Source organism: Spermophilus citellus (genome assembly GCF_964194105.1).
Source record: "Spermophilus citellus genome assembly, chromosome: 12".
In the NCBI taxonomy this organism is placed as follows: Eukaryota; Metazoa; Chordata; class Mammalia; order Rodentia; family Sciuridae; genus Spermophilus; species Spermophilus citellus.
The window spans coordinates 107,711,379-107,783,467 of NC_138198.1; the positions used below are offsets into that span (position 1 = coordinate 107,711,379).

Genomic DNA, 72,089 nt, shown 5'->3' on the forward strand with positions numbered 1-72,089 from the left:
TTCTCATTATGGGACCTTTCAATCAAATATCTGGACCACTGAGCTAAAGATCACCATTTTCCCTTGATGTGTCTCCCTACTTACTCAGAATTAATACATCTTTTCCTTTGCTAGCCCCCTTTTGAAATGGCATTCGGCTTCCACTCTAAACCCACCCTGGTCTGGTCTGGTCTGGATGCCCTGAATGCTGACCCCTCCATATGACCAGCACACACGCAGCAACTCCCTAGGTTGTTTTGGAAGCTAGTGACCATAGAGCCAGACTGCCTCCCAGTTCTGAGTAGGGCCAGACCTCTAGTCCCCACTTATGCCAGCTAGTCAGAATGGGTGTCATCTATGGGCTTCTGGGGACAGTTCAGTGGCCCAAGTCCCCCTTAAGGCCTTTAGGGGGTCAAGGTACAAGGTGTCTTATGGAGGCATTGGTGTAAGATCAAGGCTACCCTAAGGAGCCTCATACTATTTTGTACCTGTAGGGGGCTGGGACTACATACTGGGGAATGGGACACAAGGAGTGGCCAGGAGTTTGATACCACGAACAGCACAGGACAATATCTTTTGAATGAAGTACTTCACACCCAGGAGATTGTTTCATCATAGTTAAATATAAGGGATTTAAATGCTCAAAACATTCTGAGAAAAGGTAGGTTCCAGGTTAGGATGGGCAGCAGGGCTGCCCAAACCAGGTGGGCATCTGTGACCTCAGCCTGACTCCTCCTTCCCTGCTTTGGGTCACTCTCCTAGCACCACAGCCTCCAGACCTCCTGTTGTGGCAACTGCTGAGCCTCACCCACCACTCCTCATCTGTAAAATGGATAACTGTCCTCCGCAAGGGACTGGCAGGAGTCAATGTCATACCATATGGAATTCTTTCTGGAATGAAAGGAAAAGACAATGAAGCATAACAGTGTGAGCAACAGGAGCTCTCAGGCCTGATAACTTAGGAGGGGGAGACTGTTCCTGACCTGAACCCACCCCTGCTGACGCTGGAAGGGTTCCCTTTAGTTGTGTTGTCTTATCTGGTCAAAATAGAACATCTGAGCACAGCTTTTGGCTGTTTTTGTATCTGGAATCAACTGCGACCATGCAGCTCTGGAATCCCCTGGGGAATATGATCCAAAGGCATTCACAGGAGACCCTTGTGGCCCGAAGCCCCGGGGTCAGGGATCATCGGACTGTGGTGCTGGTCAGTTTCCTTCCAGACCTAGTTGCTGGTGCTGTGCCCACCTGCCTCCAACTAAAGAGCAACACAGGAGGTATGTGATACCATCATTCTGTGCTTGGGTTTTACTCTTGAGAGGGGGTGTGGGGAGTTAAGTAATTTCAAGCAGTTTAAATGTTCAGAAAATGCCTACTGTTCATTGAGTAAAATTAAACACAAGCCTTCAGAGATATTTCAGTCTTGCAGCTTCAAGCAGTTGTCCACAATCCTGGCAGGGAAAGTTGAACACCCTACTCCCACTTCCTTTCCTGAGCCCCAGTGACAGAGGTGGGATCTCTGAGGGTGGGATTCAGTGTCAGCACGGCTAAGGGCCTCCCAGGTGACCCCAGGCCGCCTGGCTAATGGTTGTGTTCACTCTTGAAACTCAGGTAGGCACGCTCCCTGGGCACTGGTTCTGGTCCCTCTGTAGAGGAGATAGTGATTTCTTCAAGATCCGAGTGTTACAGTGACAAATCCATCAGGGAGTTTTGCTGGATCAAAGTGGTGCTGACATCAAAATCCTCGAGTATAAGTCTACCTGGTTTGGATCAAAATGGTCTTGGGCAGTGCTTCCAGCATACTGAGACTGGGTACAGATCTGGCAAAGAGGACCAAGGACTCATATTTACGTTATCCCCCATCATTTGCCAAGGTGGGTGGGGGAATAAACAAAGAGGGTCCCCTCTAAGCCCCTGAGGACTTAGCCAAGAGGAATCTCTCAAAGCCTTGAAAGAGCACTCCAGTTACTTCTGACCCTGAAGGTGATGGTTCTGCCAGCTCGGTTCCTTCCTGGGAAAGGGTCAATGGGAAAACCAGAGAAAAATGAGACTTCCTAGATTTTTCCAATAAAATCTTACTTGGGACCTAAGAAAATGAGTTCTTGGGTAGCTTATTCTTCATTGTTTGTTCTATAAACATGTCATCTTTCACCAGATTCTGGGGGAACTTGATGGGGCTGCTAGGAATGGAGGCCATTCTAGGTGAAGCACAGCTAGGGGCAGGGGTATAGGGGTGGCTCTGCAGCTCTAAGGCAGCCCTCAGGTATCTGGGCAACAGAAGGCTCTAGAATACTGGGAAGTGCTGCTATAAACATTGATGTGGCTGTGTCCCTGTAGTATGCCATTTTTAAGTCCTTTGGGTATAGACCGAGGAGAGGGATAGCTGGGTCAAATGGTGGTTCCATTCCCAGTTTTCCAAGCAATCTCCATACTGCTTTCCATATTGACTGCACCAATTTGCAGTCCCACCAGCAGTGTGTGAGTGTATCTTTTCCCCCACCTCCTCGCCAACACTTGTTTTTATTCTTGATAGCTGCCATTCTGACCGGAGTGAGATGAAATCTTAGTTTTGATTTGCATTTCTCTAATTGCTAGAGATGTTGAATATTTTTTCATATATTTGTTGATTGATTGTATATCATCTTCTGAGAGGTGTCTGTTTAATTCCTTGGCCCATTTATTGATTGGGCTATTTGGTTTTTTTGTGTGTGTTTAGCTTTTTGAGTTCTTTATATACCTTAGAGATTAGTGCTCTATCTGATGTGGGTGTGGCAAAAAATTGCTTCCAAGATGTAGGCTCTCTATTCACCTCACTGATTGTTTCTTAGGCTAAGAAGCTTTTTAGTTTGAATCTATCCCATATATTGACTCTTAATTTTAATTCTTGCACTATGAGAGTCTTATTAAGGAAGTTGGGACCTAATCCGACATGCTGGATATTTGGGCCTATTTTTTCTTCTAATAAAGAAAATGTGGTGTATATATACACAATAGAATATTACTCAGCAATAAAAGAGAATAAAATCATGGCATATGCAGGTAAATGGATGAAGTTGGAGAACATAATGTTAAGTGAAGTTAGCCAATCCCCCCCCCAAAAAAAATGCCGAATGTTTTCTGATATAAGGAGGCTGATTCATAGTGGGGTTGGGAGGAGGAACATGGGAGGATTAGATGAACTCTAGATAGGGTAGGGAGTGGGAAGGGAAGAAGGGTACATGGGGGTAGAAAAGATAGTAGAATGAGATGGACATCATTATCCTAAGTACATATATGAAGACACGAATGGTGTGAATATACTTTGTATATAAAGATATGAAAAATTGTGCTCTATATGTGTAATATGAATTGTAATGCATTCTACTATCATATATATAACAAATTAGAATAAAAAATAAATTACAAAAAAGAATACCTGGGAAGTGCAAAGAGCCAGCTTTGCAGAGGAACCTCTGCTCAAACCTCTTCATGAGAATGCAAACTGCTTGCTGGGGGAGAAAGCAGGAGAGCAGGGGTGAAGAACCTGGCATCAGAATGCTACCAATCTGGGCAGAATGCCAATTCTGTCTCTCCCTGTGACTCCAGGCAGGGCAAACCCATTCATTTCTGATTTGGTCTTTCTCTTCTGTAAGAGGACATACTACTACTTCCCTCTTAGAGTTTTAGGATTAAACGTGATTATAAAACATTCAGTAACATGCTTAACTCAAGTACTAAAAATGATGGTTATCTTAGCCACTTAAAAACACTTCCATTTGTACCTAGGTTTTGTTCAAGGTGACTGGCTGTGAGGGCTTGATTTTCTATTTGACTCAAGCAGTGGTTCTTCTTTTGGGGCAATTTCACCCCCCAACATATAACTGGCAACATCAAAAAGCATTTTAGATGGCTGCAACTGGGTTTGTGTGTGAGCTACTGACATCTACTGGGTGGAGGCCAGGGATGCTGGTAAACATTCTACAACGCACAGGACAGTCTCCACCCACCTGCCTCCAACAGGTTATCCAGCCTCAAATATGGAGCCCTGACCTAAATGGAGAATCTGGGCTTGGCTGACCCAGACAACAGAATTGGGGAAGAATGTAGGCTTACAGGTGTGTGATCTGGTGGCACCTGGAAACTACTGCCACCATCCCAGGAGGAGGAACCCTCTTCTTAGGACCCATTTAGTAGCTGCAATTCAAGGGTTACAGCTTTGAAACTCTCCCTTTCCTTTTTTTTCTTTTGTATTTGATTCAGGATTAAGACTCATAGGTCAAGCTGGGTATGGTGGCACATACCTGTAATCCCAGCTACTCAGGTGGCTAAGGTAGGAGGATAGCAAGTTTAAGGCCATCATTGCCAACTTGATGTGACCCTGTCTTAAAACACAATTTAAAAACAGATTTAGGATGCAGCTCAGGATAAAGTGTGGCCTAGTGTATGGGATATCCTGGGTTCAATCCACAGTAGAGGGCCGGGGGAAAGACAATCTGACTCATAGGTCAGTGGACTGTTTTAAATCAGCTTTTTGTAAGATATGAAAAAGCTATAGAAATTGGAGGATCAGAATGAAAAAGCAGCTAGAGATTGAAAAGTGGTCTAAGAAAAGGGAAAAAGAAAAAAAAAAGGGAGCAATACATAGTAGCCAAATGACTTGGCTCTATTCTTGATTTTGTTCCTAAAAGAAGGCAAACTATGTATATTAAACAGATTATAAACACCAAAAAATGGGTATTTGCATAATTCTGGAAAAATCTTAGAAAGTCAAAAAAGTTATATGGGTAGGCCACTATTTGCTCATGCCTCAGAAATTATGAAAACTTAGGAAAAATCCTGATTTCACCATAGTTTTGGTCAATTTTGACATTTCATTTGAGTGGCAGAGCACTTTAATGCATAGTGAGCCCATCAATTCTGAAACAAGAATTGGTGCTTTAACTCAGCCCAAGCCCTTCAGTCATGAAAGTTTGAGAATACAAACTAATCCTGTCATACTAAAAAGTACTACTGAAATGTTTTGATTGGCATGCCTAGGAATCACTAAGTTAAACATTTTTTTTTAAACATTTTCCATGGAATCTTCTGAAATGCATTTAGACTTAGGATTCTTAATTTTTACCTTAAAAGTCAGTTGCTTAGGCTTTCAAATTTCGGCTTTAATTCTCCATAAAACGGGGATAAGATGGATGCAGCGGCACATGTATATAATCCCAGCATCTTGGGAGGCTGGGGCAGGAGGATCACAAGTTCAAAGCCAGCTTCAGCAATTTAGCAAAGCCCTAAGCAACTTAGTAAGACCCTGTCTTGAAATAAAAAGGGCTGTGGGATACGGATGGCTCAGTGGTAAAGTATCCCTGGGTTCAATCCCTAGTACCAAAAGGAGAGAGGGAGGGAGGGAGGGGGAGGGAGGGAGGGAGGGAGGGAGGGAGAGAGAGAGAGAGAGAGAGGGAGGGAGGGAGGGAGGGAGGGGGAGGGAGGGAGGGAGGGAGAGAAATAATTCCTGTACCCCAGAGCTGTGGTAAAGATTAAATAAGATTATGCACCTGAGTTCACTTTGTACTAACTGGGTCACCCAACTTAAACATGGTGTTCTAAAACCTGGAGACTATTCACTTTTTACTTTACATTGGTCTTCGGGAGCACTTTAACATGGTCATGCTGACTGGGCTTTAAAAAACAACAACAACAACAACAAAAAACAAAACAGAACAAATAGTATGCTACTTAGGAAAGCAAATTAGTTATTTTACCAGCATCTCTAAGTCTTAGTTTCTTGAACTTCATACAGTCCTTGGAGGTAATTATTTCCATTTCACAGATAAGGAAAATGAGATTCAAAGTACAAAATCTGCAAAATATTGAATTTGATGCCCTCTAATGAAGGCAGAAGAAAAAGGAACTTGAATTGTAATGGAAGTCCAAGGCTAGAGAATCATGCAATTTTACAACTGCTGTGCCTTGGAAGATATGCAGGCCTATCCCAAGGGGCAGTTTCCTAGGCTAAATTACCAGGATTTGGGAGTGTATGGGAAATGACTGAAAAAAATCAGATGTGCTCCAAAAGGTGACACAACTCCCTTCAATGGTCTATTTGGGTTTAAAGATCTCAGAATGAGAGATATGGAGTCTAAGTGGTTCCATTTTTGCCCATCAGTTACACCTAAGTGTGTCCAAATAGTGGTGGCAGTAGAAGGGACATCAGAAGTATGCTCTTCCTGCAGAAGATTAAAAGACCAATTCCTTGGAAAGAGAACATATGAGGGGCCAGATGTGAAGTAAGATCACCTAAAAGGTTGAGGAAATGAAATAGGAACATTGAGAAAGGCTTGTTGAACGATGATAAAGTAAAGCGACCATTTCTGCAAGCCTTGACCACAAATACAATCTTTGCAGGAGGCCACATTTTAAAACTAAGGATCTCCTGTTTGAGCAAATGAAGTAGGACTCTGATTTGAGAGCTCTCACCACATGCTTCTAGTCAGAAGACCTTATCATCTCACAGGTTACTTGCAGTTCAGGAAAAGCCATGGAGAGCAGGCCAGGAAAGGCACATTTTTGGAGTCTACTTTCTTAAAACCCAATGAAGATGGCAGCTCTCAAAGTACGAATTCCAAGAACCTTCTTCCATTTGCTGAAGAGATAAACCTAGAAGGTCTGCCTAGCTTCTAGATAGCTGGAGCTTCCATAACTTAAAAAAAAAAAAAAAATACTGGAGAAACATCATTGAGTGACTTAACAAATGTGCCAAGTTTCCAAGTATAAAGTAGCATACATAATAGGCAAGAGCCCAATCATAGGTTTTTAAAAAACATATTTTTAGTTTTAGATGGACACAATACCTTTATTCTTATGTGGTGTTGAGGATTGAACCCAGTGCTTCACATGTGCTAGGCAAGAGCTCTACCATTGAGCTACAACCCTATCCCCAACCATAGATTTTATCGGTAGCCTAGACACAGAGAAATATACAGAGGAAATATAGCTGTCAAAATAGCTTTAAAAGCTATTTTCAGATACCCATTCAATTATTTTCACAAGTAAATTCTTATTTCTATCAAGTTTTTGTTGGTCTCTTAACATGTTAAGAAATTAACTAGCTTATGTCTTCAGTTTTTCTGTGGTTTTAATCGTCTTTCAGAAAATTTTATTTCATGAATACCAACAACTTAACAGGTATGTATTTCTTATTAGTGCTATTATATTTTGTCATTTAATAAACCTCATTTTCAATCCAGGTAATTTACAAGTGTTTATTTAATGTAAGCTAAAGCTGCAAGTTATCAAGTATTCCTGCAATCCTTTTTGAAATTTTAGCTTTCTATTTTAATCTTGAATTATATTTGTCTTACACAATGCCTAGTTTTCCATATTTTGGCACATCACATTTGACTTAAGTGGATTTGAAACCACTACTCCATTCATGACTCTTGGTAATTCCCCTGAAATTGCAGGAATAGATCATGTCAAAGTTTCACTGGTTTTGACTTTGGGAAGTGTCATAAACGGATATAAGCTGTGGTGCTTTAAAACAGGAATACCTACAAATTTGTTTTCCTAAAGTAATTACATGCTTATAGTTCTTGGATCAATATAAGACTCAAATTCTCATTTTGATTACAAGTTTAATTATTAATTTGTTCAAGAATATTCTAATTTAACTGCCTCTACAGCATAGGTTGCCCTCTGCTTCAAGGTTTTGTGCAGACTTTAAAATGGTGACTGTCTCTTCCCCTCCTGATGTTCAATATTAATATAAGCATTGAATTATGTATAATATTGCTAGAAGCCCTGGGTAAACACTGAAATGTTGCTGGTAGACAGTGAGTAGCCTTACAAAACTTGACACTCATTTACTGCCTCTTCTTTAACAAGCTTTTTGCTACTAAGCCAGTTTTCAGTTTTATTGTGAATTCAGCTCAATAGTTAAGCCTTCTATGTTATGGAAAATGGAAGGTATCTGTGTAAATGCTCCTACAAAGATTTATAATTTTAAACACATTCTAAGGTACAAGGAAAGTATTTCTAAGTAACTCTTTTAGTCATCAATTGTGAACATCCTCTTACCATGAGACATGAGTCTAAAATCACCTTGAGGACTTAGAAGCCTATGGTTTCTCTTTAGTTGTTTCCTTCTTGCCTCTGAATTCCCATCTCTGATCAATTAACTCTATTTACTATTTTAAATATCTGACCACTTGTCCTTCCTATTGAAGTTTTCTTGCACTGTAAAAATAGTATCCTTTTTTTTTCTTTCTCATTATTCAGCTACAGTTTTTACTTAAGCCCTGAAATACAGAAGAGCAATGTCTGACTATACTTTTTAAAAAATTCTTTTTAGATATATTTGACAGTAGAGTGTATTGTGACATACATACGTGAAGTGTAACTTCCCATTCTTATGGCTGTACATACATCATGTTGGAGTTACACTGGTCATGTATTCATATATGAACATAGAAAAGTTATGTCTGACTCATTCTTTCCTAAAAATCTGGTATCCTTTAAAATGAAAAACAGATAAATGAATATGGAAGTAGCAGAAAATCTCAATAGCAGGAAAATGTAATTATTTTGCAGTTTTCAACTATTCCACATGGTTAGCTGAAGACACTTAATAGGAATAATTAATTATAGGAATAATTAATTACATAAGATATTAAATGGGGAGGTATGCCACTCTACACAGATCAGCTATTCTTTTTATTTATGTATTTTTTTGTGTTGCTGGGAATCAAACTGAGAATTTCATGCATACTAGGCAAGTATTCTATTGCTGAGCTATATCCCTAGCCCTATTCTTAATCTTTGTTGAATGGAATCTCATTTGGCTTTTCAATGTTGTTTCCTATATTTCACCAGTGCTCCATTGCCCAGTTATTTAATCACTAATAGTAAATGGCTGAGTTCTAAAACAGCCACAAAATAAAGTATTACTGCAAACATCAAATTGTTGTAGTAGTATAATGACATGCAAAAGATGTTTACAATATAATAGAACACTCCCAATCCTCATTATTATTCATAAGAAGTTTTAGAATGAGAAAAGTAGAAAGTTAAGGGAAGGGTGGGTAGTAGACTGAAAACCAGTGACTGTTTTGGGAATAACAGATCCTCTGAAGAGGATAATTTTACTTTTATTAACTAATTTATCACACCTCTCCTATTGCTATTTTCTACATCTAACTGATCTAGCCTTTTTTAGTCTTACTAAAAACCTTTGCATAAGGATTCTTTTGATAAAATCCTTTATAGAAAGGATTACATAACTTTACAAGCTGCTAGGCAAATCAAATATTTTCAGTTTAGCACCTATCCTCCCAGGTTGTGAAGAGAGAATATACAGCCTTCCTCAAAAAGTTGGCCAAATTCCTGGTTATTCACCATGCAGATTATCCAGGTTGGTATGTCTATTGCTGTTAACACAGGTGGAGTTCCTGGGGCCTTTCTTCTTCAATGCTTTATAAGAAAATTTGTACAACCACCTATGGAAAGTCAGGTGCAGACTTAGAACTGGGATAAGTGCTTATCCAAGTTTTGCTAACATGGTTCCAAAGTTTTGGCTAACCATTGGCAAGGAAAGCCTTAAGACAGATTTTTCAAGGCTCTTTGGAATATCTTGACCTCAAATTAGGTAAAAGAAGTTCATTTCATAGGTCATCCAATCTAAACTGGATCTTCTACAAAAGATCTCCCAAATTTAATTTTCATACTTTTGGAGGCAAATCTCAAAACTGACAGAGTAATTCTGGCATACAGTTCAATGGTCAATGGTCTTTCCCATCATTGAATCTATATACTCCAGTCTCTAGTACAGCCTAAGAATATGTCCAAAATCTACAATGAAAATACTTTTGATGGCTGTGTGGTACTTGTAAGTTACTGAGTGAAGAGAAATTTAATTTCTTTAAAAATGATCTTAGAAATTTCTTTTTAACCAAATGGAAACTATTTACTCCAATTAGACTCAAATCAATTTCATAGATGGAGTAATATTTTTGTCTATCACCAAACCTAGAAGGCAGTTTTAATTTTAAGACTTGTACTCCCATATTAGAAAAAAATAGTTTTACAGATTTGGTAGTAAAAAAGACAAAATTTTGTAAACCAAGGATATACACAGTAGAATCCTACACAAATATGTGATTAAATTTAAAACTGGCAAATATTCAATTCACTATAACAATCATTTAATAAAAAAAGCTAAACCTGGACTAGATAAGGGCGACATGTTCAACACCAAGTGTATACTAAAAAATCAGTTACAAGAATGAAGAGCATGTATTAGAGAATGGAGAAACTTGGTAAGAGGAAATTTTCAATTTTAAGTACCTCTCTTCATCTAAGATAAACTGCTAATGATTAAATAAAAAACACCAAGGAGAATACATTCAAGTTAATGGAAACAAGTCTTTATTAAGTAATTTTTAATATCAGAAAAATAAAACTCTTATAATTCTCTTTACAGCAAATATATAATATCAGTGCTTTGGCCATCTTAAGTTAAAGGCCCTTTATCATAAAATATATGGTTTTAAACTTTACTCAAATTGAATTTATAATCCCTATGACTTCCCTACATATACATAACAAAAGAGTGTAGTAAAATTAGCAAATACTAAACTATATTGATAATTTATCATTCTTAGTTTGTGTTTTTTAGAAACAGTACACGCACCTAATATATGTCGATTCCTTGGCTTATTAGTTGCAGTGTACAATGCAACAAAATACAAAATACATGCTTGGTGAACATTCGTTCATATCTACAAGACGGCAGCTAGAGATTAGGTTTCAATACTGACATGTAACTATCCTACAAGCAATTAGCATTACATCATAATATGCCATCAAGGCAACTTTTTTATACTGAAAAAAATCAAAATAAAAACCGTTATTTGTAAACTTTTATACGAAATGTAACTCTTCAAGTGGAAATAAAAAATAAAATTTGTCTATTTACTATTGAATACACATAGGATTTCATTTTTGTTATACTGAGAAAAAAAGTTCTTTTGTGTTGGGAAAATAACGCTTCAAAAAATAATTAGTAGAAAAACCCACCAGTATAATGTTTTGTCCTTTCAATGCCAGCACAGATTTGGGAACATACCGAGGATGAAGTTATAGACATCCATAGGTGAAATGTACAAGTGTATTTTAAAGAAATCTTTCCTTGTGATTGGAAATAGTTTTGAAATGAAGTAAACTGATTGGAGGTCGTCACAGCTGCTTTCGTGAGTTATGCCAAGGGCATTATTATCTCCCTCCCCATCCCCTACATTACTAAAAAATAAAAATATATTTATAATGTGCAAGACAAATATGGATTGAACATAAAATGTTTCACATTTTGATCTAGTCTAAAAATTAATCAATAGCTTGATCAGACTAATGAATGGAATGTTCGCATCCTCAATTATCAGCCAATGTAGATGCATCCCAAAGCCCTTCCTGAAATGGTGGCCATTTCCACATTCACTAAAGGAGGCTATGGGTAGGACACAATAGAGACAACTGCATTCCTGATCCATTGATCATACCAGCCTTGAGCACTCTGGGCGAGATGAAGGTCAATGTAGCAGTTTTTGTCCCAAATTATAACCAGTGATCTAGTAAACTGCCATCAGCCCTATTATTACCAATAAGTAATCACAATGCATTAAAAAGTTACTTGCAATCCTGCAGAGTTAGGCATAAGTTGTTGAGAAATAAAAAACAAACAAACCTGTTTTGTCAAAACTGGCAGTGTAAAGAAGGCAGCACTGGAAGTGTCTGAGTCATCTGTAATGCCAAGTACCCTCCATAAACTCTTAATGTGGTTAGGCTTTGGGACCCACTGTTTGGAATCTCAGATGTATACCCTTTTCTCATAGGTCACACAACCTATGATCTTCGCTCAGCCAAGGTGAACTTCAGCTTTTGCAATTCTTACATAAGCTATGTCTCTGGGTCTACAGGATAGTATTAATAATTCAAACCAAACTAATAGACAAGAGACCACTTAGGTTTAGTGTTACCATAGCAGCCTTTTATAAGTTTACTAACAACTTTAGCCTAATCCCAATAAAGCCTGATAACAGTCATAAGAATTCATTAGGAAGTTTACTGGGGGTACCATTATACCCATGCCTTTACGAGTCCATATAGAGATATAGTATTTATGTATATATATATAGTTAAGAGTGAATTTGGATTGCCTGAGTAACAGCTGTCTGGCAAACTGGACATGATGGCGTTCTCTTTTCACAGATCTTGTTGGCACATTCCATGCAGAAGAGGTTGTGGCCACATGGAACTAGGGCAGCAATAACTTCATTCTCAAAGCAAATCACACAGTCGTGCTTTCTTCTTGATTCTGGAGGTGAGCTAGAGGTGGAACCACCGTTGGAAGAGGAGTAACTATTGGTACCATTAGAAAAAGCAGGGATGTATATTGGAAGGCCAACATGGTTGCCTGTGCTAGGTGGGTCGCTCCTAACCCTCCGAGCAAGTGGGTGTTCTATGCTCTCAGGAAATGTAGGAGACAGACGAGGAGTAGATGGCTGACTTCCTCTACGCTGAGTCTTCATGTTACCAGAAGGATCACTCCCAAACCCAGAGAGTGGGTTAACTGGTTCAAATGGAGTCCAGATAGTTTGAGCTGATGTTGGTAAAGAGTCAAAGGCAGGAGAGTCAACTGCAAGATCTTCTGAGCCTACAGATGGTAGTGTATCTCCAAACCAAAAGTTTCCTGTGCTAAAGGGGCTTGTTGGACTAAAGTCAGCCAGCCTATTGCTTCCAAAGTAGGAATCTGTGGAACCACTTCCTAGAGAACTGGAACTATCATTTCGATAATTGGATATCATTCTTGCGCGGCTAGGAGGAACTGGATTGGAGGAGAGCCACGCAGAGCCAAGAGTGCCACCTTCAAAGCTGACATCAGTACCATTGTAATGGAAATCATTCTCTTCATTGAGCTCTATATAGTTTCCTGTACGCATGGCAATATGCATTTCTATTTCTTCCCGGGCTCGGTCAACATTTTCAGGCATCCCTGTCACTTCAAAGACAGGCTCCTTATCTCTGCTTGGAGTTACTATATACGTGTGGGTCTGCTGCTGAATTCTTTTAATTGTTGCTCCTTTGGGTCCAACCACTAATCCCACCACACGATAGGGGACCCTGACTTGGACGGTGGTTTGACCGGGCAGATTGGGGCTACATGACAACCCTCCCAGGGTAGGGCCATTTTTGTTTCGAGATGCACGGATCATGGAGAAGTGCTCTGCAGCTGAGAGGATTTCTCTTTTGGCCATGGCAACATCTTCTTTCCGTCCAGTGACAACAAAAATGGGCTCTTCACCACGAACAGGTGTCTTGATATATGTGTTTGTCTTGGCTCTCAGTGCTTTAATTTTACAACCTGTTTGAAAGAAAACATTTCACAAAAGTCAATACTGACTTCAAAGATATTTGATTAAATTTTTTTGATCATCTTTTTATTGATTTCAAAGATATTTGTAAATACAAATCACAGAGAGTGCTTTCAAACTAAATGTCTGCCAATGGGCAGTTTTTGTTTTCAAAAGTTTTAGAGTTTGCTCTTTGCCATAAAAACATCACTAAATGACAAAACTTTCCTCATTCTACTAGTGCTCCTATATCTGGAGGTGTACTTATCTGGTGGTCTTCATTTGGGCAGAGATGGTACCTCTACTGGAAGGCTGTAACTCAGAAGTCAGTCTCATTGTCTACTTCCTCTTGTCATTAGTCACTGCAAATGATGCATGAAGTTTTCTATATAGATAAGCTATACCGAGGGTTTGATTTTCAGAACACTAATAATTTACTACATTGTAGGGTGATAGTGGCAAAAAAACATTAATGTGCAGGTGAGACATTTAACATTAATTGTCTCATTTAATCTATATAATAACTTTATGAACCAGACTATTACTCCTTTTACTTCTAAGAACCAGATTATTATACTCTTTTAACTGCTAAGGAAGCTAAATTGAAGCTCAGAAAAATCATATAAGTTGTTGTTATATGTGTTGTTCACACAACTAGTAAGTAGTAGAGCCAATTAAACTCAGCCTGATTTCAAAATCAATGGTCTATTACTCTCTCCTTTCTAAAACTCAATTGATGACTACTGAATACTCATAGCTAGCAGGTCATTTCACTTCTGCCCTCACCAGTTGAATTCCAGGCTCAATCAGTTTACTCCCATCTGGGTTATGCTAGCTGTACTCATGCTAGTAATTAAATTATCTAAATTGTTTATCTTAATTACATATACTAGTGAGATATAAATATGAAACTAATATTGTATTTCTATGAAAACTGAGTGGACCGTTTTTGAAAATTCCAATAAAGGTAAGTATCTTGGGGGTGGGAGCTGACGTTGAGTTTCATATGCGAGACAACCATAAAAGCCTGGGGATAAAGAAAAAAAAAGTAATATAGAATGATTCAGCATCAACCATAAAGTTCTTGATCCATTCATAAGAAACAGATACTTGAGACTATATGAAATATGAGTATTGAATGTGGTTTTATTAAGGAAGGGCTACTCTGACTGGTAGAGCCAAATGGAAAAGGCCTTGGTTTCAAATCCTAAGGGTATTAAATAAAACACTGAAGACACATATGCATAACTTTTCATAATTCCTGACTTTAGCCAACTTAATTTGAATAACCATTGATTATCAGCACCAATGTAAGATTACAGGGCTTTAAACTATAACCAATGTCAAAAACACAACTAAGGCATAAAACTTTGGGGTTATACTTCTCAAAGATCTTAACATAAGCTAAGTGCTATTGAAGACAAGGAGACACAATTTGGGCAGGTCTTTTTCTTAAACCTTCCTTTCTGTTCTTTGCCCCTGAAAAATTAACAATAATATGGCCTACAAGGCCCCTCTTTAGCTTATATCTGAATGCCTCTAACTTCATCTTTCACCACTCCCTTTTACCCTTTCCTCATTCCTTACACTCTTCAGTATGTTTCAGCCCATATTCATGGCTAGCAGGTCATCTCACTTCTGCTCCAACCAGTTGAATTTAGGCTCAGTCATGGTACATCCATGTTCCCTCATTTCCATGCCTGGAATCTTTCTTTGCCTTTTTACTCCTAGCTCTGTTTGCTTAACTCCTGTTAATCAGGTTTTGGTATAGATACCTCATCCTCTATGAAGTTTAGCCTCTCCCAGGACTGACTGATATGACTTTTCTCAGAATTCCAAAAGCACTGGGCAGTTGAATATCCATGTATACCACAAGACTGCCATGAAACATTTGTTGAAAGAAAATCACGGTTCTTCTATATAAGGACAGTGGGCCTTTCTTACCACATTGCATTGGATCTAAGCTTTTTTTTTTTTTTTTTTTTTTTTTTTTACCAGGCATTGAACTCAGGGGCATTCAACCATTAAGCCACATCCCCAGCCCTATTTTATATTTTATTCAGAGACAGGGTCTCACTGAGTTGCTTAGCGCCTTACCGTTGCTGAGGCTGGTATTGAACTTGTGATCCTCCTGCCTCAGCCTCCCAAATTGCTGGGATTATAGGTGTGCTGGGATTACAGGTGAGTCACCACGCCCATCATTAATCCAATCTTATTGAAGGGAGCTGATTATGCTAATTTCAATTTAGCACAGTCAAGAACAACTTTATGCAACCTACTCTTGTACATCTAGATCTCACCTACAAATGAAGATTCTGTTCCTCTCTCTAACAAACTGTGGAACTTATAAAGAAATGGCTGGCTTTTCACTGCTGGATCCTAGGTATATTATCATGCAAACACTGTGTGGTCCTTTGAAAACAGAAATACACGTGGAAGCATCACCAAAGAGACATCAAGATGATGCCTCTCTTCCTCAAAGAGCTTTCCCAAGTGTCTTAATTTTCCTTCATTTTATTATACTTTCAAAAATCTCATCACTGGCTACAAAGCTAGTTTCAGAAAAGGGGAACTGAAGACTGAGTTGCTAGTTAAAGAAGTAAGAAACATAGTATATCAAGTTTAGAGATGTTGTAATGTTAAGGTCATATTCCTTTGAGAAGACTCTGGGGGAAACGGCCAAATGCAAAACTGCACAAAAAGCACTTAGCATAGGAACGGAATGAGGTATAAAAGGCTAAGGGAGAGGGTGGCTTGAGGGGTTCTCCAAGAAACAGTAAATCAAATTTATGCTACTGTAAATGTGAAAACTTATTATAGAATGCTACTGTAAGTTTATATCTATAATGAACTACAGGAAGTTTTTTTTTTTTTTTGGTATGGGGGATTGAACTCCAGAGCATTCTACCAATGAGCTACATCCCCAGCCCCTTTTTATTTTTAAATTTGAGACAGGGTCTCACTAAATTGCCCAGACTGACATAAAACTTGTATTATTCCTGCCTCAGTCTCCCTAGTAGCTGGGATTTCAGGCATGTGCCCCTACGCCTGGCTAAATCACAGAAAGTTTAAAAAAGGGTGGCATAACTTTTAGGTGTATATTATACTCTGCTTTTGCTCTATAACAGAATATGAGCTGGAAGATCAGAGCAACAAATTTTTCATATTTTATCATTAACATAGGCAAAATACTTAGCACAATAGATATTGCTTAAGACTAAGAATTAAAATCATATTCCACTGGCTAATCTGTGATATATAGATGTCTTAAGAAAATCTGAAAGAAGCTGGGTGCAGTGGCATACATCTGAATCCCAGTGATTTGGGAGGCTAAGGCAGGATGATTTCAAATTTGAAGACAGTTGGGGCAATTTAGCAGTTAAAAAAGGTCTGGTGATACAGTTCAGTGGTAGAACACCTGTGGGTTCAATCCAAAAATCTGAAATAAGTATAAATATGCATACGACTCAAGAAGTTACAACCATTATTCAGTTATATGAGTTTATATTCTGGGCAACAAGTTGATAAGGCAAGAAAGCTATCTGTTAGTCACATTCCTAACAACAGTCCTGATCTTCTTGCAGAAAAATACTGGGCAAATTCTACTGAGGACAAAGGGCAAGTTAGTCTAAGGTTCTAGGATTGGCCCCTTTTAATTTTAACCTTTACTTGTGGAAAGTTAAACTGAGAAACCTCTCTAAACAACTTCTGAGACTATTAAGGAACTGTCAGTTACACTGTAGAATATTTCTATTTAATACTTCATAGGTATATTATTACCAGAGGAAATATGGTTAAAGGTACACAGAACAATATCTTGCCTATATGGCTGTTATTAAAAATAGGTGTTCAATACAGTTCATTGGAAAAAGAAAAGATGAATATTTTGAACTTAAATCACTTCTAAGATGTGGAGAAAGGTCTATATCATCTAAAAGGGTCATGTGGTTAGGTTTTGTACATCAGGAGAAATATATAAGTGGAAGATAGCAAAGCCAACCCTTTTTAAGCGATTGCCAATTAAAAACAGAGGAAAGTACTGTTTTTTTTTTCCTTAAATTTTATGAGTTTTACCAAAGTACCTGAAAATCAGATTAGGATTGTTGGAAACTTCACACTTGTTTCATCCTAACACTTGTTTCTATAGGACAGTTATATTCTGACTTCCAACCAAATAACAGATGATTCCTAGAATATGAATACACTATAAAGTTAGGAACTACTTAAACAGTGGAGTTTATAAAAGGGTGACACAACCTCAAGGATGTAGGGAAAAAGGTACACTCAAACATTGCTGATGGGACTGCAAATTGGTGCAACCGCTCTAGAAAGCAGTACGGAGATTCCTCAGAAAACTTGGAATGGAACCATCATTTGACCAGTTATCCCACTCCTCAGTATATATCCAAATGATTTAAAATCAGCATAATATAGTGACACAGCCACATCAATGTTTATAACAGCCCAATTCCTAACAGCTAAGCTATGGAACCAACCCAGGCGCCTTTCAATAGATGAATGGATTAAGAAAATGTGGTATACGGACACAATGGAATATTACTCAGCTATAAAGAAGAATGAAATTATGGTATTTGCCGGTAAATGACTATCATGCTAAGTGAAATAAACCAATCCCCCAAAACCAAAGGCCATGAATGTTCTCTTTAACAGGCAGATGCTAACACATAATGGAGGGGAGGGTGTGTGGAGATTAGGGGAAGGGAGGGGGTGAAATAAGAAAGACAGTAAAATGAATCGGACATTATTCTCCCATGTTCATATATGAATATATGACCATTGTTACCACATCATGTACAACCTCATGAATGGGAAGTTATATTCCATGTATGTATAATGTCAAAATACACTCTACTGTCATGTATGTCTAAAAAGAACAAATAAAAAAATTTTAAATAAAAAAGAGTGACACAAACTAAATGAGAATCTATTTTAATCTTATGAATGGAGATGGTAAGAATTTTTTTAAAAAAAAGTATATTAGATTGAATTTGGTTGAAAATGCAAAGATATTTTTAAAAATAATGCAAGAATTTATAATCTCAGAGTTACACAAAAAAGTCAGAAAAACCATAGTTAAAAAAATATATTCACAATTTAACTCACAAATGGCTAATTTCTCTCCTCCTATTCCCTCCCTTACATATCAAAACATTAAAAACCTAAGAGAAAAACAGCTAAAATAGTGCACAGTAAAGAAAGCAAAGAAGTGGCTTTGAAGATGGAAATTCCATAGGAATTATTTCCATAGGAATTGAGCTATAATTTTCTATCCATGAGATTTTCAAATATCAGAAACATTATAACACTGGAGTAAGAATGGGGAAAATGGCACTCTTATTTAGCTGTTCAGAGCATGAACTGCTTTCTCTGGAGGGCTGTTTGCAGTATCTATCAAAATTATCTTATGCCTCTACAATCCCATTTATAGAAATGTTGGCACAGGTACAGAATACCCTTTGTATTATATTATCTACTTATTGTTTAGATTAGCATGAAGCTAGCAGAGTTATAATACAGACTATTATATATTTGTAAAATTGGTTCAATGAGAGGGATAGGGCAAGGAGGAAACTTAGTTTTCACTGTATACTCAATACAAATATGTAATCTTTTTAAAAAATGTGATTAAGAAAAGTAAAACAAATGATAATTTTACTAGTCATACTAATTAGACTTTTAGTTGGTATTATTTAGATTATTTTATATTACATGACCAGCAGGATAAATGATTTCATAATCTCAAAGTTGAACAAGGTTCTGTAACTTTAAAATGTAAGGACTAACACTTGTGTTCTTACAGTTATAGACAAAAACTAACATGGCAAGTTGTATTCAAGTTTGTCAAAAGACAGGACTCTAAACCAGTGGTTCAGAAGTCAAGGACTAGAGTAACATCAACAAACTGCATAGGTATAATTTTACCTTAATTTTGGGGGGAAAAAATCCCCAAATAAAAAGTCTCCAACTTGCTGGTATAGGAACCCACTTCCTCTTTCTAAATCACTGTTGCAGAGGTAAACCTCTTTAGCTGCAGCCAGAGAACTCTGATATTTTCCCTACCTACTATATATAGCAAAGAATCCTGCCTTCCTTCTCTGGGGTGTAGAGCATCTTTCAGCCTTAACAACCTAAGAGGAAGGCCCTTTTGTTGGTGGGAGGAGAGTTAAAAGGAAGAAAAGGAACTGAAATGTAATTGTCTTTGGTGTTTTTGAAACTATGAGTTGCAATATTAACTTTGTGGTTTACAATCAACATAAAAAAGAAAAAAACCCCAATGGGTTTCAAATTTTCAGTGAAATATGTATACAATGAGCTTCAATGTAAAATGTTATTTTTTCTGTGGGTTCCAACCACTAAAATTTAAAACCTCTAGACTAGATTTATCTTAGACCACCTTAAAGACCATTTTCTATAGTTCAACGAAACATATAATGTTCTTGCAACATACAAACCAGTGTAGTGAAGTGGGAGTTGTTGAGAATATATGTTAAAGATATAGGATTTTGCAGATGGAATTTGATATAGCTGAAAATGGTAATACTATAGATTTGCTCTGTGGTCACCTAAAGTATCTTTTGGAGGCCAGAGAGCCTAGACATTAATAATAGTGAAAATTAAAACAAAACAAAAAAATCAACAATTTTTCCAAGCTATCAGAAACAAGACTTGGATCCTCACAGCAAGGTTTTCCAAGTTGTTTTTGTTTTTATTCTAATTCTTAAAACTGATTCACTTAGGTGTTGGCAAAAAGACCACATGGCCTATCTTTACCATTTGTTCCCACTTTCCAGAAGAAAGGGCATTACATGATAAACTGAATTTATACTTAGGCAAAAAAATCCAAGGAGCTATATATCATCCACTATAAAATCCTTTAAAAAGGTACAGTCCCTTCAGTAGATATGGCAGGCAGAATTCTAAAATGCCCCCTTACCCTCATTTCTGGTATATACATACTTTCAGTCAATTACAGTCTATGTACCCTTGGAAAGGGATATTGTAGATGTAATTATGATCCAAGTCAGTTTACCTTAAAACAGGGAGGTTATCCAGATTTTCTTGGTGGGTTTGACTTAAGCATGAGCCCTTTAAAAGTTTTTTTTGTTTGTTTGTTTTGTCTGCCCAGGAGGAGGTTCAGAGATGTGCTCTGGCTAAGGGAGAAAGTAAACAATCTGTGGTGAATTGCCTATGGTGACCTCATGGCAGTGGCCTCTAGGAGCTGTGAATTAGAAGGAAAATGGAGGCCTCCATTCTCCAATCCTGAAGAAATGAATTCTGTCAATAATAAGTGAGCTTGCGTGAGACATGAACACCTAGATGAGAATGTAGTCCTGATCAATATTTTGATTTCAGCCCATTGAGACCCTGAATAAAGAATTCAGACACACCATGTCTAGACTGCTGACATACAGAAACTGAGATAATAAATCTGTGTTGTTTTAAGCCACTAAAATTTATGGTAACTCTAATGGAGCAACAAAAAACTACTACATGGTTCTTAAGCCTTTAAGAATTCCACAACCACTGCCTTAAGGGAGCTGAGAAAAAAATGTTATTTGTCTTATATTCTTATTCAGTACCCTACAGGATATTCTAGAAGGCTTTCAATCAGAAATATTCAATATTAAGCAGTAGCTTAACATCAAATATTATATTAATAACATGTTATAGCAAATCTAGAATTGCCAGTCCAGATTTTTTTTTCTATCCTTTAATTTGCTTATTACCTGCTTTTGTTTTATGTTGTCATACCAAGTCACTAAGTGGCTTCAATTACCAAATTTATTATTTCAAGAATATAGCTCCCATCCTCATATCTCAAACCTAGCTGGGAAAAGTTTTCTGCTTTTACATACTCATGTGGATCCACCAGATGATTTGAGACACACTCCAAATAGCAAAAGGTCCATAATCTTAATTACATTTGAATAAACACTTAAAACAATCCTTTGATATTTTCATAGTTAGAAATTTTCTGCCTTCACATTATCCCTTTCCTTTCTTTCAATTTTTCCCCTTTCTTCCAAGTACCCAAGCTTTTTTTGTTTTGTTTTTAAATTAATTTTAAAAAATACATGATAGCAGAATGCATTACAATTCTTATTACACATAGAGAGCACAATTTTTCATCTGTTTGTATATAAAGTATGTTCACACCGATTCGTGTCTTCATATTCAAGTACCCAGCTTTTTAAAGAAATAAAGTATTTGGTCATGAAAATTTTGAATCCCAATTCAGGAGTGAATGGCCTGCGCAGAGAACAGACATAAAATACAGTCAGGGAGAGGTGTGTGGAATCACAATACAATGAAATAGGGTGAAGGAATAGAGGTAAAAGTTAAGCCAGGTATGGTGACACACACCTGTAATCCCAGCAACTTAGGAGGCTGAGGGAGGATGATCCCAAATTCAAGGTCAGACTTGGCAATTTAATAAGACCCTACATCGAAATAAAAAAAGGTCTGGGGATATAACTCAGTGCTAAAGCACCCCTGGATTCAATCCCTAGTAGACTCCCCACACAAGAGTTATAAATTAAATAGGAAGAAAAGAAGAATACTATAAGCTAGGTGTTGAGAAGGACTTTTATAAGGTAACTGTGTTTATGTTGAGAAGTGAGTGGTTTGGTGGAAAATAAGCAGAAGCTGTTTTCTCCTTTATCCTAGGGGCTTTGCCTAGGTATTCATAGCTAAATCACTCCTTCTTGGGGCTCAAGAGCATTTTACCAATTATGAGATAAAGTTCAACCTAATGCTTTATCCATACAAATGTTAAACTTCCCCTCTAAAGGTACAGATGCTACTTTCAGATAGTGTAAGGAGTTATAAATATTTCTGACCTCAAGAAGCTCACAGTCTAGAAAGAAAACAGTCATGCAAGCAATACCGATATAAGATAATTGCTTTAATAAAAGCAGGCATACAAGGTAGTGGGAACATACAAAGGAGAAGGCTTTACCGCTTATAGCAAATGAAAGAAGGCTTCAGAAGAATTTGAACTGAGGCCTGAAAAAAGTGATTTTTGCCAGGTGGAAATTCTAAGAGAGTAAAAGAACTTCGGGTCAAAAGCAGGCAATGAAGGTTCAGAATGGCATAGTGGAGAAACTAAAGTTAGGTCAGTATTGTGAAAGCTGGCAGAATGGGGATAAGGCAGAAGTCTTCAATGCCAGATAAGGGAAATAACTTTGTAGGTGCAAAGAATTTTGTGTAGAGGAGGAACATATCAGATGTGCATATTAGACTGATGGGAATATATCAGTTAATGTTCAGAGACTGCAGGCAGAGAGACTTACCTGAATGGCCATAATAATAATCAGTAGAAAAATGCTAAGAGAATGAAAGAGTATGCAACATAGAAGCCATGTATACATAATACTGTTCAGTTCTAACATCTAGTATATTTATTTCAAGTTCTTATGCTGTTGATTTTTGACAAGGAAATTTCTCAGAAATGGAACTATTGAAGTTTCCATTTACTCCATAAATTTTACACACACACAGTTATGGTTTGAATGTGAGGTGTTCCCCCAAAGCTCATGTGTCAGACAATGCAAGAAAGTTTGGAGGAGAAATGACTGGGTTACAGCCTTAACCCATTCCGTGAATTAATCCCTAAAGGGATTAAGTGGGTGGTAGGGTGTGGCTGGAAGAGGTGGGAATTGGGGCATGGCTATATATATTTGTATCTAGCGAGTGGAGTCTCTCTGATTCTGCTTCCCTCCGCCACACTCTTCCACCATGAGCACCAAGGAATGGAGCTGGCCTTCTATGGACTAAGACCTCTGAAACCGTGAGCCCTCAAATAAACCTTTCCTTACTCTACAATTGTGCTGTTCAGGTCCTTTATTCACAGCAGTGAAAAAACTGACTAAAACATACACACCTTATTGTAGTTTCCATTTACTCCATAAATTATACACACACACACACACACACACCAAACATCACAACTGTACTATGGAGATGTGGCTGTAGCTCAGTGGTCCAGTGCTTGCTTTAGAAAGTTTAGTTGCTCCTGGGTTGGATCCCCAACACTGTAGAAACAACAAACTGTATGTACATTTTCACTTTTTGGTAGTCCTTTTGTTATACCTGTCTTCAAAAATCTGCCCCTCACACTTGTTTTGAGGAGAAAAGGATCCTACTTGGAAATCATTGCATACATTCTTTAGTAAAAATGAAGAGAAGGGAGTCAAAACTTGAACGGATCTTTTTACCTTCAAGAAAACTGAACTCCTTGGTCTGATTTAAAACAAAACAAAAAACTACCTTCTCCCAAACTTCATCATCTCCTAAGCATGTCTTATCTATTCTCTCTCTGCTCAGATTATTTTCTTAAATAGCCTTAGAAAACCTTCCTTGCATACTCTTTCCTCCCCAAGTTACCTCAGTAACAAACAAGGTCACTTGGTCACTTAGCAAAGCAAAAAATCTGTGTGTGTGTGTGTGTGTGAGAGAGAGAGAGAGGGGGGGGTGGGGACAGAAGGGGAGAGGCTCTATGGAAATAAAGAATAATAAAAACATGGGAATAGACTTATTAAATGAATCCTTTAAGGCCCAGTTCAAAGGAAACTACAAGAACTACAAGTTCAAAGGAAACTATCTGCAGAATTGGGTTGTAATCAATGCCTAGTAACCTGCTGTTTGCATATCAGGTCAGTCAACTTCCAGGTCTTTTCTAATGCTGACCTTTTTGGATCAAGTCCCTCTTTTAAGAAATACATAGTTATCTTTTCCTCTCTGAAGTTTAAAATGTACTTGAGACAATCACACACTACCATATTTCAAATGAATATATCCATTTATTCTTTCTTTCACAAAGGGTTGGCAGAATAATGATTAAGAACTCAAGACTAAATAGACTATGGCAAACCAGCTTGGTCAATGTAAGCAGGTCAACTAACCTCCACCTCTCCTTCATGTGTGAATAATTATGATTAAAATATTTCACTCATTTATTTATTATAATGATTAAACAAATACTGTATTAAAAATGCTCATTGGGAATGTAGCTCAGTGGTAGATGAGTAAACTCATCTAGTATCTGGGAGACTGGACCTACTTTTGAAATAAAAAAAAAAAATGCAGAACACTTTTAGTCTTCCTGGTTCTCTTCTAGATTTTCATTTAATCATCAGATTATAGTGCTTTAGAAAGGGCAGGAAAGAGCTTAATTGGATTGCTCAAATCTTCCAGATGTTTATAAGATCTCAAACCTAAATTGTCTTAATTCCACATTTTTTTCACTACTCTATACTATTTCCCTGTAAAAGAACATCATTTCAAGTTTGTGATATATTATAATTAGCAAGGGGTAGTCATTTTATTTAATGATTTTATATAAAATAAGGTCCTTTCCCCTTTATAACAGTCTAGACCATTCAAAAGTTCCCTTCACTTTTCAGTAACTCAATTTCAAAATTATTGTCAAAGTCTGATAAATAACAGCTAAACCCCAATAAAAGACTTGTTTTATTCCAATATTTAAATAATAAATAATATAGTTTAAGGATGCAATGTACCCCTAAATGTATAATATAGTATTAACAGCTTTTCTTTCTAGGGTCAAGGGTCAAGTGTAATTTTTTAAAAGCCAAAGTTGTCTGAATTTTTAATTAGGAATACTGTTTATCTCACACATGACAGCACTTCAAACAGCTCCATTTACATGACTTTAGTTTTATTATCAGTTTTCATAGGGACATTTAATGCCTTCAACCAAGTAGCATCTACTGCCCTTTAAAAGTCCCAAACAACTTCAACTTGGACTGTCTCCTTAAATAAAGAGCTAGGAATTAAAGGCAGGAGTGAAAAAGTCCTCATTACTACAGTACAGAAAGTAAAATGTAAATAATAAAATGGAAAGTCTCTAATCTAGCAACTCAATCCGATCAAATAAACTGCAAGTATCTACTTTACTTTAGGTAGTTTAACTGATATTAAGGATGCAAAGATGACTAAGATTTAGTTCTGCCCTTACTACCTTGTATCAATTTCAAGCATCAAAAGGATTTAGTGTTTGTACATGTTCATGTGTAGACAATGATCAATCATTTTCTTATGTTGTTGGTTGTTGATGGTGTTCAAATCATCTATATCTTTGCTGGTTTTGTGTCTCCTTCTTCTACTGCTCATTGAGATAGGAATACTGATTGAAGTCTTTAGTTATGTTAGGTTTAGACCTTGGGCAACTTGCTTATAACTCCTCAGACCTGTTTCCTTATCTTTGCAATGGAAATAAGAATAGATCAAATGAGCTGATACATGCAATTCTGCACTGTGTCTGACACACTTAAATGTTTGTTATTACAAAAGTCAAATGTGCTGATTTTCTACAGGAAGTTGAAAACATTTAAAAAAATCTATCTCCTAAAGAAAAAAATATATTTAGATTATGAAAAACATGTTAAGATATTATGAACTCTGCCCTTGAGAGAGGGCCTAAGTTGCTTAGGGCTTTGCTGAATTGCTGAGGCTGGCCTTGAACTTTTGATCCTCCTGCCTCAACCTCCTCAGTCGCAAAGATCACAGATGTGTTCTTGGCTTAGAGTTCCAATTTTAAATTCTGTAAACTTAAAAAACAAGTAATTTTGATGTGAAATCAACCAAATTGGTATTTTGAAATCTGGTTTATTTCTACATTTCAGGAACTATCTTTAGAAAGAACTCAAAATATAAGAACTTTGAGAGATCATCTCATTTTACACAAGAAAACTGAAGCTTAGAATTGCTCAAAGTTATAAATTAATGTTTCTTAAAATCACTATCATCCCAACCCGCCTTCTTTTCTTGCTTTATGTTTGGAGTAGAAAAGAAATCCTTGCTCACTGAAGGTATTCTTAAGAATATGAACAAAACAAACTAAAAGTCTCCCCCTTCCTTTTTTCACTTAATTATATTAAACAAGAGGATTGGAAATTTAATGAAAAGGTTCACATTTGGCCTTCTATTAACTATGAAACAACCAGAAGAGGGTGTAAATTAGAGGTGAAAGAACAATTTTCCTAACTAGGGAGTTTTAAATTATGTTCATGCCCTTTAGAAGATGTTAACAAATCCTCTAAAAGAATTGTGGGTGCAATGATGCATGCCTATAATCCCAGAACCATGAAGGCTGAGGCAGGGGCATCCCAAATTCAAGGCCAGCTTGGGTAATTTCAAGTCCACCCTCTCTCAAAAAATAAAAAAGAAGGGCTAGGTATGCAGTTCAGTGATAGAGACCTTGTCTAGGATGCACAAGGCTCCTGGGTTCAATTCCCCATATAGCCAAAACAAACACACACACACAACAAAACAACTCCCCATAAACCCAGAAAAGAAAGAAATCTTAGAATTGTCTTTTGGGGTACCATGTAACAGAATCAATTATTTTTAAATGATTTCCTTCCAGACAAGCTTAGATCTCTGCCAGGAAATACATTTTCAAAGCTCCATTTTTTTTTTTTTTAATTGGTACTGGGATTGAATCCAGGGGTGCTTTACCACTGAGCTTTTTTTTTAATTTTGAGAGAGGACCTAAGTTGCTCAGGGCTTTGCTGAATTGCTGAGGCTGGCCTTGAACTTGCAATCCTCCTGCCTCAACCTCCTCAGTTGCAGAGATTACAGATGTGTACTTGGCTTAGAGTTCCAATTTTAAATTACTGTAAACTTTAAAAACAAGTAACTTAAATGTAAATAATTTAGTTAGGAGTATGAAAGAAATTCATCAGTTAAAATACATTTCTGAGATGGGCACAGTGGTGTGCCAGTTACTGGGGAGGCTGAAGCAGAAAGATTGCTTAAGCCCAGGAGTTCAAGGCCAGCCTGGGTAACCCAGGGAGATCCCATTTTAAAACAAACCCCCCCACACACACACACACACCAAACAAACACAAACAATTTTACCTTACCTTACATATAATTTCTCATCTATATACTTTCAATTGTATAATAAATTTATATTAATGACATTTTCTCAAACTTGATTCTCATGACAAATATGGGGGTAGGCAGGTGAGAGAGGCACCCAGAAGAACAAGTAAAAGCAATAAGTTTTCTCCATTAAGGAGAAACTGAGGCTCAAACTAGTCATTTGTCCAAAGTCATAGACAACAAGTGGTGAAACTAACACAAAGAGGATAAGGCAAAAAGGAAGGAAGAATGATAGAGGAGAGGGCAATGTTTATGATCAGTGCCAACCCCATGTTCACAACCAAATCTTTATGCTTAATTTCAATGACATCTCCAGTTTTCATTAAATAATTTATTATTTTATGTCCTGGTCTTATTATTCCATGATATAACTTTACTGAGGTCAAATAAGCTTCCTACTTACTGCAAAAAGGCAATGAACCACGTATAATGGAATTGCCCTTAAATTCCAAATACAGGGGGCTGGGGTTATAGCTCAGTGGCAGAACGCTTGCCTAGAATGTGTGAGGCACTGGGTTTGATCCTCAACACATCAAAATAAATATCCATCTACAACTAAAAAATATATATTTTTAAAAAAGACTGGCACAAAAGAGGTTCTGCAATTACTTAGTGTACTTAAATTCCTCAAAATTGGTCATAGAATCAAGACTTGAACTGATTAAACAGCATTAGACTGAATTTAGTATAACTGGCCTTGGGTTTTTTTTTTTTGAGGGGAAGTACTGGGGATTGAAATCAGGGGCACTCAACCACTGAGCCACATCCCCAGCCCTATTTTGTATTTTATTTAGAGACAGGGTCTCACTGAGTTGCTTAGTGCCTCACTTTTTTGCTGAGGCTAGCTTTGAACTCGTGATCCTCCTGCCTCGTAAGCCACTGGGATTACAGGCATGTGCCACCACACCCAGATGGGCTTGGTAATTTAACAGAAGATGATTTTAAAGGTATAAATATCAGATTTAATCTTTGCATATCTCTATATAGGAATTAATGGTATCATGGGCAAAGTTAAATGTAAACCCAGAAATTATGGTATATAAGCCATTTGGGAGGCATTTAAGTATGTAGTTTAATAAAAAATATCTATCACCTAAAATCAATAGGATTTTAAAATAAATTAACCATGATTTATCTGGAGCTTCTTAAAACATTTTTAAAATTGCAAATACATCAATTTAGTATCTTTTTTAAAAAAATATTTTTAGTTGTAGATGAACACAATCCCTTTGTTTATTTAGTTTTACATGGTGCTGGGGATCAAACCCAGGGCCTCACACATGCTAGGCAAGTATTCTACCACTGAGCTACAACCCCAGCCCCTCAATTTAGTATCTTAAGAAAATTATTTCATTTTCAAGTTTAAAATGACAAATTCCAAACAGTGGAAATTACATTGTTTAAAATTCTACAACAATCCCATAGATTATAAAATAGTGCTGTGGTAGTCATCTAATATTCTGGCTCTCTCCTTGTGGGCACACTGTTATAATATGCCTTATAGTCCACTTGAAATTAGGTGTGGCGAGATGACTTACTTTGATTAATGTAATACGAGCAGATATGATAATTATTACTTCCGGGTCTAACATTTAATAAAGACTAGTGCAATGGCTTCTCATCTTCCTGTACAAAGGAAGATCAGTAACACTTGAGATGGTCACTGCTCGGCTGGCCTATGTCCCTGAATGACTAAAACAAGCAAAGTCCCTGTGAATAATAAAAGTTCCAAGTATCTAACATGCATTTAATCATCAATTGGTTCTAGTTCCATTACATAAGAATATAATGTGTAAACCTATCTGTGAAAGTTCAGAAAAGGTAAACAGTATTTACTACAATGGTTCCAAATTAATTTCGGATTTGCTTTAACAAAGTAACATGTGTTTATCACTTACAGTTTCATATACGTCAACTTATTCTTTAGGGTCTCTCAAAGTATTGCAGATATGATTATGTCTAGCTGCAAAAGGAGAGTCTCTGGGGCCTAGGGAGTTTCAGTGACTTGCTTAAGACCGTGAAGTAAATTATTTGCACAGAGTAATCAGAATTCAGTATATCTATTTCTGATTGTTAGCTCTTTCCAGAATACCTGAACAGGGACTGTCACAGGCAATTCAATGTAGTTTACAATAATTTATTAACATTGAAACATACATTGTAAAACATTTTTCTTTTGCATTTAGTTTAAAGCAACAGCATTAAGCTTTCCATAAATTCTTTAATTTATATAAACACCAAATTCAAAAACCAAATCAGCAGTATGTTAAGTACTAAAAATAATGCTACCTTTCCTTGAAAACTTGAGATGTAGAGAACTACCCAGAATTCCAAACTATAAACACTGTTGGAAATCTTTCTAGATACAAGTCTCTAATAGAGCAACAGTTCTCAAATATGTGACTCTGTGGATAATTTTTAGATTGCTTATAACCAGGGGGTAAAAAATTACATCCTTGAATTATCACATTTTTTCCCCATTTCCTTCCTAGTGAATCAGAATAGTTCATCAGAAAGAAGGCAGCAGATTCACACCCATTTGTAAAGTGATGATAGCAACTGAAACTATCCTAATAGTTCCTGAGCCTATACACACAAATTACTATAAATTTAAAATTTAAAATCTAGAAAGTTATAGTATCCAAATTTGGAGTCCACTGCAGTGCAGGAAAAACAAAAACACAAGAATTCCTATTTTCATTTTTACTCAGTTCTTTAAAATTTTTAAGTTTTATAATGTGCAATGTTTTACCATACATATTATTCATACACAAATATCCAGATATTGGGGATATTTCAATTTTTTTTGACACAGTAAATAAAAAAGCTAAGGATGACTTTTCTAGACTAGGAGGTTAGAGAACACACATGCTCCATCAATTAAAGTCCCAGAAGAAAACAAGATGCACATCTTAAGTAGCAATAAAAAACTGAGTTGCTAACCCTTAAATGACTAAACTTATAACATTCAATATTTACTTATAGTGCAGTTAAGAATACATCTTGAGATCTACTTTAACTCTTTAGCCTTACTAGATATTAATGACTATATAAATGAACAAAACCTGTTGACTTAAATCTGTTAGCCACTGTCAATGGGTCTTGTAGGCACTATACTTAAAAAACAAAGATGTTTCTAAATTTAAAAAATTAGGTCTTAAAATGCGGTCAGACTTCTTTTTTATGTCTATATTCTAAAACTTCTTTGATTACCAATAAACCTTTTAAGCTCCTGACCTTATTTTATAGTATTGTCAGATTAACAATAGATGCATAGCTAAAAAACAACAAAACAAAACAGAGCCAATTTAACATTCACAAAGACCATATGCTACTGGGGAGTAAAACAGGAGGTCAAACACTCTGCCAACTTTCATCACTATCAAAATCAGTGGTTTGTTTTTTTGGAAGACACTAGAACCAGAGGCCATCTACATGAGTTGCCAGTCTATGTGACTCAGAATTCCATTTGTCCTAATCTTTGCTTCAGAGCTGAAGTCACAAATATCTCCATCTGTGACATAATTATTTCCAAAGCCAATTAAGAGATGTCAAACAGAAAATTATGACTTCAGGTAATGAATAAATGGTAGGAATTGGTAATTCTTAAGGATGAATATTTAGCTCCTTCAAAACAAACAAGAAAATGAAATGATTTGCCCTGTTTAAGTCACTTAGGACAGGTATTCTCTCATGGGGGAAATTACTGCACTAATAAAAGGATGTGAATATTAGAAGTTACTTAGTTCTCCATAGGAGCGAGCAAATACTTCACAGGTTTTATTACCATGCTACTGGAGTGTAGGGGTGGCAAAGAGGTCAATGATCCACTAGTTGAATGGTTCAAAACAGGAAAAGGGCAAGACATTCTGCCCTTAAGATAAGATAAAGGAAGATGTCATACTTTTAACAGTACTGTCAACTCTGGGAAAATATTAATCGCAAAGGAACAGTCAGCAATTTGTCTCCATGTTCTAAGACAAATAGATTTATATTTTCCTTATTAACCAATAACCACAGCACTAAGAAAAACCAAGAATTTAGCTCATTTATAACCATGCAATAGATGGCACAAAATAAAAACCTGAAACCTTCTTTAATTTTAAATAATAGTTTTGCATAAAGGTAAGAGTTTACACAATTAAGGACTATTGTACAGCACTAAAGGGTATGGTATATGAAAGACAAAAGCTTGTATTAAATTAAATCTACAAAATATATTCTCTTGTCCTATGTAAAACTGGCATGTAAATGTTCTTTTCCTTTGTTATCCTACACTGTCACCATAAAAATGCTGGAGCAACTTGTGTCAAGTTAAGTGGTACCTTAGCATGGCAATCATGATTCTATATTCTGGCCTCAACAGTTGCCTTGCGAGCCCTTTTCTACCACTCCCCTTTTACAAATTTTAAGCATCTCCAAATTCAACAGGACTTGCCCATCACACCTAGAAATAATTCTTCCATCTTTCCTCTTATTGTTCCTTAGCCTTTTTTCAACTTCCATTTGTTAAGCTTTTACCTATTCTAAAAAGCACTCCTGGGTGACTTTTTGTTCATCATACTAGAATTAGAACCATTAACTTCATATTAGTTTAGTGTCATTCTGTTTATTAGACTGTTAGCTTCTGATAACGGGCAGAAAGTTTGAATCAATCTCACTTTCTCAACTTAATCACCATAAACTCAATACCTGACAAAATACAAGTGTGATGCATAGCAACCCCTCATCATTCTTGATGGACTAGTTCTGAATTTATAAATTGAAATGTTATTATTTCATCTTAGGTAGGTGAAACAGTTCTCTCCTGAATTATCCTAAATAGCACCAAAAACAGACAAATAAGGCAGGTGAAACTGATTAACTAGGTTGACTGAAATAAGCTTTCTCTTCTACATTCACATTTCAGATTTTTTTCTTATTAAAATCTTAGGGATAAGAAAAGCCAACTCTTGATATGTGAAACCATTTCAGCAGACCTCCTTATTTATGTGTACTTTAGACCACTTGGGAAAGATGAGATCATTTAAGCAGCAGCGCCATCATCTCTTTATTTGACCCCAACAATGCTCTCAACCTAACAGTACAGAAACACATAGCAACCAAGGCTCAACCATATTGTAATAAGGCGGCAGCAGGTAATATTTACCCTTTTGTACAGCGGGGAAAAGCTACATTAAAGAACACAGAATCTTCCCTAAAAATGTCGGATATGGAGGTACTCTGGGCATCCCCTTCCCCCACCTTCACAAATCTACTCCTGGAATCTGAGACATAGGTCCTTTGTCTGAACAATGTGGGAGGAGTCTGTCTGCAGTACTAGTGTGCTGGCAAGTGGAGAATTTATTGAAAACTGCATAAAAGTCTAAAGTTCCTTAATTACCGTACTGTCCAATTTTTCTTCATCGTGCACCCTAAAGTGTCCTAAAAGACAGCCAATGTGCCTTTTCGAGAATAAAAATATAACCTTCGAGAACACTTAGATAAAAAGAGTTAGGCTGCTCTTCAAAAGCTAAGTTTCAGAATAGCGGAAGGGGGTAGAGTGTGATACGGTCAACTTAAACATCCCTTCCCTCTTGAATAAGCTCCTTCTACACGTCTCCATTTCTGCCCATTTCTCATCTGAATAAACTGTTCGAAGGGAAGTCGGGACCTCTTACAAGAGGCTCTGCTGCGCAAACTTGCAATCTCAAGCTCTCCGCACACAACACCAAACCTGCAACTCCTGACCCGACCTTTTACTACCTCACTGAGGTTTCTGGTGCCACGCCAGTCTGGTGTTCCACGAATACAGCTCGAGTAAAGTGAACACCACCGGACTGGATGGCCGGAGAAACTCAACACTTTATCAATCAGAACGAGAGGAACGATGTGGGTTTTTGCAAGGTGACCCATCTCATCCCGTCGCCCCTCGGATCCTCCCAGGTACCTAATCGGTGGACTCTTTGGGTTCCACCTTTTTCCGCCTCGAGCTCGTTTCTTTCGTCTCCCACCCACGCCCGGGGCCGTGCCCTGCTGGACATCCCCACTTTCCGCACTCACCCTGGCGGCCGACAATCTCGGCGACATGCTCGGAGCTGGGCACTGGGACGCACTCGGTGGTGTTGACGCTCTTCCTCCGGAGCAGGGCCGCCTGTTCCCCGTTTAGGGCTGCTGCCGCCGCCCCGCCGCCGCCGGGGCCGTAGGCGTGGGACAGCATCGCCGCCATCATGCCCTGGGCATCGTCCCCTCCGTAGAGCACCCCAGCCGCTGCGGCTGCGGCCTCCCGAGCATCGAAGCCGGCGCCAGGCAACAGCACAGACCCCAGGGGCCCGCCCGGGATCGACTGGGTCTGGGAGGCGGTGGCCGCGGGCGGCGACAGCAACAGCAGCGACGGCCGGTCCTCCTCCTCTGCCTCCTCCAGCTCCTCCTCCTCCAGCAGGTCTCCGTCCAGCTCTGCTTCCTCCCCCTCCTCCTCGTCGTCCTCCAGTTCCAGCTCGGCCGCCTCCGAGGCTGCGGGCCGGCCGGGCGGAGCCCGCTCCTCCGGAGACAGCCCCGCCGCCCGCCGGGCCTGGCCCTGCGCCGCCGCCGCCGCGGCCCGGAGCGTCGGTGCGCCGGGCTCCGCTGGGCTGGGGTCTTCGAGGCCTAGCGCGGCCAGGCGCTCCCTCAGCAGGAGCCCGTCCCCTTCGAGCTCCGGGCCGCCCGCGGGCGGCGGCAGCGGCGGCGGCGGCGGCGGCGGGGGCGGCTGCGGCAGGGGGGCCGGGGCCGCCGCCAGGGCCAGGGCCGCGGAGCTGCCGCTCGGCATCGCGGCGGCGCGCTGTCAATGGCGGCGGCGGCGGCGGCCGGGTCAGGCGCGGCGGGCGGCGAGCCCCATGGCGGACAGGGCCCGGGCCCTGCTCAGCACGCAAACACCTTTCCTCTGGGGAGGCGGCGAGGCCCGCGACCCGGGCTGAGGAGCGCCAGGGCCGCTCGGAGACCGGAGAGGGCGGGGTGGAGGGGCAGGGGAAGGAGGCAGAGGTAGGTAACTAGGTGGGTGGGTGGGGACGGCAGCGGGGCGGGCTGGTGGAGGTGGCAGCGGCTCCCCTCTCAGGGTTTCTTTTGTTTCATGGCCTTAACCAGCCCCCGGCGCGCGCGGCGGCGGCGGCGACGCCCCACGCCGCTCTCCGAATGAAGCCGGCGCGCTCTGATTGGCTGCTTTTAATCTCTGGGAGCCCGCCCTCTCTTCCCGCAGCCTTCACACTCCTTTCCCTAGCCCCACCCCCCACCCTCTCCTCGGGCCCCGCCCCTCCCCTCCCAGAGCTCTCTGATTGGGTGACCAGGACGAGCCAGCCCTGGAAGCTGGCTCCTTCCGTCCTTTCCCCTCCCCCCTCCCCTCCCTCTCCTTTCCCTGTGGCTCAGGAGAAGGGGGACTGTGATTGTTCGCTTTACACGTCACTCTCTGTGACGTACACGATAGGGGCGGGAAAAAGGAGGCGGGACGGAGGTGCTGAAGCAGAGATTGAAACTGAGGGTGGGGCGGGGCTTTCGCGCAGGCGCATGCAGTTTTGGCGCACACAAGGGGTTCTTCCTTTGCTTCACTTTCCCGTTTCTCTAAGCCACTTGTGTCGGGTCTTTTAGGGGAGGCAACTTTGAAGTACCTCATGGGTAGGCCCGGAGGGCGTCGTTTTCCCACGTTGAGGAAGAGATGGCCCTTTTCAGGGTAAGGGCCTAAGAAGAGTCTTCAAAGGAGGGGCCAGCGAGTGTCCTATCCACTCGCGGGGGTGGTTTCCTAAGCCGCGTGGCTTCTCGGCCTCCCTGCAAAGCCCTGGGAATGCTCCTCCCTTGGGTCCTCCTACCCAGCTGTCCGGGCTTCCCTTGTGGGGCGGGTTGGTTACATCAGGAGCCCGAAAGTGCTGAACCTCAGTTTTCTGGGGCTTTTAAAGGAAATTCATTGTATCCTCCTCCAAACACTCCTCCCACAGCATTGCCCAGGTGATCTCACACATGGCTATCTTTCTAGCGGTTATTTTAAAAAAGACTTGTTGAAAACAAAGCTTATTATGTTCCTGTCTGTTTTAGGCTGTGAATGCCCCACCCCTCCCTTTAGTACCAGATCCTAGGTTAGTCTTAACCTCCATAATTGTCTTATGGAGATATGATGAGAGCAACAATGTAATTCTGTAGTTTCTAGTGTCCCCATTAAAATAGAAAGAAACATAGTTTTAATATATATGTATACACTTAAAATATTACCAGTACAACATGTAAAGAATATACAATTTGCGTACTTTACAGTTTTTTCCTAAGTCTTTGAAACCAGTGTTTTACAATTAGTGTATCTCAATTCAATTTGCTGTGCACTAGCCACTCTTAATGTATTCAGTAACCATTAGTTCTAGACCTCTTGATTTTTTAATTGTAAACTGCATTCTTGAAGATATAGTGAATGAATCTTATATTGGATTTATTTGCTATATCTTGTTGTATCAAACTTGTTTCTTATAAGTCAACTTTAGCACCGATTTTTCTAAGTTGTCTAGGATGTCAGAAAGACCGCGGTATAGAGAAGGCTGTACTATAGTCTCCGTTTCTCTATTTTGTGCCCACAATCCTACTGCAACCTATTGCACTCCTACAATTAAAGGTCTGGCGAATTTTAGCTAACATTAAATCTTTTCTGTTACTCCAGAGTTTCTCTAGCTCTCATAATCCTGTAAGTTGCTTCCCCCAAAACCCATTTCTAGCAGTAAGCTCTTGAGCAGAGATTCTCAACCCTGCCTATAAATCAAAACAAGAATTTTTTTTTAAAGTAGATCAGTGCAGACCAGGGAGAGGTATCCTCTGAATATTTGTTATTTGGTACACCTTGGTTGGAGGCCTAAACATGTTTTTCAAAAGCCATACAGGTTGAGAACACTGTAGGGTTTGAGTTTGGGATTTACAAAAGAAGTCATGCTATTAAGTCGACTAAAACAGGATTTCCTTCTCTACCTTTCCAGTTAGGTATAATCTTAACTGACTTACTACATGTACACCCTTTTTGAGATTGGCTGAAATACATATTTCACATTGTTTTAACATAGAAGTACTGAATCTTTTAAACTGTACCAGTGAATAACTTGTGTAACTAGACATTTACTTGTAGAATAGTTTTTTTTTTAAAAGAGAGAAAGCTTACTGCCTGACAATTCGCTTTAAATGATAATCATATAGCCATTATATGAAGAGTAGAATTTTTAAATAAGCAAATCCAATCAAGGTAGATAGCTGAATAAAACATGCAGTGGCACTTCCAGGATATTTGTCATTGGAAGGAAATATGTAGTAGAATTAAAACTGAAACTAGTGGAAGTCCCTCTGTTCATAAATTATCATCCCTTAGACTTAAATCTCTTCCCAAGGACCCAAAGCAAAAGCTGTACCGGGAGTGATAGTATAGGTGAAGATTTGAAAAATAGACTGATATTGAGCTGTGGGTGTGGCTTGATGGTAGAGTGTTTGCTTAGCATGCATGAGGCCCTGATTCCATCCCTGGCATGGGGGAAAAAAAAAAGAACATAAAATTCAGGTAGATAAGATAAAAAAGAAGATCCATTTAAGAAAAATGCTAAATGGCTTAATTTAGATCTTTTATAATATAAAAATTGCTTTCTACTTCATTTTCACATAATAAATGAGGTTTCATTTATTCTTGTACATAAATATATACATTCATGCATTAATTTATATGTGATCAATATTGTGATTTATGAACAAGGCAGGAGATATTGAAACTCACCAACTTTCCCATTTGGTTCTGAATTTATTATCTTGTATTAAATCTTGCCTATGAAGCAAATTTGAGATTTGCTTTTGCTATAAATATTTGACTGGGGTTCTTTCATTTAAATCTATCAAACAGTCCAATCCCTTCTACCCTCCCCCAGCCATACAATACCTTAATTTAGCACCTGAAGAAGATTTCTGTTTTATTTCTATTCTGCTGTTTTTGAAGCAGTTTGATACTCTGGGACAGAAGAGTTGTTTTAAGGATCTTAGAAACTACAGAATTGACTACCTTTTTATCAAATATCAGGGCCTATTGCTGAATTAGCTCTTCAGATCTATCCAAATGTAATATTAAGGTTGGAACAATTGCAAACTAAACAGAGCTTAGCAAGATGTTTGTCCGAATAGGAAAACAGATAATGAGACCACAGATTTGAAGTGAGGCTATATAAAGACTGGCACAATACTTGGAGAAAAGTTCTGCTGAGACCTCACCTTAGCCCAAACTAAACACAAGCTATATTTTAAGGCAGGATGAGTTTTTTGAGGGTAGGGATCAGCGTACTGAACTTTTAAATTTCAGTCGTCTTCTTTTTTTTTTTTTTTTTAAAGAGAGAGTGAGAGGGGAGGGAGAGAGAGAGAGAGAATTTTTTTTAATATTTATTTTTTAGTTCTCGGCGGACACAACATCCCTGTTGGTATGTGGTGCTGAGGATCGAACCCGGGCCGCACGCATGCCAGGTGAGCACGCTACCGCTTGAGCCACATCCCCAGCCCTAAATTTCAGTCTTCTTACAGTAGGATCATGATCTTATCATTTTCCCACTTCAAATGAGTCCTCATTACCTAGGAATATAGTCCCCTACTTGGAAATCTAGGCCTTCGGCACTCTGGTGGGTGCTCAAACATTGTCCCACAAATATGTTCATTTGCTTTCTCCTCTATTAACACAAACTCTTCCTTGATACCACATCTCCTTCTTGTAACGTCCTGTCTTTTCTACTCTAAATCAACATCTAATGAGTGCTCTATATTCAATTCCTATTTGTTTACTGCACCCTGCAATACAGCATGGGCTTTTGCTGCTTCACTGAAATTATCTTCACCTGATTGCTCAATTCAATTTGGTCTTTCCACACAGGGCTTGGTAGTATTGACTCCTGAAACCCCTCTCTCCCTTGCCTTCCTTGAGTTTGTGTTCTTCTGCTTTTCTTCCTACTTCCAATAGTTTGCCTCAGTCTACTTTGCAGACTTTGTGTTCTTATCACTTATATTTTGGTATTCATGGAGATCTATCTCAGGCCTGTTTTCTGCTTATTCCATACTCTCCTCCTAAAAATACCTACCCTTTTTTTCTCAAGGTTACTGTTACCTTATTGACAATTCTCAGGTCTTTGTTGCCTATTCATTATCTCCCATTGAATTCCAAACCCATAAATTCCACTAGTTTATGGATATCTCCACTTGAAAATTTAAATTTAATCTCAATTTAAGCCCAAATCCCAAACTGAAATCTAATTTTTTTTTTTTTTTTTTGGTACCAGGGATTGAACCCATGAATGCTTAACCACTGAGCCCCCAGCCCTTTTTTAATATTATTTAGAGACAAGATCTCTCAGAGTTGCTAATACCTTGCTAATCTGCTGAGGCTGGCTTTGAACTCCAGATCCTTCTGCCTCAGACTCCCAAGTTGCTGGGATTACAGGTGTGAGCCACCTTGCCTACCTAGAATTTGTTAGCTTAATACTAGATAGTACTACTATCAGTTCTTTTGACCAAAAGCATGGTCGACATTCTTGACTTCTCCTTTAATCCCATAGCCAGGCAAATAATAGAACTCCTAAATCTCAAATCCATCTATCTTTCTTCATCTTTACAACTGTGATATATAAAAAGAATATATACTTCATATTTTTCCCTGATTCCTGGCATAGAGTTCCCCAAAATGCCTATAATTTCTGGGGTGATAGAGGCTTTAAGATCATTTTTCATTTTAATGTTTTTTTCCTCCCAGTCTCTGACACATAGCTCCCGAATCCCTTGGGATTTTATAGGAGCATCTTTTGTTCTTATGTGGTTATTTTTGGCAGGCCCCCAGGTAGCTTAAGGATGGAGCCTGATCAGAAAGACCAAACCTTAACTTTCAGTCCCATCCCCCAACATCTGAGGAAGAGTAGGGCCAGAGAGCAAGTTGATAATTGATCATGCCTACATACATGATTAAACCTCCCTAAAAACCCCTAAATGAGCTGGCATAGCTCAGAGATAGAACACTTGGTTATCATGTGCAAGGCCCTGGGTTTGGTCCCTGACACCACAAAAACAACAAAAAGCCAAAACCTTGAATGTGGAGTGTCTATGGAGAGCTTGGTGAATGTATGCATGTGCTGGTAGGGTTGTGTGCCCCAACTCTACAAGTACAGAAGCCTGTATGTACAAGATGCTTCCAGGCCTCCCCTGAGTTAGCTCTTCACCAGGCCATACATAAAAGATAAGCACTTTTTTAGGTTCTGTGAGCTGTTGTACAAAATTTCACCCCTGGGAGGGGGTAGTGGGAAACTCTGACTTTATTGCCAAGTTAATCAGAAAGGTAGGTACCCTGAGCTCTCAAACCTTGCAGTTGGCATTTAAAGTAGGGGCAGCTGTGGGACTGAGCCCTTGACCTGTGAGGTCTATGCCACCTTAGGGTAGGTAGTGTCAGAATTGAATTGAATTGTAAGATACTCAGTCTGAAAAGTTGGAGAATTATTTGATGTGGGGGCAACCCCCCAAATATGTGGTGTCAGAAAGGTGGGGAGTAAAAGCAGTTCAAAACCATTGTTATTGGGCTGGGGTGGTGGTAGAGCACTTGCCTAGCACGTGTGAGGAACTGGGTTCAATCCTCAGCACCACATATAAATAAATAAGTAAAATAAAGGTATTGTGTCTATTTATAAAAACAAACAAATAAAAAACATTACTGCTGGGCACAGTGGCGCACACCTGTAATCCCAGTGGCCTAAGAGGCTGCGGCCTCAGCAACAGCAAGGTGCTGAGCAACTCAGTGAGAGTGAGACCCTATCTCTAAATAAAATACAGAATAGGGCTGGGGATGTGGCTCAGTGGTTGAGTACCCCCCTGAGTTTAATCCCAAGTCCCTCCCCACAAAACAAACAAACAAAAAATTACTGCACACTCTAGGCCACAGTCATTTAGACAATGAGCTATTATAATAGTCCCCTAAACAATATTACTATTATAATAGTCCCCTAAACAAGTCTAGCTTCTCATTAATTTTCTATGCTGCGGCTGGAAAGATTTTAATTCAGATTTATTCCTTCTACTTCTACTTCTCTGTTTAAAATCCTTTTGTTTTCCTTTAGATAATGTACAGATTTCCTAACAAACTTAGAAGGTCTTCTGCATCTGGGCCCTGTCTATGCCTTCAGCTTCATTTCATGCCATTCTTCTTCCTGCATTCTTGTGCCCAGCCATAGAAGTCTCTAGCAGATATCTATATGTTTTATATACTTGTTATGCCTCCAGGCCTAGAGTATGGCTCTCCTTTCTTTGTGCTAAGCTTGGCTAAATTCTGATTATCCTTCTGGGCTCAGCTTGACCATCACTCTTTCCAGGATGTCTTCCTTAATCTTCTAGATAAGATAACTGTCCCTGGGAGGCTCTCGTGACCTCCTGTGCATCCCAACAACATTCATTACTTCTGTAGTTTACTTGTCCCTTTTCCTCATTTTCATCCTTCTAAAGCTGTGGCTACTATAATGCCTGGCAAATAGAAGGGGCTAGTGTGTGTTTGCTGACTTCAATGGATATTTTCCCCATTAACCTCAGTATTTCATCCACTGTGAGCTTTTGGCCATTTTTGAAATACACATTGTGTCCCATCTTTGTGCCTTTGCTTGTGTGAGTCTTCTCAGCTTCCCTTACCTTTTATTCTACCTTTCCCATCTCTATACCTTTTTAAGCTTCAGTTTGATTTGACTTCTTCCAACATTCATTCCTAGTTAATAGAATCAGAGGCTAGTTAATAGCATTAGGGGTGGTTCTCCAGGAAAATGCATATGAAGGCAACATTTTGTATGTCTCTTCTGAATACTTAAATGATCCCCCTACAGTCTCTCAATGGATCAAACTGGATAGATTTTCACTAAATCTGTTTCCTCTCCTTCCTGAACATGCAGTTAGACTACATTTCCTGGACTCCATTGTAGGTGGGTATGTATATCCAAAAGAGTGAGTCAAGTGTACATTGCTTCCAGTACTGGCCCTCAAAACTCCTCATGTTAGCATCTGTGAATGTAGATGAATATTATGACCTTAGAAGCCATGTTTAAGATGACAGAGCCACAGATGAAAGAAACGTGAATCACCACATGGAGTAGAAAGTGGCCTCCCATTAGATATGTGAGTAAAAGTATTGTTGAGTTTGAAATAATATATATTTTTTGCATACATATGTTATAGCAGTAAGCCTATATTAACTAATAAAAAACACTAGTTTAACTCTTCCCCGCTGTTGTTAAGAGATGGTGAAAAGATTAGTGATTTCCAGGGGTTTAGAAACTATTCTGTGATACTACAATGGTGGATACATGTCATTATATATTTGTCAAAACCCATAAAATTTATAACACCAAGAGTGAATCCTAATTAAACTATACTTTGGAAGATAATGATGTGTCAGTGCAGGTTTGTGGATTACGATGAGAGCACTGCTGTGGTGTGGGATATTGATAGTGATGGTGGGTTGTGTACATGTAGAGAGAGGGCATATAAGGGCACACTCTGTACTTTCTGCTCGGATTTTCTGGAAACCTTAAAATGCTTTGAAAAATAAAGTCCATTAAAAAGTATTCCAAACACTCATTTGTAGGTTTATAATATTTAGTTTAGATTACTTGTATGCTCTGATCACAAATTGCTGGGACAATCTGACATGGGACAGAACTACAAAGATACTATTTAGATGAGGATCAATAAACCAATATAACACAGTAATCCCAAACATGTATGCACCAAACAACAGAGCTTCAAAAGTGCATGGGGGAGGGCTGGGGTTGTGGTTCAGTGGTACCGTGCTTGCCTAGCATGTGTGAGGCACTGGGTTTGATCCTCAGCACCACATAAAAATAAACAAAATAAATGCCTATCAACAACTAAAAAATTTTTTAAAAAGTACATTTGGGTGGGGAGGAAACCACTAAAATGGGATTAAATCTGAAAAGGAGAAATAGACAAATTCACAATTGTTGAGGATTTCAACATTTGTCTCTCAGTAATTAGAACTGTTACCAGAGAACCAGCCAAAAAAATAGAACCAAATAACACCATTAGCCAATAGGATTTAATTGATGTTTACAGACTGCTCCACCCAACAATATACTTTTTTTTTTCAGGTGTCCATGCAGTATTCGTGTATATAGACTTTATCTTGGGAACAAACTTCAACAAATATAGAAGAATTGAAATTATGTAGAGTGTGCACTCTAACTATAACAAATAAAACCAGAAATCAATATTGGAAAGAGAACAAGAAAATCCTGAATACATGGAAACTGTACAACATGCATATAAGTAATTCATGGGTCAATGAGATGTCTCAAGGAAAACAAAAATACATTGATTAAAATAAAAATACAACATCAAAGTTTGTGGGACACAGCTAAAGCAGAGCTTAGAGAGAAATTTAGAGCACTAAATGCTTATATTAGAAAAAAGTCTCAAATCAATAGCCTAAGTTCCTACCTCAAGAAACTAGAAAATGAAGAGCAAAGTAAACCCAATACAAGCAGATAGAAGGAACTAATAAAAGAAGAAATAAATGAAATTGCAAACAGAAAAACAGCAGAGAAAATCAATATAAGAAACTAATTCTTAGAAATAAATCAATAAAATTGACAAAATTTTGATATGGCTGACAAGGATGAGAAGACACAAATTGCCAATATCAGCAATGAAATAGGTATATCACTATAGATTCTGCATTCATTAGAAGAATAAAAGGAGAATACTATACACAACTTTATAATTATAAGTCCAACAATTGAAAGAAATGGACTGATTCTTTGAAAATCATGAACTGCCAAAATTCAACCAAGATGAACGAGAAAATATGAATAGTCCTCTAATAAGAAAATTGAACTCATAAATGAAATTCTTCAGATTTCATTGGAGAATCTTACTAAATAGTTAAAGATGAATTAAAGCCAATTTTGTACAATTTCAGAAAATAGAACACTTTCTATTTTATGAGACTGGTACAGATACTAAACCAGGTAAAAACAATACAAACAAAGCAAAGCCGAACTACAGATCAAATTCTCCCATGAACATGGACACAAAATCTCAACAAAGTATTATCAAATCCAATCCAATAATGTATGGAAAGTATCATACATAGCCACCAAGAGGGATTTGTTTCAGATATCAAGACTGGTTCAATATTTAAAATTAAACCAATCAAAACCATGTTCATAAAAATTTGTACAGGAACGTTCACTACAGTATTATTTATAATAGTCAAAAAGTGAAAACAACTCAAATATCCATTAGCTGATTAATAGATAAGGTATAACCATACAAATGAGGTATAGCCTACAATGGGATATTATTTAGGCACAAAAAAGAATGAAATACTGATATATGTATTACAACACAGATAAACCTTGAAAGCATTTTACTCAGTGAAAGAAGTCAGTTACAAAAGGCCCCATATTGTGATTCCACTTATGTGAAATATCCAGAATAGTCAAATGTGTGGAATAAGATGGTAAAGTAGAAGATGTCAAGGACTGGAGAGCAAAAAGGAAGGGAGCGACTGCTAGTAGGTATAAAGTTTCTTTATGGAGAGACAAGTACGTTCTAGAATTGATAGTGATGATTCAAAACCTTGTGAATACACTAAAGACACAAAATTATACACTACAAATGTGTGAATTATATTCTATGTGAATTACATCTAAAAAACATTAACCTGTTACCACTAAAAAGGAAAAGTCATATAATATTATCTGATGCAGAAAAACTGTATCAGAAAATTCATCGGTAACAAAAATGTTCAGAAAACTCAGAATAGAGGGGAACTTCCTCAACATGATAAAGAACATCTACCAACAAAAGTAGCTTTATCATCATCAAAAACAAAATCCCCAAACTCTATTATAGCTAACATTATAATTAATGGTGAAGGACTCAATGTTTTACCCTAAGACCAGGAACAAGGCAAAGATGTTTAGTCTCTTACCATGTTTACTTGACACAGTACTAGAAGTTTTAACCATAACAATAAGGCAAGAAAAATAAATAAAAGACATAGAGATTGGAAAGAAGTAATATTATTTTAGATGAAATTATCTATATAAATAGAAAGTTAGGTGAGACTCTTACTGGAAGGCAGTCTCATTTTAAAAGTTCAGGTTTTTTAAATAAAAGGAGAAAATTTAGCACAAATGGTCCCAAAATTTGAAGGGATCTGATTTGAAAGGCTTAATCTGAAGGGTGAGTTACTACAAAAAATACTGCCATGAAAAGCAACGTTAAGAATCATCAAAAAGTTGGGATAACTAAAAAAAAAACTGAATTATGTAAAGATTTAAACCTATTTAAGCCTATTAAAAAAGAGATAAGCTAGGGCTGGGGATGTGGCTCAAGTGGTAGCGCGCTCGCCTGGCATGCGTGCGGCCCGGGATCGATCCTCAGCACCACATACCAACAAAGATGTTGTGTCCGCCGAGAACTAAAAAATAAAAAAGAGATAAGCTATATTCTATATGAAATATATGAAACAGCAAAAATAGTAAAGTTTAAAAAACGAAAAAAATGAAGTGCAGATTGAAATTGGAGAAGAGAAGTATGTTAAAATTAATCTGGACTAACTAGTCATTGATAGACTAAGGAAGATATGTTTATATGGTTGAAAAGGAAATCTGAAAATATATTACATGAACATGAGTTTAACATGTTTTAAACTTATGTCGAACAAATATTAAGTTACTACATAAAAGAAAGAATTGATCAAAATAAAGTTGATCAACATAAAGTTACATTCCTCTTCAATTTCAGCCCTAATTGTTGACTTGGAATTCTTCCCTCTCCTGTAGCCTATTCTATTTCAAATTATCTGTCTTGAAGATTGAATCACCATGAAATGCTGATTTTCTTAACTTCTGAGTTTCAGCAGTTCAACTTGGCATTTCTGCCATGGTGTTCTAACACTAATCAAAATACTATATTATCATAATAACCTGACCCACAGAATCTTTTTCTGAGATCCTGAGGTGTCTGCTACTTTTTGGTGTGACAAACCACTTATCCTGTCTGTGCCTCATTTTCTTCACAAATAAAATATGGATTCATTGTACTATCCAACAGATAATTATTTAGCCTATACTAAGTCCTAGGTGCTGTTCTAAGTCTCTGAAATATGCTAGTGAACTTCAAAAAAAAAAAATCCTTGCTTCTGGGGAATTTACACATTCTGTAGGGAGGATGCAAAAAATTAAACAACAAATTATAATAGGTACATTATACGGTACTTTAGAAGGCAATAGAACTACATAAGAAACCAACAAGCCAGCCAGAATTAAAAGAGTGCAACAGGGTAAGGAGTATCAATAGCAGGGCCCGGGGCAGACTGCGGATTTAAACTTGAGCAGGGGAGCCTGGTGAGGAGGTGATGTTTGAACAAAGATTTGGAGGTTAAGGAATTAGCCAAGTGGATGCTTGAGGGAAAAGCATTCCAGGGAGGGCAGTGCTTCCAGAGTGAGCCAATCACACAGAGCTTCATAGGTCATTTAAAGGTCTTTTTACTAAGTGACACAAGAAGCCATTGTGAGTTTCAAGCAAAGTGATGTTACATAGGTGTTGAGAACTGACCTTAGGAGGCAGGAATAGAACAGACTGACAAGAAGTAATGAGCTTTGGGACACATTTTTTTGAAGACAGTGCCATCTGATTCCAAGGTTATTGATTTGATGGGTGGTGTTGCCATCAACGGGAGGGCTGCAGGTGGAGCAAGCCTGGGATAAATATTTCTCAGGTTTTAAAGGTTTGTGGTGATTGGTGCCTCAGGCAGACTAGGCACAAGCTCTACCACGGAGCCACACTCCCCAGCAAATTTGATGCTCACTTTACAGTACTCAAGGGTTAATTTGTCTCAGTATGGAGAACTTGAAAGTGTTTCTTCCAGTGTTTAGCAAAATACTTGAACCTTGACCTAGAAAAACTCTTTTGAAAGATGGGCATGAAATACAGTTCCCTCTCAGTCCAGCCTCTGGCTTATTTGTTTTGGGTCATGTGTAGGAGTTGTTGAGTTTACAGTAGATAAAATGAGTTTTAAAATATGCTAACTGTCCACTAAGGGCCTGGGTTGAAACTATAAAGTTATTTTAATCAGGTCCTTGGGTTTTTGTGATAGAGGCATCGTTCCCTCTGGTCAGGTTTGCACTAAAGTCATTGCACAGCAAAACTTCCCCAAGGCCACATTTTTATGTTTCATTTTCAGGCTGTTGGTGCCACAGGAGCAATTAAAATTTGTGAATGATGTTTTTCCCCCCTTGATAAATAATGTGGATGGCCTGCAGTCTGCTCACATTCCTGGCAAGGGATTTAACAGGCTATTGTGTTAGTAACAATGTGGATGCAAATTGTAAACATTTATCATCTCCAAAGTTTCATGCAATTTTCAAGCAATGTCAGTTGAAACAGATGCTCCAACCTCCTATGTAAACCAGTCTTTATAGATGATTTTTCCACATTCTTCCAAATCACTTTGTTTTCCAGTAACTTCTATTTATTTTATAAAATAATATTGTAAAATCGGCTAGAAAGTGAATAGGAAAGGATAAAAGTTTAATGTCCTCTAAAACCGATTTCCTGTCTCTTTAGGTAATATGAACTATTTTTAATGTGTATCAATAAAATTCTTGAGAGTGGAATTTAGTAGTAAATTCCCTCTGCATGTTTATTAGCATATTTATTGCAAGGTAAACTACAAAATGCTAGTGAAAAATTTCCCATATATCTGTGTCCTTAGAATTTTACAATTGTTATAATCCTCACTCCTGAAAATCACTAATCCTAACAGAAAAATCTATAAAGATTTGAAAGTTTTAAGATCAAATTGATATTTCTCCAAGTGGGGGAAACTCTTTAAGAATTATCATGCACCTTAGAGGACCTCAGAAAAGAAGGAAATGGATCAACAAGTATTTACAAACTTCTTATAAGGCTTTGAACTCGCATGAGGGAGAATGGAAAAAAAATATAAATCAAGGGCCAGACTATAAGTGATTCAGAAACATATTTTAGGTATTTTGAGAAGAAATGTTTTTGTGAGAAAATCAGGAAAAACTTTATAGAAGTAAAATTGAGCTAAAATGTCGGGGAGGAGAATTCTAAATTACACCTCATCCATGGGTGATATATTCCAAGGCCTCTAGCAGATGCCTGAAGCTAGGGGTAGTACCAAACCTCAGATAGACTGTTTTTCCTATACATACACACCATACATAACAAAGTTTAGTTTATAAATCAGGCACAGCAAATGATTAACAATAGTTAACAATAAAATAATAGCAATTATAAAAATACACTGTAATAAAATTGCCAGAATCATATTTGTATTTGGGGGGTGTTATTAAAAAAAAAAAAAAAAAGGTTTGCACACCTCTAATCCCAGTGGCTTAGGAGGCTGAGGCAGGAAGATTGCAAGTTCAAAGCTAGCCTCAGCAAAAGTAAGATGCTAAGCAACTCAGTGAGACCTTGACTCTAAATAAAATACAAAATAGGGCTGGGGATGTGGCTCAGTAGTTGAGTGCCCCTGAGTTCAATCATTGGTACCAAAAAAAAAAAAAAAAAAGAGAGAGAGAGAGAGAGAGAAAGAAAAAGAAGGATCACCTGAACACAGGCATTGTGATCTCTTTACCTGGATGGCTACTGAGTAACTAATGGGTGGATAGTATACTCAGTGTGGAAACACTGGATAAAGGATTGTAAAGGTAAAATTTCTAAGCTGATTCCAAGCTGCAAAAGCTTGAGTTAAAGTGTAAAAGACTGAGCATTGTAAAGCTTCTAGATTACAAGGCCTGGGCTAAAAAGTAAAAGACAATTGTTACAATTGTAAGTCTATTGTTACAATTCCTCTGCTACCCCCGGAACCTGTAATCTCTGTAAATTGTTAGGACAATGCGGGAACTGCCCAGTAAATATCTCCATTGATTCCCTGGTTGTTTAATAGCTAAGGGCTCCAGGTAGCATGGCATGTAAGCATCTAGGCCCCAGAACCAATCAGTTTAAATGTGTACCCTTAGAAGTGACCAATCACCCCTGCCCAAACTGTTCCCGCCAATGAATGGACTAATCATGTCTCAGAGTTGTTGTTCAATTTTCCCGCGCCTCATGATGATTTGTTCTGATGTATGCAAAGCCCCCCGCCCTCTCCAAAAAGTGTACTTAAGCTCTGCTTGACCTCTGCTCTGGGCTCTGGGCTGCTCTCCCTTCTTGAGTGAGCACGGAGCCCCAGCGCGCTGGAACGGATCCCCAATAAATCCCCCCTTGCCAATTGCATGAAGTCAGTCTCTTGTGTGGTCTCTTTCTCCGACGCTCCGCCGGACCCTTACAGGATGATTCAAGTCCCAGGCATGATGGAACAGAGTGGTAGCAAGATCTTATGAAGCTACTCAGAATGGCTTATAATTTAAAGTTATGAACTTTTATTTCTGTAATTTTCCATTTAATATGTTCATACTGTGGGTAACTGAAACAGCAGGTCAGCGGGGGGAGGGGTCCACTGTATGTGAAAAGGAGGGAGAGGGCAACTTCTTGGGAAGCAACAACACAAATGAAGATTTGAAAGCAAAAGAGATGCTCACAGACTTGGAAATAGTGGTGGCAGGCAGGACTAGGAGGTGAGTAGAAAAGTTTGATTAAAGCGAGGAATTGAGAGAGATGACAATGAGAGGAAGCAAAGCCTAAAGGTTTGAAAAGGCCGAGGCATTCAGACCCAACTGTGGTTGATCTCTTATAGAAATAGGCAGAATAGAGATAAGACCCAGTTCCACCACATATGAACAATATATTACTTAGTGCTTTAACCTCTTTAGACCTCTGTTTCCCTTCAAACAGTGGAGGTCATATCTGCCAAGTAGAGTTTTGGGGCTACTTGGAGTGACAGTTCACTGTGATCCAGCCAAGAGAGCTCTCATCACATTAGTGGTCATTTCTTCTCTGCAGTGGTGGGTGGGACAAGGGGGCCACACTGAGGGCTGTACAGAGGGAAGTGACATCATTAAAGGGATGGAGGTGGGGCTTGGGGGTTATTAGTTTTGTGATGGTGTGTAGAATGAGTTGGAAAGGGGGCATGTGTGCTGGAGTAAGGGAAATTAGACATGAGGACATGGAGGCCCCTGAGCTTAGCCATACTGTAGTGAAGCCAGTGGGAATGAGAATGAGGAAGTGAATATCAGATGGAAAGAATGAAGGGGTCTGGAGAGCTACATGTAGAAATTGAAATCCAGAAGAAAAATATGTTAATTTCCAGATAAAGAAAGAAGCGTTCAATTTGTAGACAAGGCAAAAACCCTGTGATGAATGCTTTTGTTTCTGGTTTGCTTGGCTTGGTCTGCCCCATGGCCTGTACAATCCTTTCCCTTGGGTTAGCCATTCTCTTTTTACTTTGGTGACATGCCCTTTATCTGAACATTCAGAGTACTTAATTTTCTTGAGGGATGTGAGTGATGAGGCTGGGCTAGTCAAAACCTTTTGTCAGAATTTTTCTACCTGAAGATAAATCCTCTTGGCCTCTCTGGATAGAGGGGTTAGAATGTTATAAGTCAGGATAAAGCCTCTAGTGGTATATCTAAAGCCAAATAGAGACCATAGGGATTAGAGGAGAAGCAGAAAGACTTGGAGGATTGGTAATGTTGAGATTAGTTTTATTTCTTAAGACCCACAGAGTTGCCCTTATTTCTGCCAGATGTCTACTTAAATTTTTGTGAGCTAACCACTGTCCTTCCAATAAATCTCTTTCCACTTAAGCTGAGTTGTGTAATGGAAACACCAATAGATTATAGACTACAGAAAGTTAAAACATTCTGCAAACCAAAATACATCAATAAAATCAAGCCAAACCATTTGGGAAATATTTGTAACAAATATGACAAAAAAGGGTAACTATCCTTATTGCATGAAGAGAGTTTATATATCAGGAAGAAAGTGTAAACACTGTAAGAGAAACATGACCAGATGCCATAAACAGATCATATGCAGAAAAAGAAATACAGGGCACATAAAATAAGAGTCTGCCTCAATAACAAATAAAAACTAAACAGCAAAATATATTTCACTCATCAAATTGCAAAGGTGAAGAGTAGGGTAATAATGTCTGGGTACAATGTATGTGTAAGGGTTATTCCACTTTTCTTGAGAGCGTTCTCTGCTATGTGTATCAAGAGCCTTCAAGGCCATTCTCGGTAACCTAGCGATCCCGTCTTAAAATAAAAAAAATAAAAAGAAATGGTCATGTAGTTTGGTAGTAGAACACCCCTGGATTCAATCGCCAGTACCCACCTAAAAATCTTTAAAACATCCACAGCCTTTGATTGAAACATTTCATTTCTAGGATTTATCCTTATATAGAAATCAAACATCCTTATGTAGAAATCTGTGCAAATACACAATGTTTTTATTCTATGTATACATGCACTAAGATTCACAGATAAAGATAAGATTGCAGTGATATTTATATTTGCCAAGTTACAAATGAGTAATTAGGTGATGGTTGAAAAGATAATAAGAATAAGCAGGGGGCTGGGGATGTGGTTCAAGCGGTAGTGCGCTCGCCTGGCATGCATGCAGCCCGGGTTCGATCCTCAGCACCACATACAAACAAAGATGTTGTGTCTGCTGAAAACTAAAAAATAAATATTAAATTTCTCTCTCTCTCTCTCTCTCTCTCTCTCTCTCTCTCTCTCTCTCTCTCTTTAAAAAAAAAGAATAGGCAGTTCTATGATGGAAAATTGTGAGCCAATAAAAACCCATCTTTTTAGAATATATGTCCTTGACATGGGAAATGCTGAGCATATAATCCTAATGGAAAATAAGTATGATACACAATTATGTGATCAGATCTCAATCATTATTACATATTTATATGTATTAGAACATAAAATGAGACTTTTTCTATTGTCTTAAAATTTTGACTAGTTCTTCGTTCTCAACAAAGGGATTAGACACAGTTCCACAATATTTACTAAGACTGAAAAGAAAAAAAGCCTAGTGATCACCATGAGTACAGCAGCAGTCTACAGAGGTGATCACTCAGACAGGATAATTTGAAGTGAGTTCATAGAGGCAAAGAATGCTTTTTGGCATAAACCTTGGAGCCTGAAGGCTCTGGAGGTGTGGGGAGATGGGAAGTTGGCTGGTGCATTCCACACCGGCAGGGCACAGAGAGAGAGGACAGCAGTGGGAACATGCCTCACTTCTACCCTTAGGTACAGGTGTGTGGGTTTTCCATGGTGTGAGTGAGATGGGGTGGGGAGAATGATAGACCATTGCCTCTTTTACTCCAAATCTGAGCTAGAGATAGGCCTGGGCTTAGGAGAAGGCAGAACATTTACTTGACAGAGATGGAACTGGGCTTTTTTAATACGCACACAGGAAATGTTTCCAATAACCCCCAACGATAGGAAAGCAATTGGGTCTACCTGAATTGTGGCTGAGAAGAGAGAATGGAGAGCTCGGAGGCACAGATGGGTGGGACAGAACTCAAGCTGCTCTATCTTCATATTCCATCAAGCCCATTGTGTTATCATAGCTACTCCTAAATGCATCCATCTCCATCGGGGTGGGAAAAATGCACAAAGCATTATCCAGAATCATCTCTGAGTGGTGACAGTATAGGTGCTTTTAGTGCCTGCTTTATGCTTTTTCAGAATTTCTAAAATAAACATGTATACTTTTATATTAAAACTGAAATAAAAGTTAAAATTAAGTGACAAGACAAAAAAAAATAAAAAGAAGAAGAAAAAGCCCAACAAAAATCAAGTCACATAAATGAAAGATGTAGAGGGAATGACTCCATCAAAAAATCAAACCAAAACCAAGTCAAACAAAACACCAAGATCAGAATTTTAAAAGGAAAGTTAAAAATTTTAAAAGGGAAGGAGTTGTCTCTACTCATGTAAGCTGCATGTTACATCAGCATTTCTGTTGAAGTGCTTTTTGTCTTTCCCTTTATTTTCATGTCTCCTGACACTAGTGCTAACTCTTGTCACCTCCCCCTTAGAAGACTGCAGTGACCTCATAATTGAGGTATTTTCTTGCTATCCAGATCCACACACCAACTAGGCCATCTTTTCAAAAGGTGCTCTTCCCTCTGTCTCCCCAGTTGTTCCCAAACAACTCCCAACTTGAGTTAGGGCAGTTTCTTCTGAGTCTCCTATAAAGGCCACAGGGTAACTCAACTTGGGCTCTTGTTAATATCCAATACTCCAAAGGACCTTTCGATTTATATGTATTGTAACCATTTCTTAGAGTTCACTTTAGGTCCTTCCCTTCTCTCATTTAAGGGTAATAGGCATTGGTTTGGTAGTTTGTTTCATGTTGAACCAGAGTTCTGCATATTTTTCATATATGTAAGTAATTATAATCCCCACGAATGATGGGATCAAGTCATGTACTTTCAAATGTATCTCACTGTGACACACTATATTGTATAGCATCTGTTAGTCTCAGAGTTGATTGCATCTAAATAATTCTCACAGACTTACTTAACCTGATAATTTATTAACAAAGCTACTAGAATTCTGAAACTTAAATTAGTTCATTAGTTCCTTTGCTGAATCTGGTACCTTTTCTAAGTCATCTTTTCTCTTTTTTTCACTTCAGTTTATGTGGCTATGTGAAAATAATTTGATATTCATAAATAGAATATTCTTAAATGGAATAAGAGTAGAATTTGATAAAGGAAAACAACACTGACTTGAATACATTCATACTTTCAATAAAAAGAAACACTTTCATATTACTGTTGTCATTTATATTAATTACTTTTGAGTCTCCAGACAAGGATTATTAAATTATTATAGACAGTTTTTTCACACCTCCTTTTACTATCTAGAAAAACATTTGTTTTCTGTATCCTTCTGAACAGATTCAAGAAAATAAAGACTCATGCTCTTCTGCACACTTAATTTTTAAAAAATTTAAGTAAATTTATCTTGACTCCACACAAACCAAACATTAATTAAAGTGCAAATAAGAAAGAGAAATTAGACACAGATGGAGGTCAAGGGTTCTCTCAAGTCCACAAAAGGGCAGTATCTAATGGGACCGACAAACATTAAATATTTCTGTGAGCTGCATGTTTCAGAAGTTATGATATAATGTATCGATTAGGTTTGACCTCATTAACATTAAGAATAGTACTGACCACAATACTGATCTAACTTTCGCTTTTGAAAGTTTTTTTTTTTTAACTCCTTTTTTGATATTAGATGGAAAACCACTGGCAGGTTTGACAGGTTTTCCAAAATCTCAAGTTCTCTTCTGTTAAAAGTCCCAATTCCACAGGGGACACCAGGGTCTAGCTTCTTCTAGGCAGAGTTCAACCTGTCTCTGTAGAAACCAAAATCCAGAGGCAGCCAGGCTCTTCGACCCTTCGCCCCTCTGAACTCTCCTCTCTCCACAGCTTTGCTTCACCTCCCAGAGTCACACCCTTCCTGCTCTCCCCATTCCTACTTAAAACAGAACTCTCCAGTTTTCCTAGATGTTTCCCTACCATTGAGTTGGCAGACTGCACCAGGTGAAAGTCGAGCTGTTCCTACTGATGGTGGTGGCAGAGGTATGTTCACTACTGGAACTCAGAACTCATTGCTCCATAGAAACCGAAGTATACTGTTAGGTAGGTTCTATAGGTCATTTAGAACTCCAGATGAGGTATGTGGGCCACATGGATTTCTATGAACTCTCCTGGGCACCTTCCCACCCCATTCTTTGGTTGTTTGTTTTAGGAAAATGACTCTGAGTTCAAATGGTTATCCATAAATGCAGAGGAAGCCTCAGGGACATAGGCCTAAATTATTTCTCTGCTGTGGACTCCTTTGAGGGGCTAAGCTTCCATTACCCTCCCTCACTCCAGGCCCCACACTCCTGAGCAGTGAAGAAAGCCAGGAGTCCTCTTTAGAGTAAGCACCCACAAGTGAATGACAGACCTGGGGAAGGGGAGAGAGGTGGCACAGGAGCTCTGTGCAAGACATTGGTAGGGGACAGAAGGCTCAGGGCAGTAAGGGTGGAGGTTTCTAGGAGATCTCTTGGCCTAGCTCCTAGACATTTTAACAGTGTTATAGTGTTCAGTTAGTTTCAGTAGATTTGTTCCTGAGCCATTGGCAGCAGAGTGGTAACAGAAAACAAATGAAGCAATGTATCTTCAGAGTGCTCTAAGAACTGGGGGTCAGGGGTAGAGTTATTTAGTAATTAGAAATAGAGAATAGCACAAGTACACACACACGTGTGTGTGTATGTGTGTGTGTATGTGTGTGTGTGTGTGTGTGTGAGAGAGAGAGAGAGAGAGACAGAGAGAGAGAGAGAGAGAGAGAGAGAGAGAGAGAGAGAGAGAGAGACTAACATTTGATTCCTATTCAGTCTCTTTCCTGGAATTTTTTAAACATTAGTGCAAGAGGTAGTTCTCTTTCTTTAGAGTCTAGAACTGCTAGAAGATATGTCCCTTCACTTGGAGGGCCTTGGAAGAATGAGCCTGAACTGCAATTGTTCACTTGGAGCAAAAGAAATGTTCCTTGGCTATGGCTGAGGCCATATCAACCTGGTGACAGTGGGATGTGATGGGAACCTCAAATAATGATGGGAGAGTTAGAGGTCACCATATGGTGGGAGAAGAATGACCATGACCATTTACAAATTGTGTGGGGCCCCATAGGATCAAAAGGAAGAGGTTTGGAGGGACTGGGATACAGAGATTGAGATGAACAGTTCTCATCTAGATTTATCAAATAACTATTGTTCCTGTCACTCTTCTGATTGAAACCTGAGGAAAGGTGACTGCTTTCATAGATCCTCAGTGCTTAGTACTGTGTCGTGCACAAAGTAAGCCTCAGTAGGTGTTACTGGCAGCCTGAACACATAAGATGAAATAAAATATAATTAGCATCTAATAAAACTGAAGAAACATATTGAGGTTTAAAAAAAGGCAAAATGGACCATGGACTGCCATGTTGAAGACACACTGTGAAGGACTGGAGCCTGGATTTAGTCCTTGTTGATTCTTACAGGGGTTGAATGTGCACACCAGTCTCTGCCTTCAGAAAAGCTCAATGGAATTATGGAGAGAAACCAGACTTCACAGTGATAATTTAAAACTATAGGCAGAAGCCAAGTGGAGAGGCAGAGTGATGAAGAAGGAAAGAGGGAGACAGAGAGGAAAGAGGGAGACAGGGAGCAAGCCCCCATGCATTAGAATTAGACTTCAAGATACTTTCCTACCATTTGGTTTCATAAACTTCTCAAGTTGACTAAGAAGTTTGATATGGGTTTCTCTTCTTTGCAGTGGAGTCCTGATTTATACAATGTTTAACCCCCAACCAATCATCTTTCCCAAAGTAACCTCATTCTGTATCCTGGTTAATGGTACTCTTCTCCACCCTGTTCCCTGTAATAGCTTCAGCTGCCATAGAAAAATGCTGGGTACATTGTGTGACTTAAACAAGAAAAGACACCAAGAAAAGAAACTGTGGCAAAGGGAAGACACAATCATGAAGAATCCAACATAATGTAAAGAAATGTATAGTAAGTGCCCCCCAATATATATAGTACAAACAATAAGAACTTGGTGATAGGTGTGGGGTGAAATATAACCTGTGTCTAAGATCTTTAGAAGAAAAAAAATGTTTTGTAGATCAAGTTGATCAAGGCATTGACTGAAATTCTCATTAAAATCATAATGAAGCCATGAAGACAGATAAGAAGATCTTTGAGACCAGGAAAAAAACATGGAAAGATGAGAGGACTTTCTTGTTTTCACCCTCTCTTAATGTATTTCCTTGGTTTTTGTGATAGCCTAGATTTTTGTCCTTCTCTTTATCTGGTCATTATTTCCTTTCTCTGGTTATTAAATGATCCCAGTCTCTCAAGGGTGAGGTCCTAGGCACTTTTCTAACTGCACTCTCTTCTGAGTGATTTTATGCATTCCTAAGACTTTAATAATTACCTAAAAATCAAGGATTTGAGATATTTTCTCAAAACCAGAGGAAACTCTGTACTTTCTCTCTCTCTCCCTCTCTCCCCCCCTCTCTCTCTATATAAAATCTTTCTTCACCTGCCCATTTGATTTTTCTACTTGTTTCCCTTAAAGTCATTTCAAACTCTGCATGTTCAAATCCACACCTCCTGCCCCCCAAGCAAACCTTTTCTTAGTACATAGTTTATTTTTATTTTTTATTGCATGAAATTATATTACTATCAATCCAGAATAGCAAGTCAGAAACCTAAGCATCCTGTTGGGCACCCTCAAGCTTCATTGCTCAGCCAATCTATCATCAAGTCCTACAAACTTTACTTCCTCAATATTTCTCAAATCCTTCCAATTCTCTCCACCCTTACAGCCACCTCTTAGTGCCAGACATTTCCTTCAACTATCTAATTGCACTACAAATCCTCAACTCATCTTCAATGACTACCACCTTTTCCCAGTCTAGTTTTTGTTTTGAAGTTAGAGTGCATTTTTCAACAATGTGAGTTCAATGACTTTTCATTGGTTTTAAGACACAGAACAAAATCCCTAGCATGTCCTACACCACATTGCTGATAGGCTGCCTTCCTAGCCTAACCATTGTTGTACCTCTCTAATTCCACCTTGCCCTTTGCATTCCACTATGGTGCACTTTCTCAACACACCGTGGTAGACTGAACAATGTCCATACCACCTGATGTCCAAATCGTAATCACCAAAACCTCTGGATATGTTGCCTTACCTGGTGAAAGGCACTTGGCAGATGTGACCAAGTTAGGGATTTCGAGATGGGGATCTGAGATTACCCTGTGTTATCCAGTTGGGCCCAATGCAGTCACCAGGATCTTCATAAGAGGAAAGCACGAGGGTCTCAGGCAGAGACGGAGTGTGATGATGGAAGCAGGGACTGTGAGCCAAGGCATGCAGAAACCTCTAACAGTTGGAAAAGGCAAGAAAATAGATTTTTTTTTTTTCTGAGCCTCTAGGAGGAATGCAGCCCTGCCAACACCTCAATTTTAGGACTTTAGAAACTGTGAAATCACAATCCTGTGTAGCCACTAAATTCATGGTAATTTATTGTAGCAGCAACAGAAAAATAATACACAAACTATTGAGTGGCATATCTTCACTTTGACCTTCCAGATTTACTCTCCACTATCTTCATGCCCTAGGATGCCTCAAGGCTGATCTGTGTGGGTGGCATCAGTGATCTCTCTTTCCATCTGGCCCAGCTGGGCTTGGTCAAGGGAGACACACAGGATATTGGAGGATGCAAAGAAGGTCAAGTTGGGCTATGTATTTCCCCTGCTACTACCCTTTTGGAATGCTGGCTGATTGCATCTTCTGCCACAGCTCTTGCCTTCCCATGTGGACTCCAGGTTTTAATGACTGCTATATACTCTGTCCCCTGTCAGCTGGAGTGATGGTAGTGGCTAATGGCTCCCTGCTCTTGTTAACCTAGGGTGCTACACTATTCTGTATTTTTTTTCTTATTCTGTTCTATTTTCCTCGTTTTGTTCAATAGTCTCTGTATTAAACATCCCTAAATTTACCCAGTCTGAAAGGGCCATCTGTTTCCCCACAGGATGCTGACTAATGCAGACCTCATCCTGTTCCCGTCTGCCTCAGGGCCTTGGTAAATGCTGCTGCCTTTTTTATTTTTATTTTCCAGGAAAGCCCTTCTTCCCAAGTACATTCTCTTCCTGTATTAATCTTCAGAATGCTTAAATTTCTTTGAGAAAAGTCTCCCTTTCCCTCAAAATTGGGTATTATACGATCTCACAATACCATGCATCTATATTCCTTATCACTTATCATAATTATAGCTTTGCAGTTATTTATGAGTTAATTTGATTATTGTCCATCTTTCTAAATCTTCTTTATCCTATACAGTAGATAGTAGCCAAGCATGGCTGTTGAATACTTGGGTGGGTCTAGCACAACCAAGGAACTGAGTTTTAAATTTTACTTAATTTGAATTTAAAAGCTATGAATAAAGTTACTGGAAAACTTATAAGCATGTTTGAAACTATTTGGGCATGTAAATCTACTATGTCAAATACAAATACAGATCAAATATTTTTGATGAAATTTAGTATCTGTGTTAGTCAGCTTTCTGTCACTGGGACAAAGTTCCTGAGAAAATCAACTTAAAAGAAAAAAAGGTTTCTTTTGGTTCATAGTTTTGGAGGTTTCAGTTCATAGTTGCTGGGCCCCATTGCTTTGGGCTTGTGGCGAAAGCATGTAGCAGAGGAAACTGCTCACCTCATGGCCACTGGGAAATACAGAGAGAGACAGGAAGACATGTTGGGATACCTAGTGCTATAGGCTGGGGACCTACTCTTTTTTTTTTTTTTTAAGAGAGAGAGAGAGAGGAGAGAGAGAGAGAGAGAGAGAGAGAATTTTTAATATTTATTTATTTTTTTTTTAGTTCTCGGCGGACACAACATCTTTGTTGGTATGTGGTGCTGAGGATCGAACCCGGGCCGCACGCATGCCAGGCGAGCGCGCTACCGCTTGAGCCACATCCCCAGCCCTGGGGACCTACTCTTTAACACTTGAGGGGGACATTCCAGATCCAAGCTATAGCTTGTCTCTTAATAGAGACAAGCTGCAAGTGTGAAATACACACTGGACTTCAAAGTCGTAGGACAAAAAGAATGTAAAATGTTGCAATAATTTAAAAATATTGACTGCATGTTACATGTTGAGATAATGATTTTGGATCTATCAAGCTAAATAAAATATATTATTAGAATCAATTTTACATTTTTTAAACCTTTTTAAAGCATGACTACTAGAAAATTTTAAATTATACACATAGCTTACATTGTTACCTCTCCAGGTTAGTTGGTGCTTCTCTGGGCTAGAGCACAAGGTTCAAGAGGGCACTTTTCTTGCCTTTGTGTCTTTTCATGCACTGCCTTTTGCATACTAGGTGCCCCACAATATTTAATACATGAGTGAATGAATGGAAGTGTGTGCAGTCCAACAGAGCAGAAGGTCTTGGGGAGCAACCTCAGTGTGAGGATCAACAGATGTCTAGTCTGTGACACTATGTAACTTAAAACCTCAGAGTCAAGGTTTTAAGGGCAGGGCTAGGGGTATACCTCGGTTGTAAAGTACTTGCTTAACATGCATAAGGCCCTAGGTTCACTCCCTAGCACTGCCCTCCTCTCCCCACCCCAAAAGAAAAAAAGATAGAGAAGGGAAAAAGTTTCAGGCCAACAATGATAAAACCCACGATTTTTAAAATTTGTTCTTTTTAGTTATACATGACAGTAGATGTATTTTGACATATCATTCATACATAAAGAATAACTTCCCATTCTTGTGGTTGTACATGATGTGGAGTTACACTGGTTGTGTATTCATATATGAACATAAAAACTTATGAATTTAATAAGGTTCCATCATCATTTTAGCTCCTACGACCTGGTAGGTTTTGTAGCAATGGCTAAGCGATGGCATAAACCATGTCCTGTGATAGAGTAAGGTATGTGCTGACGGTAGCAGAGTAGATTTTGCTGCAGTTGGTAAGAAGTGGGGTTCCAGGTGGTTTGAGAGAAGGTGAGGGTCAACTATGTCATCAAATATAGGAATACACTTGGGTTGCTACCTGCTATGTTTATTCCCTACCATGTCCATATATATATTTGTGTGTATGTGTGTGTATGACTCCTCTTTTTACCTTAAAAGATGACCCTTGTCACTTTTCTCTGGTTTCACCTAGCCTAATCCCATAGGGTATTTTACCCAAGCTCCTGCATCCAACTGGGGATGTTTCTTTTGTGGATAGTAGGTCTCTGCTTACCTGAATGGACTCTTCAAAGAGAGACAGGGCAGCTTGGTTGGATGAAACATTTTATTTTTGTTGGAAGAAAGTGAACTGTGTTAGTAAGACCTTTGCATTTCAGGCCACCTGTCTCCTCCTTTTTAGCCCCGAGCATCCCTTCTCAATGTGCAAAATGGCATCCTTCCACTGAATTTATCTTTTGTCCTCTCCCGAGCCCTCCTCTCCAGGAGAAGAAAGGCGCATGGATGTAGGCAAGGCAGTAACTTCACAGGTTTAGGACTACAGTTTCTTGATGGTTTGTTCTGCCTGTGTGACTAGTAATGCTGAAAGTTTGAGTCATCAGAAGGCTCAGGAAGGACTTGCCTGCTAGCCCAGCCCTGCCACTCTGCCCATTTCCCCAAGTTTTTACAGATCTCACACCAGCAGATCTTAGCAGCTTATTTTCATTCATTCTGTCTTTACACTTCCTTTAGTGCAATGACCTACTTAAGTTAAAGGGAAATACAAACCCCAAAGGAAATGTGCTGACAGCTGTTTCCTGGGTAGAATTAGGTTGGACATGTGTCTGAGAGAAGCTTGTGAGCTCTAGGAATCATTTTGGCTGGAGATGGAAGTAGAATAGAAGGGACAGTTTACAAAAAGAAGAAGAAGAAAAAAAAGTATCAGAAAGTAGTGTTCCTGGGCAAGTGATAGGAGACTCATGGTGGCAGGAGGGCTGGGTAAGAAAGTTCCTCAAGGACAATTTCAAACAGAGGTTAGATTTTCTGTTTAGTTCCTCCCTAAATACACTTCTTAGAAGCTCTATGCCTAAGGCTATAGGTCAGAAGACTATCAAGGTCTAGATAGAGCAAATTCAACTAAACCATTATTGAAAATCACCGCCACCACCACCACCATACTTTTAGAAGGCTGATAATATTCTGATATATAAATAACAGAAGAGTTTGGGAAATAATCATTAATCTATTGTCTGAGAGGGCGAATAATGGATATTATTTAGTAAAGTTGTCAGTGAGTAGTCAGATTGATTTATGTTTCTTCCTTTCCCTTTTTTGGTGGAAAATTTTTAGATTATTTATTTGAGAGGCACAGTAAAAAAAATGAAACATCTCTGAATCATGGGCTGCTGATTGGCCCTGGACTGTGGAGTCCCTTTGGTATGAGTCATAGACTCCCCCTCCTAGGCATCCCATCCCCTGAGGCAATCCTTCCCTTATCTTTGGGTCTGTTGTTGGGAGGTCCAGCTAACTCCAAGATAAATCCTAACTTCTAGTGTTGTCTTAATTCTGTTGTAGTGGCGTGATGGAAGGGCACTAAACACCATTTTTTAAATTAAATATGTTTATTAGAAGAACTGTCTGGGGGCTGGGGCTGGGGCTGGGGCTCATCGGTAGCACACTTGCTTGGCATGTGTGAGGCACTGGGTTCGATTCTTAGCACTGCATATAAATAAATAAAATAAAGGTCTATGTGTGTGTGTGTGTGTATGACTCCTCTTTTTACCTTTTTTTTTTTTTTAAAGAAGAACTATCAAAACTAGTTACAGTAGATAAAAAGCACTTAGGTTAGTTTGTAAACTTAAACATATAGTGTTAGAGAATTTTAAGAGCTCAAAGAGGGCTGGGGATGTACTTTAGTGAATAGAGTGCTTGCCTAGCATATGCATGGTCTTGGGTTTGATTCCTAGCACTGACACACACACACACACAAACGTAATAAAACTCAAAGAATCTGGAATCCTAATATTAAAACTTTAGAGATGAAAAGAAGATGAATTGAGTTGCCCAAATTAATTGTAAGTTACCAATTAATTACAGTAGCACAAAGTACCAGAAGAGACCTCCAGAACCTCAGGATTATGATCATTTTCCTACATTATATTGCTTATGTAAAAGCTGGAGTACTGAACAATAGTTAATTTTAAATGTTATGCATGCACTTCAAAAATATGTTTATAGTAAAACAATTATCCACTATTTGTCTCTAACTATTTAGGTCTCTTCCCTCTTCAGAAAAACCTGAAATTTATTTTAGACTGAGGTGTGAGGTAGGAATCCAAACTTATTATCTTTCAAATGCCTGTCTGGTTATCTTCCTAGCTGATAAGGTGTGTTTTCCTCATTTGTGCTTCTCTCTTGGAAGTTTTATATTTAATTTTGGTTGCTTTTTTCTCATGTAAGAATCTGAGCATCCACTGACACATTAAAACAATTGTGTTGGTTTTTAAAAATGAGGTTGTATGAAACATATGGATTAATTTAGGGGCAAATGAGCAGTTTTATATTGACTGCTATAGAGCTTCAGGACATTTTCTTTCTTGATGAAAGGAATCTTGGTAGGAGATATTGTGCTTTCTGCCTCTTGATGTGGTTCCCTGAGGTTGTGGTTGTCACACTTCAAGCCCCACACCTGACCTCATACCTTACACAAGTCACACTGGTCTCCTTGCTGTTCAACTCAACCGGCATGCTTCTTCTGTCACAATGCCCCTGCTCCAGGTAGCTACATGACTGTACCCTCATCTCTTTCCACTGTTTGCCGAACTGTGGGAGGACCCTAACCACCCAATTTACAGATTGCTCCTACCTCCCATTCTGAGTTCTCCTCATTTTTCTTATCTTCTTCTACTTTATTTTTCATTCTACTATGCTAGTTAATTTACTTGCTTATGATGCTTTTTATTTGTTGCTGGTCTCTAACACTGCAGAGATTTTTTGTCTATTTTATTCACTCACTGTCTTATTCCAAATGCCTAGGACTCAGCCTGGCATATAATGAATGTTCAATAAATATTGGTTTAATTGAATTGAAAAGACTGTATATCTAATAAGGGACTTTATTAAGAGTAGACTACATATTTTAAAGTCAAATACCTTTTCAGTATCCATGGAAATAATTGTATGATTTTTTTTCTTTCATTCCCAGACATGGTAAATTATATGCTAAATCCCCTAATAATCAAATATCCTTGCGCTCCTGCAATAAGCCCTACTTAGTCATGGAGTATTATAAGCTGCCTGATTTTGTTTGCTCTTGTATTTATTATTGTTAGGGTTTGAATTGATGCTGAAAGGGAGACTGGTGTGAAGTTTGCCATGATTTTTTGTTTGGCTATGTTATCACTATTATGTTAGCTTCAAGAAATAATTTAGACCTCTGCTTGCCACATTATGTTAGCCTCAAGAAATAATTTAGACCTCCCCTTTCTACTATTTTTTTTTAGTGCTCTGGAATAGTTCAAATAACATTTGCTTTATTTTTCTTGAAAATATGATTGCTTATGCATTCCCATGATTGTAATCTCTAGGTCTTCAAATTATAGATTTTGTTATGCCTGATATTATAAATATAGTTATATTATTTTACACTTGAGAACAAATCATCCTAACTCATAAGTCTCTTAAGCCAAATTCTAATTAAGGAGAGTTCTGGAAAACATGCCTGTGTCTCCCTCCGTCTCTTTCTTCCCTCTCTCCCTTCCTTCCTTTCTCCTTTCCTTCCTTCCCATGAAATAATCAGGGGTCTATTTTAGGTTTAGCTTTAATTTTTTTTTTTTAATATTTCTATTCTTTTATTTTGTGTGGTGCTGGGGATAGAATCCAGGGCCTTGCACATGCTTAGTAATTGTTCTACCATTGAACTACACAAAACCCAACCCTAATTTTACTTTTTGTACAAGTACATTAAAAAGCAAAACAAAACAAAAAATGCAACTCCTTCTTCTCCTTGAATGTTCATACAGTTCTAAAGCACAGATTTCTTTCTTTCTTTCTTTCTCCTTCCTTCCTTCCTTCCTTCCTTCCTTCCTTCCTTCCTTCCTTCCTTCCTTCCTTCCTTCCTTCTTTCTTTCTTTCTTTCTTTCTTTCTTTCTTTCTTTCTTTCTTTCTTTCTTTCTTTCTTTCTTTCTTCTAGATGTTAAAACGGAGGCCTGGAAAGTTCTAGTTCTCTGCTCACTTTCATGCTCAGAGGAGACTCAAAATTAGATCCTGCCTCTCCAGTGGCCTTTGTGGCATAGCACTGCTTCTCTTGGGTGTCCCTTTCTGCTCTTCCTTCCAAGCCTTCTCCCTTCCACGAAGGTTAACTATCAAGTGTGTGCCAGTCACTGCTGAAGTTGTTAGGAGATGGGAAGATGAACAAGGTAGATTTAGTCTAGTAAAAAATCCAGACAAATAAACTCACAACTACAATACAGTGTGAGGATGGCACATATAGAATATAAATGGGAAGAAAAAGCTGTGGAGAAAGGCCACTCAACGTGACTGGAACGTCAGGAACTCTATGAGTCCATATGCGGAGGCCTGGCAAGGAGGATTCTGCTCATGTTTCCATTCCTTGAACTCACATGCTCTACCAGTTTATCATACATATCTCAAAATATTTTCATTCCAAAGGAGCCTCTGCTGACTTGAGCTCTGTGGTTTCAGGCCCGCCATTCTCTGGACCATGATCTCCATCACACATCTTGTTGGTTGAGACATTCTGGGTCACAAACACTTTGGAGTTTGTGCTCCATCCAATACAATTCCAATCTTGGATCGTTTTAGAGGTAAACATCACTTTGGCAATACTAAGGAACTCTAGAGAGGCGGAAATTTAACCTGGAGAGGGCAGGAGAAGAGGACATTTTTATGTTTTAGATAAATTGCCTCTGGCAGTTCGTTCACTAACTCTAAAGGTTTATCTATCTCAAGCATTTTCTCAGTTTATTTATATTCGTCATCATTCCTCAAACTCATTCTTTTATTTCATACATTCTAAGTGACTTCTCCATTCTTATCTATGGGGATATAAAGAATTAAAAATCATGTTCCTTTTCTGAAGGAGTGTTTAGTATAGTTAAGGAGAAAAGAGAAAAGGAAATCGTAGATAAACAAGAAAGCATGTCAAACCTGTCTCAAATGGGGTGGGGTAGATAATTATTCTTATTGAGTGGAGGAGGGGGAGTGATTGCTGTAGAATGTACCAATTCTCACTTGCCCCAGATTTGTCCATCTTTAAGACTATGCTGGTTAATTTTATGTGTCACCTTGGCTAGGCTATACTCTCCAGTATAACCTAGTTTAGGTGAAGGTATTTTGGGGTGAAGATATTTTTGAGATATAATTAACATTTAAGTCAGTGGACTTTGAGTCAAGTAGATTACCCTCTATGATTTAAAGGCCTTAAGAATAAAAGACTGATATGCTCTAGGAAGGAAAGAATTCTGTCTCTAGACAGCCTTCAAACTCAAGGTTATGACATCCACTTTTCCCTAGTCTCCAGTCTCTTGAAGGCTTGGGACCAGCCCCTCATCACAAGAGCCAATTATTTAAGAGATGACTCACTCTTTCACTTTCTGCATCCTTTGAGTCTATTTTCTGAATAACCCTGACTAATACAAAGCCCAAATATTCTCTTCCTTCCTGCTCTTCTACCTGGTTCTTAAGGTAAGAAGTACTTAGCTTGGCATATATTGATTTTTCTATTTAGATGCAATATCATTTATTCACTGAAGAAAATTTTCATTAACTATCTATTAGAAGGGAGGTTTAAGAGTGTAGGATTTGAAACAGCCTGCATGGTTTTATTTTCTAGTATGAGTTCATTTTTCTCACCTTTAAAATGGGGATAATAATGGTATTTACCATTTTATGGTTGTGTTGAAGAATAATTGAGTTAATAAAAATATAGTTTGATAAATAAATAAAAATAGCTCCTGGTAGTCAACACAGTTGCCACTCAACATGTATTTGTTATCTTTATTATGACTCCACGCAAGAGGACTGTACTCGGCTTTGTAGAAATAATGACAAGTATTGGGCTGTGGTTGTGATTCAGTGATAGAGTGCTTTCCTAACATGTGTGAGGCACTGGGTTTGATTCTCAGCACTGCATATAAGGAAATAAAATAAAGGTTCATTGAAAACTAAAAGAAGATATTAAAAAATAGAGAAATAATGACAAGTATAATATAGAGTTAGGCTTTAGATTGCTCTTGGTCTAACTGGGGAGTCAGAGAAATAAATGTACAATGCCAATAAACTTTGCTAGGGATGTGAATGGGGTGTGCACAGGGGCACAGGCTATTTAGGGAAGCACTAAGTAGATGCTTAGGACCATGAGTGGTCCAGACAAGGAGAATCTGTGGTCCCCCTGCCCACAACTGTGCAGGCAGAATGAGTAACATGTGAAGGCGAGAAGCTAAGAAACTGTGGTGCATTCAAGGGAACTGTGTGCTCTGAGTAAAGATGGCAAAGACAGGCTGGTGGGAGAGGGATATGAGGCACAAGAGATAAGCCTGGGGCCAGAGATGGAGGGCTTTGTGTGCTAGAGTAAGATCTGTGTGATCTTTATCTTGCTGAAACTTAAGACTTTCCATTCCTCTTAAGAGTTTTAAGCCCTTTCAATAATTCCAGAAGGGGAAGCAATATGGTAAAGCAAAGAGACACAAACATATATTTACAAATATATAAATGAATGAATGAATAAGAACAATTTGACCTGACTTTTAGGAGTGTGACCTTCTGTGCTAGTTAGCTTTCTCTCACTGTGACAAAGTACCTGAGGAAATCAATTTAAAGAAGGAAAGATTTATTTTGGTTCACAGTTTCAAATCATGGTTGGCTGGCCCCTTTGCTATGGGCCTGTCATGAGGCAGAATATCATGTGTGGCAGAATATCAGGGAGCACATGGCAAAGCAAAGTTGCTTATCTCATGGTGGCCAGGAAGCAAAAGAGAGAGCTTACTTATAACAAAACTCCTCCCTGCAAACCAACTATGGTATGAAGTTCTCAGTGGACTAAACTATTAATGAGATCCACACCCTCATGATCTGGTCACCCCACAAGACCCCACCTCTGAACAATGGTGCATCAGGGACCAGATTTCAATATATGAGTTGTTGGGGGGAACATTTCAGATTCAAACCATAACACATTTTTGTAGAATGATGGCTCTCAAGTGGGTGAACTTGTCTCCCAGAGGCACATTTTTCATTGTCATAATTTGGGAAGATGCATGCTAGTAGCATTCTGTGGATAGACAGGCCAGAGGTGCTGCTGAAAATTCTACCATGTGCCTGGCAGCCCCCAACAACAAACCATCAGATCCAAATATCAACAGGAGTGCTGAAGTTGAGAAATAGTTACAAAGAGACAGCGAGAAACAGCTTTGGAGGATGAAGAAGTCATGAGCACCTTATATCACATCACGCCTTTAGTGCCTCATAAGTATTTTGGGTTGTTTTACAGGCCATTGGGAAGCCAGTGAAGGTTTCTGAGCAGAGTGAAGATGAAGGTTGTGTTCAGGTCGATTAGCCTGGCTGTTGTGTGCAGGATACATTGGACAGAGAAGGGAGTGGAGGCAGGAGAATCATATGGCAGGCTATTGTGATTGTTCAGATGCCAATGTTAGGAGTCTAAGTGATTGGGAGAAGATGGAGAGGAAAATAATGAAAACAGATGAATAGAAGAAGCTGGAGAGGAAGCTATTTTGGAAAAAGATAATATTTTTTAAAAGAAAACATTTAAATTAACACTGCAATTCATGCAGAAATACCTGCTACACAGGAAAGAAGACAGGATTGGAGGTATTGGAATCAACATCGCATGTGTGACAGGCAAAGTATTGGCAGTGGACTAGTTCCTTGAAGAAAAGAGGTGGCATGAGACAGGCAGTAGACTGAGGACTGAGCCATGGTGTCTTTTCTCTTCCCTATTTTTATTTTTTCTCTTTGAGGGTCCCCATTCCAGCAATGTTATAAATGAGAGGAATGGAGACAGGTGCTGTTTCCAGGTATCCTGACTCCATTAGTATTCAAGGCCTTTTACGGCTGTTGAGTGGATTGATGGCACCAGGTGCTCCCTGGAAGTTGTCTCCCCACTGGAGAACCAATCACTGAAAATGAGCCTGATCATCAGGATGCTTCTCATTTCTTGGGTCCTCACTCAGGCTAGGCAGTCTCTTTGTGATCATGAACATTGGCTAGACCCCTCATTTGCTGCTGTGCTGACACCTGAGTCAGTGGCATTGCTTAGGTGTCTTCCTAGAGCATATTTTTATTGCATCTTGATCACTGCCTTCCCTGATGTGGGTTTTTTTCTATATCTTATTAGTATTTTCCTCTCCCCACATACTATATTAGTTGCATAATTCTGGACTTCACTATTAAAGCTATTAAAATGACATTTTAAGTTAAGAATTACATAGCTAATGTTTCAAGTGGTTATTACACAGTAGATACTGGCCTATAATAAGAATTTAACTAGTAATATAAAAAAAAAAACATGAACACTAAAAAATTTAAGACTCTCTCTCTCTCTCTCTCTCTTTCTGGCACTAGAAATTTAACCCAGAGTCGTTCTACCACTGAGCCAAATCCCCAGCCTTTTTAAATTTTTATTTTGAGACAGGGTCTTGCTTTTTGCTGAGGCTGGCCTTGAACTTGTGATCCTTCTGCTTCAGCTTCCTGAGTTTTGGGGGTACGGGTATGCACCACCAAAATCAGCATTAAAATTAGTATTTTTTAATGTGCTCTAGTACTTGTGTCCCTAGGTCTGCTGGATTAGTAGCTTCCTGCCAATGGGCCTGACTTCTGCTTTCTTTTCTTGTAATGATTTTTATTGAAAGTTTGGCCAAGATTTCCTCCTCCTTGTGGCTGTGCAAGTGCTCCCTCACACAAGAGTATCTCAGTCCTTGGAGGATCTTCTATCATCCTCTGCTCATGCTGTTCCTTCTCCCTTATTAAATCCACCTGCCTTAGACTGCTCATGGGCAAATGCCACAGCTGAATCCCCACACTGGCCACCAGCTTTCATTGTATGTGACTTTTTTCACCTTTGACCTTCTTGGATGCCTGTTTCCATCTGGCCCCATCTGGAATTCCTTGCCTGCCTCTGGTTTCTTTCCTAATCTCAATATTGACTATCCTCTGTGTAGCCATCCCTCAGGATGACATCTGCCCCTTTGAGAGTGTACTTTGCACCAGGCGCTGGGCTAAAAACTTTGCAAAGATTATCTCAATAAGTCTTTGTGAGAACTCTATTTTTGAGATGTGGAAGCTCAGAGAGATTAAATAAAACTTTCAAGGGCAGAGCTGTGGTTTAGACGAGTGTCCTCCACCCCCAGTCAGCCAGAATCCTCAACTCTTATTCCAACAACCCTCTCAACTCTTTTTCCATATCCCAACCACAGAGGCAGCTTGGATTCTGGTCCTGCCTTTTGGCCATGTCCCAGAGCACATGGCCACGCCCCAAAGGTGTTCCACCAGCAGAGCTTCCCTCTAGTTCTGTGTCCACTGGAGAATCTAGGCAACACTAAAAGGTCATTTATCTAGGACTGGAAGGTTTGCAGCCAGATGGAGCAAGGTCATCCATGACAGTGATACCACCCACTGTTTACCTTTGGTAGAAGTCTGAAAACAGCAATACTGAGGTTGAAAGAAATACCAAGGTCCTTAAATCTCCTTTTCATCTTCTAGCTCTGGCTCTGAGCAGTCATTTCACCTACCCTGACTACATTCAAGGGCCTGGCAAGATGATCCCCTGAAGTTCTTCTCCTTAGAGGAAGGTGAGTCCAGGTTACATGTAGGTGTCAACTGGAAAGTTTGGAAGTTTTTGGGAAAAGAAGACAAATCCTTTCCAATAGAAGCTTTATTTTGTAATTTGTAGCACCAATGATTTCTTTGGCTGAAGATAGGCTCGATTCTGAAGGACACGTGTAATAGGGAGAGACAGTGTAGTCCAATGGACTTGGGGGGCTGTCTTAGTCTGTTTGGGCTGCTATAAAAATATAATCAACATAAAATTATAAACAACAGAAATTTATTTCTCACAGTTCTGGAGGCTGCAAGCCAAGATCAAGGCGCTAGCAAATTTGTTTTGGTGAGGGCTTAGTTTCTCATAGTCAGGGCCTTCTTGCTATGAAATGTGTTCCCTTGGTTCTCTTTCAAAAGGGAACCAATCTCACTCATGGCCTTCTTCAAGACTCAATCACCTCAAAGCCCCTACCTTCGAATGCAATCACATGTCATGAAATGAAAGTATGTATTGTGAGAAATGCCTCCTTAGGCAATTTCTCCATTGTCTGACATCATGGAATGTACTTACTCAAGCCTAGATGGAATAGGTTAATCACGCAAAGTGGCCTCCTGACACAGACCAGGGACAATCCCCTCATGGGATTGTGTGAGAACTACTGGTTTATCTTTATGCAACTTATGCAAAATTTCTTCCTGTTGCAAACTCTTTCTTCCAAAGGAACCAGTCAAAAGAACACAAAGCATGCTGTCCTCTGCAGTTTGTAAGCTGAGGGCTGTGGTTTGGACAACAGTAGGTTTAATAGTCTCTTCACTGTGGGTTTCCTTGGATTTCATATTCTGGAAATTTCAGAGGTCTCAGTATCCATTTCCATTTCTTTGCATTTACTCTAGTCTTTTTTTTTCCACCACAATTTTAAAAATCAGTGCATTATTGCTATACATAATGATGGGATTTGTTGTTATGTATTTGTATATACACACAACACAACAATATAATTTGGCCAATGCCACTCTTCAGCACTTCCCTTCATCACTCCCCACCTCCCACCCTTTGGTGCTTTTCCTCTATTGATCTCCATTTGATTTTTATGAGAAATGGAAACCTGCCCCCATCTTTCTTTTCCTTTTTCCTCTCTACCTTCTGCATATGAGAGAAAATATGAACCTTGACCTTCTAAGTTGACTTATTTCACTTAACATAATTAGTTCTATTCATTTCCCTACAAATGACATCATTTCGTTTTTCTTTATGACTGAATTAAACTCCATTGTGAGTGAGAGTGGTGTGTGTGTGTGTGTGTGTGTGTGTGTGTGTGTGTATCACATTTTCTTTATGTATTCATCCTTTGATGGATGCCTATGTGGTTGATTCCATAGTTTGGCTATTGTGTGTTGTGCTGCTATATAAACATGGGTATGCATGTATCACTATAGTATGATAACTTTAGTACTTTAAGATAAATATAAAGGAATGGTATAACTGGGTCATATTGTGTTTCCATGCCTAGTCTTTTGAGGAAACTCCATACTGATTTCTATAGTGGTTATACTAACTTACAATACCAACAGTGTAAAAGTGTTCCTTTTTTATCTACCTCCTCTCCAGAATTTATTATTATTTTTATTCTTTTTAAAATATTTTTTTCATTGTAGATGACCACAATATCTTTATTTTATTTATTTTTATGTGGTGATTGAGGATTGATCCCAGTGCCTCATGCATGCAATGCAAGTGCTCTACCACTGAGCCTCAACCCCAGCCCCTATTTGTATTCTTTTTTTTTTACATGTTTTTTTTTTTTTTTTAGTTGTAGTTGGACACAATACCCTCATTTCATCCATTTATCTTTATATGGTGCTGAGGATCAAACCCAGTTCTCACACGCTCTCCTGAGCCACAACCCCAGCCCCTATTTGTATTCTTGATGATTGCCATTCTGATTGGTGTGAGATGAAATCTCAGCGTAGTTTTGATTTACATTTCCCTACTTGCTAAAGATGTTGAACATTTTTTTCATATATTTGTTGGCCATTTGTATTTCTTCTTTTGTGAATTTCTGTTTAATTTATTTGACTATTTAGCTTATTTGATTTTTTTGGTGTAAAGTTTTTTTGAGTTTTTAAAAATATATTCTAGCTATTAATCCTCTGTCAGAAAAGTAGCAAGCAAAGATTTTCTACCATTCTATAGGATCTCTCTTAACATTCCTAAATTTTCCTTCCTCTGCAGAAGGTTTTTAATTTGATACCATTCCATTTATTGACTCTTGCAATTATTTCTCAAGTTTTAGGGGTCCTATTGAAAAAGTTGTTGCCTGTGCCTAAAAGCCAGTGTTGATCCTAGATTTTCTTCTAAGATTTTCTTGATGCATATTTCCTGGTCTTTGATCCATTTTGAGTTGATTTTTGTGCATGGTGAGAGTTAAGGGTCTCATTTCAGTCTTCTACCTGGGGATAACCAGTTTTCCCAGCACCATGTGTTTAATAGGCTCTTTTCTTCAATGTATGTTCTTGGCACTTTTGCCAAT

General features: G+C 38.6%; 1 protein-coding gene across 1 annotated transcript; it reads right to left on the bottom strand.

Annotated features, from left to right (window-relative positions):
- Nucleotides 1-10,351: 10,351 nt before the first annotated feature.
- Nucleotides 10,352-34,560, bottom strand: MEX3C (mex-3 RNA binding family member C). The gene is made up of 2 exons (XM_081263376.1): nt 33,324-34,560; nt 10,352-13,360 (listed from the first exon to the last, which is right to left on the bottom strand). The coding sequence occupies exons 1-2, from the start codon at nt 34,063-34,065 to the stop codon at nt 12,135-12,137; spliced, it is 1,968 nt and encodes a 655-aa protein (XP_081119502.1). The 5' UTR covers nt 34,066-34,560; the 3' UTR covers nt 10,352-12,134.
- Between the last annotated feature and the right edge of the window lie 37,529 nt (nt 34,561-72,089).

Excerpts from the sequence above, each read along its gene's own strand:
- MEX3C (XM_081263376.1), bottom strand. The coding sequence starts at position 34,065 with ATGCCGAGCGGCAGCTCCGCGGCCCTGGCCCTGGCGGCGGCCCCGGCC. Across the intron at positions 13,361-33,323 it reads CGAGATTGTCGGCCGCCAGG|GTTGTAAAATTAAAGCACTG; the intron begins GTGAGTGCGGAA and ends TCTTTCAAACAG.